Raw genomic sequence first — 72,089 nt, forward strand, 5'->3', positions numbered from 1 at the left:
AGCCTACCAGCAACTGCCGGTAGATGAGGCCTCAGCCACAGCCCAAACCATTGTAACCCACCATGGCGCTTTCAAGTGCCGCCGGCTTCAGTTCGGGGTCAGTGTGGCTTCCGGGATTTTCCAAGGGCTCATGGAGCGGGTGCTCCATGGCATCCCGGGAGTTGTGCCCTATTTTGACGATGTCCTGATTGCCGCTCCGGACCAATCAGGACTCGTCAAGACCCTTAGGGCTGTCCTCTCCCGATTCCGTGCTGCCGGCTCGGCGTGCCATCTGTGGAATTCCTTGGGTTCCTTGTGGATTCCCGCGGAATCCACCCCACCCCTTCTAAAATCGAGGCCATTGCCTCCGCCCCCACTCCCTCTTCGAAGGTGGAGCTCCAGGCATTCCTGGGGCTCCTCAATTTCTACTCCTCTTTTATTCCCAAAAAGCTTCTGTCATGGAGCCCCTGCATTGCCTCCTCGAGGCCTCCACCCCTTGGAACTGGACAGACCGCGAAGCGCATGCGCTCGCGGCTGTCAAAACCCTCTTGACTTCTGCCCCTGTGCTCGTGCAGTATGACGAGCACCTCCCACTCCTCCTTGCCTGCGACGCCTCCCCCTTCGGGGTGGGGGGTGTGCTCAGCCACTCCTACCCCGATGGCTCCAAGACTCCGATTGCATTCTACTCCTGCACCTTGTCCAAAGCTGAGCAAAATTATAGCCAGTTGGACAAGGAGGCCCTTGCGGCCGTTGCGGGAGTAAAACGTTTTCATCCCTACCTCTATGGTCGCCGCTTCACTCTCATGACAGACCACAAACCTCTCTTGGGCATCATCTCCGGCGACCAGCCCACATCACCTATCCTATCGCCCCGCATGGGCCATTGGTCGGAGTTCCTCTCCGCCTATTCCTACTCCCTTGTCTACCAACCGGGCCCCCTAGGTCTTTTCTGGTGGGTGAGGGGGTCTTCGCTCAAAATTTCGCAGGGGACCCGAAATGGCTGCCTGGGGTCATTACGGAGCTAACAGGCCCATGCTCTTATAGGGTCTAGCTGGGTGACGGAAGACTATGGCGATGCCATCTGAACCAGCTGCGCCACTGGGCAACCGAGGGGCCACTGCCACCAGCCACCTTGCCTGTTCAACCATCGCGGCTGGGGTCTGCTTACCCAGCGGCCGCCCAACCTGTCCAGCCACGTCCAGCCGCGGGCTGTTGTGTTCTTCCGACACAGCCGGCAGGCGGGGCCAGAGCCGCAGGCTCCTGATTGGTCCAGGCATGCCTGCCGGCTGGCAGGACAATCACTGGCCGCCAATTGGCCAGCCGCCTGACAGCTGTCATATATAAATAGCTGTCAGGCGGCCCGAGCGCTGTCTGTGTTCTGAAGTTGTTCTTGCTGTTGCCTGTTAATAAAAACGTTAACTTTTACCTCACGCCTCGTACTTTAAAATGACTATGGAAGGGATCCACAGAAATTTTGTAACCAACTGACACACTTTCTATAATTTGTAATGGAAGATGGTTTTATGTTTTTTGTTCTGTCCGTTTGTGTTTGTTTAAAAATAAAAAATATTTTTTAAAAAAAGAAATACTAAAAAGGTTAAGATAAAGGCTTCCCTTGTCCTGTTGTGTCCGACTTTAGGGACGGTGCTCACTTCTGTTTCTTAAAGTTTTGAACTGCTGGGTGGCAGGAGTTGGGACAGGAACAGGAGGTCATCACATCACATGGTGCTCAAGTCTTGAACCCAGGCCGTTAGCTTTCCAGCTGTCAAGCTCAGAATCTTTAACCGCTCAGCCATCACGCCTTCCCCCACCTCCCAAACACTATGGACAGCCAAAAAAACCAACAACTCCAAACTGATGGATCATCAAACAAATCAATCCAGACTTTTCACTCAAGGCACAAATGATCAGGATAAAATGATCCAATTTGGGACACATTGGAGGTGGGGGGGAAGAGTAGCTTCCTAGAGAAGTCTCTAATTCTGGGGAAGGTGGAATCTAAAGGGAAAAAAGCAGCAATATGGATGGGCTCAATTACAGTGGTGATGAGTGGACTGTTGGAAGAATAGATCATCATGGAGAAAATCTATGTGGACCCTAAGAACTGAAAACCACTTGATGGCACATAATAAATTAAAAATAAAATTCAATAAATATATTGGCTTTGATGAACCAGCATATTGTCTCTAATTCTAATTCAGGATAATCCCAAGGTAAAAATTAATGATTTTTTTAAAAAAATTAGTTTTTAATAAAGGTAAAAATTAAAGATAATCTCAAGGTAAACCGTTCCAAACTGGGCTGCAGAGAATACAACTTCAGCAACCAAGTGGTCAATGCCTGGAATGCTCTACCTGACTCCATTGTTAATGCTTCAAACCCTCACACCTTCAACCTTAAACTGTCTACATGGACCTCATCCCATTCCTAAGAGGTCCATAAAGGGGGCATCCATAAGCACACCAGCATGTCTACCCTCCCTGTTTTACTGTCCCTTTATTTCTATTCATATTTTTTGTTCATGTCCATGTTCATACTTATACCTGCTATCCTGTACAAACTAATAAATAAAATAATAAATAAAGCAATTGTGAAATGGGCATTGGGAGTCATTCTACCTACATCCAGAAGATTCTGGGGTGTTGGGAACTTAATAAAAATACCAGCAAGAGGGTTACTATTCGTAACTGATTTTACTCCAATAATGCTGATTCAGTTGTAATGCATTGAGATCTTTAGGTAGCCACTATATTACCCAGAAGCTCGTGCCAGCCGAGTTCGGGTTCAGCTCCTGAACGCCGTTGGCCTTTCTCTGAGAGCTGGTGTCGCAAGAACGTTTATATAAGCAGCGTAACCTGTGCGGATTTTCTTCAGGCGTGTTTAATGAAAGCGCTAGGGACATTTACTGTCGAAGGAAGAGTCAGCTCAGCGGGCGTTTTATTCTCGGAGAAAAGAAACAAAATCTTCAGGCTGGATCAGGAAGATTGAGATGTAAAGGACCAACCCTCGCTCTTTGGAGCATTGTGGTTTCCCCGCCACTTCTGTACTCTTCACCCATGGTCGCTAAGACTCTTTTGAATTGAAACCCTGATTGTGCCTGTTTGTTTGTTTGTTGAGGTGCCGTGGGACCAGAGATGGAAAGCGAAAGAAGCAGCAATAACGAGCAGGCAAGTGGAGTCGGGCGAGCGAATGGCTACGGAGTTGCCTGGGAGCTTCCGTAGGTTTGCGTGGTTAGGACAGGCTTGAAAAAGAAAGGGGCGTAATGGAGGAGGAAAATGGCAGAACTGGTTTAGTGAGCGGCTGTGGGACGGAATCTCTTCCTCTGAGCAGGTCATCCACACGTGTTGAACTGCAGGTCACAGAATTCCCAGCCTGGGAACTGCCCCCCCCCCACAAAACTGGAGACACCACATTGGAGATTCAGAACTGCATCCATATCATCATGTACGAATGTCAGAAAACCCTTGTCTCTCATTTCTTTTGAAATTAAACACGCCGACCCACGTTATAGCAGCATGCAGCATGTTAAAGAAAAAGCAGAAGAAATGTTTTTCACGTTCTCAAGTACACAACTGAAATGTTTGTGCTGGTTAACACTAACGCGTCCCGGCTGCAGAAATCTCTACGGCCAATTGAGGAGAGAATGAAAACTCTTCAATTTGAAAAGTCTATTTAGCGATCTTCTGGATTTTGTAGCCCAGATTGGTATTTTTGTGTGTGGTTATTCTTCCTGGTTATAAATGGGTAGGGACATCAGGGGCGTTTTGCAGATAATAGATCATTATTTGAAATAATACATTAGAAATAGATCATCATGGAAGAAAATCCATGTGGAATTTAGTTCTTCTGTTAATATGGGAGGGGGCATACTGCTTCCCTTTTCTGTCTATCGGCTCACTCTGGCCATTTTTTTATGTTACCTTGTTACATTTGTGTTGCAATTATTTATTTATTTATCAGCACAAATTAATAATTAATATCTGCATATATATTCAAAATATCTGCATAACACACACACACATGATACTGTCAACAATAAGTAAGCTTTGCTTTCCCTATACTCACTGGCAAATTCTGGGAGCTGAAGTCTATCCATCTTAAAGTTGTTAAAGTTGAGAAACACTGGTCTGCAGAAAAGATTGCCAGATCTGAATTGCAGAAATCAAGGATCCTTAGGGAGCAGCTGAAAGATAGAAAGGCTTTGTTGCCCTCTAACGGTCATCCAGTATATATAGAATTTGGAAAAAAATGTATTTTTGCTTCTTGGTGGAGAAACATTTTGTCCTGTTTTAGGACACAGCCAAATAATACATTTTATAGAAATATTATTCTGGCTGACTTCATCTTTCTTCTCCCAGCAAAGTGTTTTCCTTTTTTTTTGCTCCACACCCAACTGCATATATCAGGAATATTCCATTTCCTAGTAATTAATTTTATGCTCCATAAACTTGAACTAGGTCTATTATTTGGATTGGTTGATTTAGATTTGGGTGTGTTTATCAAGATTATCTTGATTGTTGCATAGCTAGCATATTTAGACCTCTGTGATGTTTCTGACTGGGCACTTGAATTATTTCCTGTGGGATGAAGACACAGTAGTGCTGTGGAAAGAATGTGACTAAATACTGCCTGCATTGATAGTCAACAATGATCTTCTCTACATGCCTTCAATATCTTTTGGAAGAATGGCTTCTTAACAATCTTCTTTATATAGTTGTTTATTCAGTGCTGCTGCTTGCTACTATATTATTTGCTGTTCCACTTGCCATCGTATTATTTTTTTATTTTTCTGCTTTATTTCTCCTCCTGTATGAAAGGACTCACAAACTGAATGGAAATTATTCCAGTGATATATGGGATCCTGTGAGGCTAATAATAGCAATCATATTGGATGGATATGGAAGATTATGGCATGGTAAGCAAATGTGTATTAGTGAGAAACTTAGATTCTCTTACCGAATTATCTACATTTGTTGGATCATATCAGCATAACTGTATTTACTGAGATAATCGATGTTTAACTCACAGTATTGTGTATCCATAAATTATTCACCTAATAAATGTAAATGGCTGCGTATATCACTGAACATGATTCTGGGTGGTGAACAGCTAACAGTTAAAACAATAACTGTAACAATTATTAAAACAAACAACTTTGTAGCTAGTTATCATTAGCTAGTCCTCCAATTGTCAATATGGATTATACAAAAGCACTAAAATTGGGAACATTGACCAACATCCAAAAATAATGTTAATATTTAATACATTGTACTTATTTTTTAAATATTTGTATCACTTTATATGTATTGCTTCTTTGGATTTTGTTGTTAGTTGTTTAAAAGATCAGTAATTGCTCAGCCCTACAGGTCTGGGCAATTACTGATCCTTCAAATAATGTCAAATTTCAGTTCCTGATGGTTGCAAATCTAATGGTGAATCACGGTGCATGTTAAGTGTGCTGCCAGGTCAAGATGGAGTTAAGTCTCATAGCGGTCATCTACCACAGCTACCATAATATGCCTACTGTTATAATTAGTTCTGGCTTTTTGCTACTTGAGAAATGCCATTTTGTTGCACTGAGAGGAAAAAGAGAGTAGCTAGAGGAGACTCCTGTTTTGTTTTGCCTTCCAACTTCTATTAAACCAACATGATTGGATATTATGATTCAGTAAAGGAGCCAAAGGCAGTATAGCCTTCATTATATCATAAGATGCTTGGAAGGAGAGACTTGTCACAAACATAAACACAAAAATGCCAGCGGTGTAATTTTATTTCACATTTTTTTAGTAGAAAACATTTGCATTTTGGTACAAAACAGAAAGATTTGGAAGAGGCTTTTGCTACTTAACCAACTAACCAACATCAAACGGTTGATTATTTTCAGTGCTCTGCTTTTGGCTAGGAGGAGCAAAGGGTCATTACCTGTCTCTGTAAGGGCTACAGATTTATAAACACATCTGCTCCACTTGTATCTTGTGGTGTGATTACAAATACAAATTGCAGCATCCTTGTTAGTGTCAACTGACAAGGATGCTCCAATTGTAGAGTCTAAACACTTGAGCAACAGACTTGTTATCTGCAGATGCTCAAGTTTATGCACCACCGCATAGCCTTTTCCCTACTGCCAAGTGTTCCTTAGCACAGGAATCCATCATTGAGAGCATCTCATAAGAATTCTGCTGTGGGTGCTCTGATTAAAGAAATGAAGCAGTAGTATTTTCTGGTTCTTCCCTCTCTGTAAAATCTGTAGCAACCATGTTGTTGGAAAGTGGGAGCAGGGTAGATACAAATTCTGGATAGATCTTGGGATGTAAAAAGACCAGTTAATTGAAGAAAATGCCTTGTCTCTTGCTCAGTCACTGGAATGTTTCAGTGAATGAATTTTTCTTAAATGATTAATACTTCCCCGAGTTATCATACTAGACATGTCCAATACAGTTTTCTTAGCAATGTTACAGAAGTTGTATTACTGATGTTCTAAGAGATGCCTAATTTTTCTGGAGCACACTACAGCTCTGGAATTTCCTATTAGTTTCCACTTAAGTACTAATTAGGTCTAATCAGCCAAGGTCAGTTAGGTGCCACCACTTGCTATGACTCCATAAATGAAAGTTCTTAATTCCACAGAAAACATACTCTTAATTCAAAATATATTTGATTACAGATGGAAGCTTTCAGTACATAGAAATTTCAGGCAGTTGTTTGATTGTGACTATGGTATTTACTAGTTAATCACATCTAAAATTTGATATTCTGCAATATAATCATTCATGTGGTAAATGTGCATGGCATTTTAATTAGTGTATTTCTGATTTATATAGCATAATATGGAATAACCGTTGGTTTATACTTTGCATTTCAAACAGGGTATGAGCTACACGGCATTGAAAACATACCGGATGGGCCAGGGTTAATTATTTATTACCATGGAGCAGTTCCTATGGACTACTTGTGTTTTCTCGCTAAAATTTTTATTCTGAAGCGCAAGTGTTGTTACTCAATAGCAGATGATTGTGTTTTCATATTTCCAGGTGATTTTTATAAGTTATATTAATATATATGATAGTAAAACATTTCATTTAGTTTGTTTTTCCAAATTTTAGGAAGCTTGAAATATGGATTTTTATATGATCAGTTTCCTGTGTTAATAGCCAGCATCTGCCAAAGGTTCTCAAAACTTATTTTAGAGAACACTTTCTGTTTACTAGAAATTGTTAGCTAGTATTAGTGATTTAGAAGTGTGTTAAACAAAAGAGTAGGAAAAAGTATTTACTGCTATCTAATCATATTCTTATCTATGTATGAAACTAACAGTTCTATATACGCTTCTGGCATAATCTAGTCAGTTGTTAGAATCAGTTGCTCATGAAAAGAAAATGAAATAATAGAGAATATGTCCTTAGTAGAAGTGTTACACACAACTAACCCCAAAGAAACACACAGCAGTTCTGGATGTTTTGCAGAATCACTATTGATGAACTGGATTATTAGAACACAGAACACATGAAACAAACCCTTAGAGTGACCTGAACTGATTTTAGGGGTAGTATGCATTGCTCCTTCTTTCCCTGTTTTCTTTTAGGAGGTCCCAGCATAGATGATGATGATGATGATGATGTATTAAACTTGCACTTCATCTGACACTTCCTTCTGCTGCTAATCCCTACCAGTCTGATTGTGATCTATGTTCTATCAGAAAATACCCAAACAGTTTAATTCCTTTAATTCATTTCCACAAACAAGCAACAAAATTGTTTATAAATTATGGTAGGTAGTGTAGGCATAATGGACCTCATCTTGCAATGGCATAGTGCTGAATTGCTCTTTTATACGCTATATTAAATCAATTAGGCTCATTTAAAAACTACACACTTCCATGCAAATTTCAAGTTCTCCATGCAGGTACATAGTTAGGCAACACAGTTAATAAAGTAGTATAAAATTATGCTGTGGCATTGCTCATTTCTTAGTCTGTTTTTCAAATATATAGTATGGACACAATTTTTGTATTACAGATTAATTTTCAATGTCTTAATAAATTATTTCACAGTATAAATTTTGAAAATGCTTTTATTTGGCCAAATATATGAAATATTTCCATAATGACTTACATGTATTAAAAATAATTTATACTTTTAACATAGAAAATTAATTGAAAGTATGTTATTTAATTGAAAGTATGTTATTAATTGAAAGTATATTTTCATATAACTAGTATTTCAGCCTTCAGGTGAAATTAAAAATTAAAATAAATGCAGATTGAAAATTTCTTTCTCCTTACATACAACCCCAATCACACACACACACCTTAAAATTCTGATTTGATCCCTTCTATTACCTTAAGGTAAAGCATTAATTCAACTTCATAGATCTTTACACATAGCATATTATGTTGTAATCTTGCACTTTCTTTCAGGTGTTCAAGCTTTAGCTGGTGTGACAGGTATTATTCAAAATAAAAAGGAAGAGTGTTTAAATGTTCTCAAGAAAGGCAAGCTACTTGGAATTTCTCCAGGCGGAATGAGAGAAGCACTCTTTAGTGATAAATCATACAAGCTCATATGGCATAAGCGTAAAGGTTTCGCTCAGTTAGCTGTAGATATGAAAGTGGTAAGTATGGTGTTCATATCATTATTAAATTTTTGCTGGTTACATTTTATCAGACAGAACATGATGCTAACCAACTGGAAAACTTAGCTTTAATATGATAAGATTTTTTTCTGAAGATAACAGCTGACAAAGTATATTTACTGTAACTGCTGTTTGAGAGTTAAATAAATAAAATAATAATAGCCTAGTTCATATATCCTAATTTTGGAACAAAAGGAAATAGTTTTTGACTTAATTCTTCATAGCCGTGATAGCAAAACTCTTTTCCTTCAATTAACATAGGTCCATACTATACCTCCCCTATTGCTTATATCATATCTTCTGTGATTTTACTGCTATGAAAGAAAATAGTTCTTACCTTATCTTAATGATAAATATTTCAATATCTCAAATATTTTCTCAATATTCAATTATTTAGTAAACAACTACATTTTTTTTAATATTTTAACCCTCTGATTAGATATTCATTCAGTTAAAAAATGGAAGTACGACCTATTCCAAAGATTTATTATTACATAATTGGCATTTTGTGTGTACATAATGATGATTGAACCAGGTATTCAGTATGGAGGGAAAGTTCAAAAATATCAAGAAGGGGCCATATTAGCAATAGCAATAGCAGTAGACTTATATACCGCTTCATAGGCCTATTAGAATGTTTAATAAAACTAATCATGCAAATAGAAAAAAACCAGTGGTACCTTGGTGCCAATTGCTTTGAAACTCATCTAATTTAGTTACCAATACATTTTGATTTGAAAATTTTGTCCGGGTACTCATTGTTTGTTTGTTACTTAACACACAAATTTAAGACACAAGTGTTAGCTGCCTTGTGACTCACTTTATTATTCCTTATGGGAATAATTGTTTGGTAGTCATCATTTCTGATACTCATCATACCTCCCAAGTACCGATGTACTACTGTACAGAACTTGGAGAGAAAATTAAGTCTCACATAATTGGGTCCTTTTCACTCAGATTCCTAGCATTTCAAATCTTTTTCTGTTACCTGGGTTTTTTCTTTCATTCTATCCCTTCAGATCCAGTATTTTGTATTTTTTAATAATCAAGAAGAGGCATTTTAATCTTATTCAATCATTTACAGTTCACTTTATTTTTATACAAAAATAAATATACTAAGTTTATCTGTACACTGCAACAAGACTATCTTTCTTGTTAGAACAGTGTATTTATCTTGCATTAAAGTGGGATTTCGTTTCCATTTGTGATACTCTGGCCAAAATGACCGGCTGACTTTACCATTAATAGCAAATGCTGCATTTGTCATAAACATTACTAAAACTGATAATCTAATTTTTATCATCACCTTATTTAAAAGCATTATGTAAAATTCTCAATTGACCAAGGCAGGATGGGTAGGGAAGTTCAGTATCTATGGGCCTATCTGGGACTGATTATAGCACATAGAAAACAGTAACTTGGATGAAAGAGGAATAAATGAAATCTTCTATGTTCTGTTTGCATAGTCTGAATATCAGGTCCTGTCTAGTGTAGTTGATCCATGCTTTTATGAATCTATTGCCTAGCCCTAGTGACTATTGTGCTGCTATAATTGGCGCTTCAATGCAAGTATAGCATTGCCTTCAGCTGTCAGCTGTTGCCCTCAGCATTTCAGCAACTCAGCTGTCAATGGTACATCCCATGTAGGGTTTTGCCTTGCCATGGCACTGAAGACTGGTAAGGCATACACATTGATGTTGTATCTCTTGTTCTTCCCATTGAATTGGCTCTTCAGGACCTGTGTTTTATCCTTTGGCGGTACTTAAATGCTGCTGTCCTCTTTGTCTGTCCTGTGATTCCTATGTAATTGTGAGGTACACCAGGTACTTGTAACTAGTCTGAATGTTTGCTCTCTGACCTGCTGGTAGTTCCACCCTATCAGTTTTAAACTACCTTCCTTCTCTTTTCTACCATGCTGTAGCTTTCTTGTAAATGCACAACACATGGGGTCAGAAGTGAATTCTTCTACAGCAGTAATGGATGCTAGAGTCAAAGGTTTGATTAAAACAAAAAAACAAACATTTTAAAAAACCTTGTTTATTTAGTAAAAGGTTTACTAAACCTTCTTTGCAGTGTTTACACTGTTTTACACTAATTATTGTTGCACCGTAAAACAGAATCAGCAAAAGACTGGAAGATCAGTTGCAACATTACTGAGCAATCTTTACAGATTGGTGCTTTTTTGTTAGCCTTTTCTTCTTCCTCTTCTTTTTTAAAAAGATGCTCTGGAGTCATTGCCAAATTTGAGGCTTTCTGGGAATGAGGAAATCAAAGGCAATGCTTTCATCAAGGATTTCTTAACAGCAAGGATTACATGACAGCAATTAGCTACCATGAAAAAGAGATCTCATAGAAAATAGCACTGTATTAGGCAGTGGCTAGAGAAGATTTCCTTGAATTGTGTAATACATTTACATTCAGGGATTTAGAAAGTAACATCTTTTAAATTCTATTGAAGAAACTTGAGGCTTGTTAAGGGCCATAAAAAAGTAAGGTAATAAAAGTTTTATCTTTAGATTACATCTACCTAATCCAAAATAATTGAATGATTAGTAAGAGTAAATATTTTGATAGTGCTACATTCAATTGCATTATTGAATAAAGAACAAATTATTTTGGCCATAAGAAATGAGACTGTTTGTCTCTTAAAGAAACCAGATTGTCCCTACAAAATGCTACTGGTATACATTTAGTGGTAGAAATTTACAATTTAAAGGTATTGAAACAGCAAATACTTATGGAAAAAAAGGAGACCAAAACTGTAATCCAACTCTCTGCTCAAGCATTACATGCTCTGATCCTCAAATATATGTTCAGATAGAAAAAAAGACCATCCAGATTGCTGTTTGGTATAAATGACTTTATCTATGAATAGAAAAAAGTTTAAAATGAAAACTAATCTCCAATATAAGAAGAGAGACTAATTAACACTCAGAATCCAACTATTTTTGACACTTCAGTGATAAGGCTTTGATCTCAATTTTAACCTAAACAAAGATTAAGTATATTATAGATCTCTGTCTTGAGTACACTTCAGAGATTGAATGGAGAGTACCAAAGAGAATACTTGTCTTGAAATACATGTGTGAAATGCTGTATTTTTCAGAGTATGAGACAAGTAAGTGGAAAGAGAAAAAGAAAAAGAGAAAAAACAAAGAAAAAGTTGACTTACAAGAGTATCTACCAAAAAATAAATCCAAGTACAAAAAATTAATCATTCAAAAAGTTAATGGGAAAAAAAGAAGAGAAAAAAAATCCAAAAGCAGTCTCAGGGTTTCAAATTGAAAATGGCCAGTATCCTTCAGTACAGCTTTAGCACATTGGTTCGCTGGTTGTGAACAAGCATTCGAGCACCTCGTTGGGGTTGAAAAGCAGCTTCTAAAGCACAGCTGATTGTTGCAGGACGCTGCAATTAGTATGGCAGGCAAAGCGCAGGAGAGGTAAGAGAAGGCAGCAGCTGTTCCGGTTTGCCATTTTGGGTTCCATGCCTTGCATTTTCAGCCTCCAAACACCCCAATTGCTCCCAGAAAATGTGACATGCCCAGGCGTTGATTGGCAGTGATGTGCTCTGGCAATCGCAACAGCCTTGAATGGGTTTGGAGGCTGAAAACGTGAGGCGTGGAGCCCAAACATGCAAACCATTGTCTGTGGCAATCTCTGCAGACAGGAAGAGGACACGCTGAGACCGAAGGTTGGGGGCTGGCGGGTGAGTGGGGCTATATTCGGAGTATAAACCCAAATTTTCAATTTCTTGGGGAGGGGAAAGTGTGTTTTATACTCCGAAAAATACGGTCATGTGAAAGCATAGAATGAAGACAACCAATGAGCTATCATGTGGGCAACAAATCCCAGAGGCTTATTAAAGAGACTTATGAAATAAATGACGCCATGTGCAAATACTAACTTTTTAGTAGAAGAAATGTTTGTGTTAAAACAGTCTAAAGACAGTCAAGCAAGACTTACCACTATTTTTAGAAAATAGCAAATGGGCATGCCATGAGCCCAAAATTCCAGGCTATTGTTGTACATTTCTAGAAACTTGTTTAGACCTCTCATAACTTTTCTTAGAAAAGAAATGAAAAAGAAATGTATGTGGTCACTCATCTTACAAATAACAGGGTGGCTAGTTAAGTGTTAAATGGTTTAACATAGGAATGTGTCTCAACAAAGCAATGGAATGATAGAGATGATGATGATGCAGAAACAAACCTTGGATTCTAGAGAATATATGGTTGTAGGCAGGTGTGGGTTCTGGCCGACACTACTGCTTTGCGCACATGTTGATGCACACAGTGTATACATGCACAGTGCAATTAAAATTGTTCTGCACTGCGCAGAACTGAAAAACAAGATGGTGGCACTGACAACGCTGACTGGGGATCTGGTTCATGGGCGTGGCAGGCCTGGGTCATTGCCAGATCCACTACTGGTTCGGCCGAACCGGTAGGAACCCACCATTGGTTGTGGATTGCAATTTTAAAAAGTCCCATTGTTATAAATAGGCCTTTTTGTGACTTGTCATGTCCACATGGAAGCTATTTTCTGAATATGCTAAATGCCAGGTCTGTGGTTCATAAAGCTCTCCTCGTCCGGGACGTAATATTAGACAAGGGGGCAGACCTGGCATGTATTACTGAAACCTGGCTGGGCCCGGAGGGAGGAGTCCCCCTCACTGAAATGTGCCCAGAGGGATTTCAGGTGCTCCACCAGCCGTGGCCCCAGAAAAGGGGTGGGGGAGTGGCTGTCATTGTCCGAAAGTCATTAGTTCCTCATAGGATCCCTGCTCCGGAGCTTGTCAGGTGTGAGTCCTTGTTGTTGAAGTTGGACCTTGGGGGTCAAGTGGGCTTGCTGTTAACGTACCTACCTCCCAACAGCGTTGCAACAGCCCTCCCCTAGCTCCTCGAGTCAGTTGCCGAGCTGGCAGTAGAGTTCCCCAGGCTTATGGTGCTGGGGGATTTCAACCTGCCTACACTCGGCAAACGCTCTGATGGGGCGCAGGAGTTCATGGTCCATGGCAGCCATGGACTTGACCCAAGTAATCCAGGGTCTGACTCATTCAGCGGGTCACACACTTGACCTCGTATTCCTCTCGGAGCAGTGGAGGCATGATCTAGAGTTGAGGGGTATTAAGATCTTGCCCTTGTCATGGTCTGATCACTTCCTACTGAGGCTTGACTTTCGAAAACCAATCCCCCACTGTAGGGAGGAGGAACCGATTAGGTGGTTCCGCCCCAGACGCCTGATGGACCCTATGGGATTTCAGATGGCGCTTGGGGTGATACCTGACACTCTCGTCCACAGTCCGGTCGAGTCCTTAGTCACTGCTTGGAATATAGCAGCGACGGAGGCTCTAAACCGGATTGCGCCTTTGCGACCTCTCCAAGGTAGCGGATCCAGGAGAGCTCCTTGGTTTACTGAGGAACTCCGGGAGATGAAGCGCCAAAAGAGACGCCTAGAGGGCCGCTGGAGGGCCAGTAAATCTGAGTCAGACCGAGCACTGATGAGAGCCTATATCAGAGCCTATCTCATGGCAATACGGGCGGTGAAATGTTTGCATTTTGCCGCTCTTATTGCATCCGCTGAATCATGCCCAGCCGCCTTGTTTAGGATAACCCGCTCCCTCCTGAAAGGGAGGGACACGGATGAACCTTTACAAGGTAGAACTGAGGAATTTGTTCAGTATTTAACGGATAAAGTCGCTCGGATACGGACAGACCTGGACTCCAATTGCACGGTACCAGCCGAGGTACCGGGGGAAGGTCTTGAGCGGAGTTTATGGAATGAGTTTCAATTTGTCGCGCCTGAGGAAGTGGACAAGGCCATGGGAGCGATGAGCACCTCCACTTGTATACTGCACCCGTTCCCTTCCTGGCTGGTTTCGAATGGCTGGGTCCAGACGATAATTAACGGGAGGGATCCTTCCCGCTCCTCCTAAAGGATGCGGTGGTGAGACCCCTCCTGAAGAAACCATCTCTGGACCCAGCCATTTTGAGCAACTATTGTCCAGTCTCCAACCTTCCCTTTGTAGGGAAGGTTGTTGAGAAAGTGGTGGCCTCTCAACTCCGACGGTCCTTGGATGAAACCGATTTTCTGGATCCCTTTCAGTCCAGTTTCAGGCCTGGTTACAGCACGGAAACTGCTTTGGTCGCGCTGATCGATGATCTCTGGCAAGCCAGGGATAGGGGTCACTCCTCTATCCTTGTGCTCCTTGACCTCTCAGTGGCCTTCGATACCATCGACCATGGTATCCTTCTGCAACGGTTGCGGGTAGTGGGAGTGGGAGGCACTGTTCTTCAGTGGTTCTCCTACCTCTCGGACAGGTCGCAGTCGGTGTTGGTCGGAGGGCAGAGATCAACCCCAAGGCCCCTCAAGTATGGGGTGCCACAGTGTTCGGTCCTGTCCCCCCTCCTATTTAACATCTACATGAAGCCGCTGGGTGAGATCATACATCGGCACGGGATTAAATACCATCAATACGCGAATGATACACAGTTGTATCTGTCCGCCCCGTGCCAACTCAGTGAAGTGGTAGAAGTGATGTGCCAGTGCCTGGAGGCTGTCAGGGTCTGGATGGGAACAAACAAGCTTGCGCTCAATCCCGACAAGACCGAGTAGCTATTGATGCTCCCTCCCAAAGATGGTCCAGCTATTCCATCTCTTAGCCTGGGGGTGAAATTATACGCCCCTCAGAGAGGGCTCACAATTTGGGAGTCCTCCTGGATCCGCAGCTGACTTTAGAACATCATCTGTCGGCTGTGACCAGGGGGACCTTTGCCCAATGTCGGCTGGCGATCCTCCGGGGGAGAGCCTTCTCTGTTGCAGCTCCGGCCCTCTGGAATGAGCTCCCCGTGGAGATCCGGACCCTTACTACCCTCCCGACCTTCCGTAAAGCTACCAAGTCCTGGCTGTTCCGACAGGCTGGGGGCTGTTGAAATATCCAGCCCTGCTTCAATTGTGAATGTTGTGCATTTTTAATTTTTTTGTATCATCTTATTTATTCCCCTTTCCCTGTTTTATTGTGAGCCGCCCGGAGTCCTTCGGGAGTGGGCGGCATACAAAACTAATAAAACAAACAAACAAACAATATGCAACAGGAAACTTTTATGAAAGTATATACTGCAAGTGTTCAAATTTCCTGTGTCATTGGCCCTAAAAAAGTTCCTTATTTTTTCTGCGTTACATTATTGCTTCCATTTTAGAAGGAGTACTGCATGTTCTATATTTATATATAGTTTATCTTCATAATTTGTGCTTGAAAAAAAGCCATTCTGGTTCATGAGATGCATACTACATAGAAGTAACTGTGAATAACCAAATATATTATGGACATTGAGCAAGACAAATGTAAGATATAATCCAGAACTCCCTGCTACATGATTGAATAATTGATTGATATTTAATTTGGGTGGATATTTAATGTGACTGCAATCCAAACATTACTAAATTATATACTCTTAGTTTAAGACCGTAACAAAATGTTCATTTTCTTTCCAAAAGAAAAGGGAAAATAGAAAAAAGAGTTTTCATATCCTTGGAAGCAGCCAGGTGTCATTGTTTGTATATATTCGTGTTTTCCTTTCTTTTTCTTTATACTTCTCTATCCTTATTCTCTTTTTACTCTTTATCTTTTCTTGATCATTAGTTTATGCTGTTGTTTTTATGTGTATGCTTTGCAAAATGTAATAAAATTATTTGACCAGACATCACTACATTATGATTGTTGTTGTTTTAAGCATATAGAAATTGAAGATTATGAGGCTAAAAGGCAAAGTCCTTAAGTATTAAGAAAAACTATGGTCGATCAGTGATAATAATTAGGTATATCTTAAGTGCAGGTTGAGTTAGAAAAGGTAAGAATGTTAGGTGTGTGCATCAGAACTAAGCAAGATCAGTAAGAAATTATGATACCTGCTCTGTGAAAAGACCTCAGTGAATCAAAATAAGGGGCGCCCCAGAGTTTAATGTTTATCCCAACCTTTGTGCAAAGAGTAGCTTAAAATGGCGAGGAACCTGACTCCTCACTTACATATTCAAAACAGCCACATGTGCCTCTTGGACCAATTCTTCACCTTCTAAAAAATTTATAATGATGTTTTTTATCATTTTAAAACTTTTAATTTTAAATTATTCTAATTTTAATGCTTCATTGTATTAAAGATATTGTGTATTGGCCAGAGCCCCTCTACAAGGGAAATGGGAAATTAAGAAATATGAAGTACAGGTAGTCCTTGACTTATGACCAGAACTGAGTCCAAAACCTCTGTTGCTAAGCAAGACAGTTGTTAAATAAGTTTTGCCCCACTTTACAACTTTCTTTGCCACAATTGTTAAGTGAATCATTGCAGTTCTTAAGTTAGTAACACTGTTGTTAAGTGAATCTGGCTTCCTCATTGACTTTGCTTTGTTGTCAAATTTCTTATTTTTGATCATGTGACCATGGGGTTGCTGCAATGGTTGTAAGTGTGAAAACTGTCCCAAGACACTTTTTTCAGTCCCATTGTAACTTCAAACAGTCACTAAATGAACTGTTGTAAGTTGAAAGACTACCTGTATAAATAAATAAATTAAATAGGGGCTGATGGTCTCTTAATACTTCAATATAATTATTTTTTATTAAAAAAATCTATTTTTTTCTTTAGCCTATTATACCCATGTGTACACAAAATATTCGCGAAGGATATTGGATCTTTGGGCGATCAAGTAAGGCATACTTATATTGCATATTTTAATTTGAAAATTATTTATTGTTCAGTGTATAGCTCTATGTTTTGCATAACATTTAGAGTGTATACGACACAGAGAGGTTCCTAGCCCCATTCTCTTTGGGAAGCAGAGTTTAACTCAGATCACGGTTGAGTCTACTAGTGTAATAAAGTAATAAATTATTGTACTTTTAATTGCCTTGATGAAGAACACTTTTCTTGGGAAACTAAAACAACATATGCGTAATACACAGTCATCACTGTGCTTCTTATGTGAAGAAAGAGATTTTCTTGAAGTATAATACCAATGCTGAGTTTGTTCTTTAGCTTCACACCATTCCAAACACTTAGGAGCATTTTAGATTGTCGGAGGATCTGCAAAACAATAGCTGCTTTGTTTACCCTTTTCTCTATTTGGAAAATGAAGAGGGAAGAAGGAAATCTGCACAATAATTATAGCTTTTAAGGCGTGATATGCATCAAGGCTTCTCCAGAGTGCCTTGCAAAGAGATGTTGTAACCCTATTACAATTTGCTACACCCTGTTCTCTGCTTATTGCTGATAACTGAAGAGCAATATTTGAAACAAAAATGTAGCAAAGTGAAGTATGTCAAGCGCATTAAATCAGAAGCCAAGTTGGTTCAAATGAATAAGGTTTATTGTAGGTTAACACTCTCTCTAAAAATCTGAACTACTAATGGTTGAAGTGAATTCAAGTGAGCTGGACTTAGATCCTTTGTGGGCACAAAGGGGCTCGAGACTGATGATGCACTTGACCTCTCCCTCAGGTTCATCTACATCTGTTCATCTGTGATTGATATATTGAATTTCTTCCAGTCCTTTTAATTAATTCTTTACATCCCAGGTATCTTATTCATTAATCCATACCCTGAACTCATCATTTTATGCTATAAATTGTTAATCTGCTTTCTGTCTTGTTAGAATTTAGTTGTAGCATTCCCATACAGAATTTTTGTGGCAGTCTGAAATCAGAATCAAATTTATCAGTTCTCACAGAGTTAACTAAGTTATTACTAGCTACAGCATCCTGCTATGCAATGTCTTCATTTGAATCTTTGCACTGTTGGTAAGTTCTGATTAGCTTGTTACCTCTTGCAGAAATCTTTCCTTACTTGGTTGTTAACTTGATTAGATTATTGAGATGTTCCTTCAGTATTTAGAATGCAATTAATTTGACCCTGGAGACTTAAATTCATTCCAAATAAATTCCCTGACCATGTTTCTTTGAGTTTCAAGTTATAACCTACCTTCTTTTTTCTGTTTTTTAAAAAAATGGTGTTGCAAAACATGTCCTTTTGCGGGAAATGAAGAAAACAAAAGAAATATTCAATAGCACTCTTCTGTGTTAGTATTTTTCTGTTTTACAATGTGTGTGTGTGTTTCATTTTTATTATTTCTATACGTATAATTTTTCCCTTTTTATAAAAACTATTTTATTTCTTGATTTTATTTTAGATATGTTTTCTACTTTTTTAATAAAGACTCTGCTCTACTTCTTGAGTATTTATAAATAGTGCCACAAGAGAAAAACCACTATTTGCCTGCTTCTTATGGAGTTGTAAAAAATACTATAGAATAATTTTTTGCATGAAAAATAACAAAGCCATGGGGAAAGAGTCTAGTAACATTGTTACATGCAATGTCTATGCAATGTCTGTATTCCTATCTATGTAGGATTCAACTGACACTTGCAATAGGTGTAAATTGGTTAGATTAGTGAAGAAAAGGCAAACAATTTGAAGGCAAGTCAAACCACAGAAATTCCTGACACACCCATACTAAACACTTTCAAGTTTGTTTATTTATCAGATTAATTTGCCACCCATCTTATGGTTTAGGCAAGTTTCAATAGTGAATTTGAAGAACATGATGAACTGTTAAAATCAGAAGTGTCTATCCAGACAAGAGGAAGAATAAGAGTACTATGTCAGGTAAAGAACAGAAAGATTGAGAAGGCAACCCAAGCCTTCTCTAAAACTAGGCAGTCAATTTCATATTGTCCCCCAGGAAGGAAACACATAGCTGAAGAAAAGACTTTCTCAAATGTTTCAGTGATAAGAAGTAAGGTTTCAGTAACAAGAAATAAAGTAGCTCAGACTTTCCCAAAGAAAAAAGGCATATGTTGGTAATCGATGACTCAGTTTTCAGAGGAACAGTCATCAATTTGTAGACCATACAATTTCTTTAAGAAAAGTATGTTGTTTACCAGGTGCAAAGATCAGAAATTTGATACAACTAAGAGTCTGAAAACAATTTCAATGAATGATGGGCAATTAGGCAGGAAAGCCAAAGAGACAGGATTACAGGTGGTGCTTTCATCTGTCAACAGAAAAAGGTTAACATCCAATGAGGGAATATAGTAGAAGTACATTTATGGATATGGTACCATGTAGAGCAGCGGACATCATCCGGTGGTCCGCAATAAAATTTTAGGGGTCCGCAGAAAAATTATTTGCATTTTTTATATTGTACTAAATGCTCTTTATCTTTTTTTTAAATTCATATTGGTGGTCCATGGGATTTAAAATTATGAATTAAAACCTCACTTAAGTAGGAAAAACCAAATGCAATAGGTACAGAATAAGCTATACGTGCCTCAATAATAGTAACTGAGAGGAAATCTTAAGGGTACTAGCGGAACATCAGTAAAGTATGAGCAGCAATGTACTGCAGGTACCAAAAAAGGCCAATGCAATCCTAGACTGCATCAACAGAGAGATAACATCAACTTTATGAGAAATGATAATACCCTTACATACTGCTCTAGGAATACTGTATCCAGTTCTGGTTGCCAAATACAAATAAGATTGTGAGACCCTAGAAACTGCAACGAGCAATGAAGATGATAAAAGGTCTGAAGGTTAAATGATATGATGACCAGCTAGATATATCTAGTTTACCAAAGAAAAGGAGTAACGGGGATATGGTAACATTCTTCTAGTACTAGAGAAAAAAGAGAATTGACTTTAAAGCACCAGAGGGCAGGACAAGAAATAAGTGGAAGGTTATTAAATAGAGGTGAAATTTAGGAGGTAATTTGACAGTGAGAACAATTAATCAAATAGGTTGTCTCCTGGAGCTGTGGGTTTTCCATTAGAGAAGGTTTTCAAAAATTGTCTGAACAACCATTTGACCAGGATAGTACAAGGTGTCCTGCTTTGAACAGGGGTTTGGTCTAGAAGACCTCCAAGATCCCTTCCAGCTTATGATTCTATGTTCCAACATTGTACAAGACAAATTGTGTATGTGTGTGTGTGTGTGTGTGCTGTACTTGTTGTATTCGGATCTTTTCCCATGTAAGATTGAGATTGTCTTGGCAACATTTCGGCGAGGTCTCACTCGCCATATTCAGGCTGGTGTTTTTGGCTTAAAGTGTGATCGGAGCTGCCATCTTTCTATAAATCTTGGTGGGGTGTGTGGAGTGCTGCCGTTGTTTCAGTAAATTGATTGATTGGATGTGTGGCTATATCATGATTGATCAATTGGTGCTGATTGGTGCTAGCTATGTGTAAATTGTTGTTTCGTGTTGTAATGGCCTGGGCGGTTGTTGAAGTGTTCAGTTTTGGAGATTAACTTGGTTCCTTCAAAATTAATTTCATGTCCTGTAGCTTTAAGGTGCTGGAAAAGGGAGGAAGTTTTTTCTTTTTTTCTTACTGCGTTCTTGTGTTCTGCGATGCGTGCATTTATTCTCCTGTTCGTTTGTCCTATGGATGTTGCAGGGCAGATTTTGCAGGGTATTTCGTAGACTCCTGGGTTTTCTAGCTGGATTTTGTCTTTGGGGTTTCTTTTTTTTTAAATAATTTTTTTACTTATTTATTTATTTCCAAAACAAACATATATTGTAAAAAGTATATCAGCTGGTTACAAAAAGTTTTTGTGCATCTCTTCCACTGTCATCAAATATAATTCATATTAATTCAAATATCTTAACTCAAATATTTACTATATTAACATCATCATACCTCCACTTTTATTTGACTACAGTTATTTAAACATCCTTCATCCTTAAATATACCAAGATTCAATCCATAACCACATGCTGGCATTTCATTTGCTTATTTATAAAATCCTCCATTAACATTAAATCCTCATATCCTGTTTTAGCTAAACATCCATAATATTTAATACCAAAATTTTCTAATCCTCCATGTATATAATTTATTATCATTATCCTTTCTTTATTTAACTATATCCTATATCATAGCATTGGTTAAAATTTATCTGTATATAGTTTTTTTTTATAATTATTATTGTTATTAATAATCTTTATATATAATCCAAAAATATTTCTAACCTCCCCTTCTCATATCCAATTATTACTTATCATAACAACTCAACATTGTATACATTACTATCATTATCAATTTTTATTTAGCTATACCTATTACCAATGGATTTAACTAAGTTTAGCTAATTTTGAATTATACTCTTCCATCTATCAACCTGTATCTCTCCAATAACAGAACAGTCTTATATCTGCTGCCATTTGTGGATCCAATTCTCCAAACATCTTTTTGAATGAATCCATACGAAGAAATCTTTGCACCTTCTTGTTTGTGGTATCTCTCATATAATTTTGATGCCCTCTTTTTGTTTCCTTTATCAGCTTGTCTTTAATTCTCAGCAGTGGTATCAAATGTTTTGCAAATAGTATTTCATAGTCCATAAATTCTTTGATATTTTCTTCTCCTATGCCCTGTCTTTTGAAGTAAATTTTCTCTCCATTTAACTCCTCTTCAAATATTCCATTCTTTCCTCCCTCAGAGATAAACCAATTGTCACGAATATCAACAAGCTCAAATTCTTTATCTCTGTGTTTCATCTTATTTTGTATTTGGAAAACATCCTCAGTTTTTTCCTCATAATTTGTTGCCAAAAACACCAAATAATCCAATTTTCTCTGAATTCTGTCCTCTGTATCAGACAGCCTCTTCAAAGCTGAAAGTATCGCTTAGAGAGATGCTTGAAAAGATGGCATGTTTATACGCAGTTGTATTTTTTCTTAAAAGCTCTGAAGCATTCGCAAGTGAAAGCAGACTACAAAGGGAACAGCTGTACAATCTTATCATATCTTAAGCCAGAACAGCCAAGCAATAAAAATGTCAAGATATAAACAGTCAAATTGTAGTCGATTAGTTTACAGCCAGCTTACAGAGAATCAGAAGAAATGTTGGAGTAATCTATCCGTTTGAAAAGGTTTACTTAGAATCAATCCATGTGAATAACATTTAAAGAGTAAGATAACCACTGTCCAAAACCATTAAAAAGATCAAAATCACCGCTAGGTTCTTCTATTCTTTAATTTAGTTTTAAAAATTTTTAGGCGGTACGTTTTTCTTTAAACAATAAAAGGTTCTTACCAGCTTAAAAAACATCTTCTTCAAATTGCCCTGACTTTAAACTTTAAATTTTAATAGGATTTGTATGCCACCCACTGCCTAGGGACTCTGGGCGGCTCATAACAAGTAAAAGCATTTAAAATATTTAAAAATACAGAATTAAAATCAATAGAACATCCATTCCATTAAGTGGGGCTGGAAATTAATCAACAGCCCCAGGCCTGCCAGAACAGCCAGGTCTTTGTCGCTTTACAGAAGGCCGGGAGAGTGGTGAGGGTCCGGATCTTTGCAGGTAGCTCGTTCCACAAGGCTGGTGCAGCTACAGAGAAGTCCCTCCCTCGGGGAGCCGCCAGCCGGCATTGTCCAGTCGACGGCACCTGGAGGAGGCCCAACCTGTGTGATCTTATTGGTCATTGGGAGGTAAATGGCAGGAGGCGGTCTCTCAGGTAGCCAGGTCCAATACCATGTAGGGCTTTAAAAGTAATGACTAGCACCTTGAAGTGGGTCCGGAGGCCAATGGGAAGCCAGTGCAGCTCACGGAGGATAGGTATAACATGGGTGTACCTAGGCTGACTTTGTCAGCCTTAAAAGACTGGAATTTTTACTGCCAGACGAAGACTTTAAACCTGCTTTTCTCAGAGATTTGTGATATCCCCGAGATCAGCAAGATGTAATCTTCCTGTTCACCATCTCTTCGGGATGATTTAGGTCCATTAGAACCCCCCAGCAATAAAAGTATCGAGTGCGATCTCAGAGCTTTGAGATCACATGTCGTCTCGTCGCGGCATCCAGGCTCCGCCCCCATCTTTGGGGTTTCTTAAGATGTTGGTTATTTTTTGGTCAGTGTTGAAGGCTGTCTTGATATTGTGTTTGTGGAGAATTTTGCTGATTTTATTTGTGGTGTCTTTGATTTAAGGGAGGAGAGCAATGCCTTTGTCCTGTTCTATGTCTCAGTTTTGGGGGGAGTCTCCCTTTGGATTAGGTTGGTAATTATTTTTCTTTGGAATCCATTGGAGATTAATACGTTTGTGAGAGTGTTTAATTCAGTTTTCAGGTGGTCTTTGTCGGCTAGGCGTTTGGTTCTGGAGATGAGGGTCTTGGCTACAGAGTTGATCTGTGCAAGTTGGTGTGTGTTTAAGAGCAGTTGGTGTGTGTTTTTTTCTGGTAGATGGTGTGTCCTAGGGAGCCATTGGGTTTTTTGTAGATTAGGACATCCAGAAAGGGTAGTTTGTTGTTTGCTTCTATTTCCATAGTGAATTATATTTTGGGGTGTAGACTGTTGAGATGTGTGAGGAAGTTGTCCATTTTTTCTTTCCCATGTGGCCAAATCACGAAAGTGTCATCAACATATCTAAGCTAGAGTTTGTGTTTGTGTTCAGATTTATCTAAGGCGTTAGTTTCAAAATATTCCATGTATAAGTTTGCGATGACGGGTGAGAGGGATGATCCCATGGGTGCTCATTCTATCTGTTTATCTTTGTCCATTATGGATGAAGTATGTGTTAATTAGGCAGTGGTTGGTCAGGTCCAGGATGTGTTTAGGGGGGTTGTGTTTGTTCTGGATAGCTGTCAAGGCTTCTTTTATAGGCACTTGGGTGAAGTGGGATATGACATCGAACCTCACGAGTAGGTCGCTGGGTTGTAGGTTTTGTTCCTTTATTGTTTCTATGAAGTGGAGTGAGTTTTGTATGTGTGAGGTGATGGATTCTGTGTAGGGTTGGAGAAAAAAAGAAAAAGCTTCCTCCCTTTTCCGCACCTTAAAGCTACAGGACATGAAATTAATTTTGAAGGAACCAGGAAGCTATCGAAATAGAGAAACACCCCCACAACATGAATAAATATGATGATACCTCCCGCCTTCCAGACATCTAGAAACCAGCCCTAGTCAACAAACGAGCTCCACCCACCACCCAGGCCGTTACAACTCAAAGCAACAATGGACACAAAGCCAGCACCAATCAGCACCAATTGACCAATCATGATATAGCCACACATCCAATCAATCCACTTACTGAAACAACGGCAGCACTCCCCCCCCCCCACACACAAGTACAACACACACATACACACATATATGTTGCATTTGTGCTGCTAAATAAACTGGCAATACATTGTGTGGGGGGGGGGGTTCCTCTTATACTGGTACATGCTACGCCTAATAACCAAAACTATTGGTATTTCTCAACTATAAATTACTGCTGAGAAAATTGTTGCTTCATTGTTGTTATTGAAAGATCCTAACCTTGTCTAAATTTTTCAGTCTCTGCTTCTTTATTAACAGTAACTCAGTGTAAAGGAGATCACACTTTGATAGCAGATAATCTGATGTGCTGAAAAAAGGACAGCATCCTCAAGTTATCACTCCTGATATTATCTATAGATCTTTAAAATTACATTTTTAATTTTAAAATTACTAAAATCTAGCAGCTGAAAAGATTACCATGCCCTGCCTTAGAAGAATTGCTGTTGACAGTTTCCATCTTAAATTATGCTAATAAAGTAAAATCAAGTACAGAAGGGTTATGTTCTTGAGACAGACTTCTCAATGCTAGGCAAATTTATATAGTTCCTGTGAAGAAAAAAATATGATTTAAGGCACAAACAAGTAACAAAAGTGATCTTAGAATCAGATTCTATTTCTCACAGATCTCTAGGTTGAATCTGTAAGCATATATATAAAATTATTTTAAAAACAGCAGTTTAAGTACTCATATTTTGAGGGGGGGGAGACAAAATAAATCATATTAGAATAAACAAATATATGCATTTCTGTCCATGGGATTTCTTTTTCCTTTGCAGAGTATTTCCATAATTACTATTTAGTTTAACTGCCTGTGTAATAAAATATTTAGCTAAAAAACTCAGCCATGGAATCTATAGATAGAGGCATAAGGCATGGTATATGGGCATCTGCTAATTCAAATTTTGACAAAGAGAAATCCACTACATTCGAGTGAAATTTTGGTTGAATCCAGAGGAAGCATTTGATGAATTGCGCTTTGCCTGAGGAACGGGATAGAAAGGTAGTTTTCCTTATGCCCCTTTTCTCGTTGGTTCCTTTTGTTTGGAAAAAATATATCCCTACTCTATCTGACTGGTGCAGCCTGTGAACTATGGTACAAAACTGAACAATGTAGAAAGAATTTATATATCTGAATCTGGGTTTCTGCTGAAGCCCAATGTAAAGCTTTTCATAAAAACTTTTCCAATTGTGAAATAACAAGCCAACATACAACCCAGGAAATAGAGAATATGGTTTCTTACAACAATTTTTCCTGTGTTAATCTGCTATAGATTCCTTATTCTCCAAACAATGGATTTTGTTAAACCCTTATTTAAGAGAGTGACTTTGGGATACAATAATAAATAGAAACCCCTGCATTTTAATTTTTTGCTTGCCAGAAAGTGTGTGTGTGGCGCGCGCACACGCGCATATGCATGCAGGTGTGTATAATTTTTATTTAAATGAATAGCTTTATGACTATATTGCAGCTAAAGAGCCACGATAGTTCTGTTGAGTGATTCCAATAAAATGTAGTTTAGATATTTAAACTGATTCAAATTGGTATTGGTTTTAACTTTATTTTTCTTTCACAGGAGCTTTAGCTAGGCGGCTATATGAATATAGTCGAATTCCCTTCCTTCCAGTGTATGGTGGATTTCCAGTCAAATTTCGTACTTACATTGGAGAGCCCATTCTGTATAATCCAAATGTAACTTCTGAGGAATTGGCTGAGAAGGTACCATTTGTTTATTAAACATCTTCAATTCCTGCATAATTGTCAACAAACATTTCTATTTTAATTAATGCATTACATTAATTTAATGTCTCAAAGCTTTTTATAAGACTACTATAATTCAAATTATTCCTGGAAAGGTATTTTCTTTTTTGTATTTTCAAAACAGTGCAAGTAAAATCCAGTAGTGGCCAAATTCTATTACTAAATTGTGGAAATTATACTTAGTGGCATTAATCTTAAAACAGTTTGGTACTTACAAACAGATAGCTTCAAATAAAACCAGCCAAAATATTTTAGATGACGTTATATTCTTCGAATAGATTGGCAAGTTCTAGCTATTGTGGGTTCTAAACATTATTTATTTTATCATTTTTATTATTTTTTCAATGTCTATAGCTGCCCATTTCAATCTGACTCTGGGCAACTCAAGAAATAGATTATGGTTAAAACACTAAAACATTTTTAAATAATAAGAAACAATAAAAACATCAAAAACATACATAGCAGCAGGAAACAGGGTCCTTAACACATTCAGGGCCCCAGGTTTATTAATAGATTAAAGTTATGATTTATAGATTAATATATCACAGTATTTTGCCGTGAGAAATTTATAGTCTAGTTGTTTTGGCATATAATGTCCTATAGCACTGTCCCAAGGGAACGAGTTGAAACAGTTTAGGTTCAGGATGTGAGTGGTCAGTAGATATATTTTCAGTTCCCTTCTGATCTGCGCAATATACATGTCTTCTATGGAAGGCAGGCTGGTTGCAGTTGTTTTTTCTGCAGTCTTAACTACGTTGGAGAATGTATCTGTCCTGTTGTTTAGTTGTTGTACCAAACCAGTATAGAAGTACAAACGATAGACTCAATAATTCCTCTGTAAAACTGTTATCAACAGCTCCTGGGGCATCCCGAACTTCCTGAGCTGACGCAGGGAGAATGTTCTTTATTGAGCCTTTTTAATAATGGTTCTAATATTAAATGTTCATTTCAAGCCCTTGGATTATATAACTACAAAACCTGAAAGACTGTTACTTTTCTGTTGAATATAGCAAGAGGTGGTAGAAGGGCTTTATTTAATTTAAAAATATATAAAAATGGCTGTGTGTGTGTATGTTCCAGCATATCTGTCAGGACTTGTTACTCCTGATGAAGTGGACAAGGTCATGGGAGCGGTGAGTGCCTCCACATGTGTACTGTACCTTCGTTGGGAAGGTTGTTGAGAAAGTGGTGGCCTTTCAGCTCCGACGGTCCTTGGATGAAGCCGATTATCTGGATCCCTTTCAGTCCGGATTCAGGCCTGGCTACAGCACGGAAACTGCTTTGGTCGCACTGACCAATGATCTCTGGAGAGCCAGGGACGGAGATCATGCCTCCGTCCTAGTGCTTCTTGACCTCTCAGCGGCCTTCGATACCATCGACCATGGTATCCTTCTGCGGCGGTTACGGGAGGTGGGGGTGGGAGGCACCGTTCTTCGGTGGTTCTCCTACCTCTCGGACAGGTCACAGTCGGTGTTGGTCGGGGGGCAGACGTCGACCCCTAGGCCCCTGAAATACGGGGTGCCGCAAGGTTCGGTCCTGTCCCCCCTCCTGTTTAACATCTACATGAAGCTGTTGGGCGAGATCATTCGGCGGCACGGGATAAAATACCATCAGTATGCAAACGATACCCAGTTGTATCTGTCCGCCCCGTGCCAACTCAGTGAAGCGGTTGACGTGATGTGTCAATGCCTGGAGGCTGTTAGGGTCTGGATGGGGGTAAACAAGCTTGCGCTCAATCCAGACAACACCGAGTGGCTGGTGTGTTTCCCTCCCAAAAATTGACTAAGTATTCCATCACTCAGGCTGGGGGGTGAAATTCTACGCCCCTCAGACAGGGTTCGCAATTTGGGGGTCCTCCTGGATCCACAGCTGACCTTAGAACATCATTTGTTGGCTGTGACCAGGGGGGCATTTTCCCAGGTTCGCCTGGTGCACCAATTGCATTCCTACCTGAACCGGGAGGCACTCGCAACAGTCACTCATGTCCTTGTGACCTCAAGACTGGACTACTGCAATGCGCTCTACATGGGGCAGCCCTTGAAGAGCATTCGGAGACTTCAGCTCGTCCAGAATGCAGCCGCGCGAGCGATTGTGGGTGCACCTCGGTACACCCACGTTACACCTATCCTCCGCGAGCTGCACTGGTTACCGATTGGTCTCCGGATACGCTTCAAGGTGCTAGTCGTCACTTATAAAGCCCTTCATGGTATTGGACCTGGGTACTTGAGAGACCGCCTGCTGCCAATTCATTTCATTCATTTCATTTTATTATATTTATATGCCGCTCTTTTCCCCCGAAGGGGACTCAGGGCGGCTAACAAATCAGGGAAGGGGGGGTACAGACAAAAAATAAAAAACGAAACATAACAATACATAATTTAAAAACACACAACAGTCATACCATTCGAAATGGGGGCAGCAACTCTTTAGCCCCAGGCCTGTCGGAACAGCCAGGTTTTAACGGCTTTGCGGAAGGCCTGGAGGGTGGTGAGGGTTCGAATCTCCATGGGGAGTTCGTTCCAAAGGGTCAGAGCAGCCACAGAGAAGGCTCTCCTCCGGGTAGTCGCCAGCCGATACTGGCCGGCGGATGGAATTCGGAGGAGGCCTAATCTGTGGGATCTAATCGGTCTATTGGAGGTAATTGGCAGCAGGCGGTCTCTCAAGTACCCAGGTCCAATACCATGAAGGGCTTTATAAGTGACGACTAGCGCCTTGAAGTGTATCCGGAGACCAATAGGCAGCCAGTGCAGCTCGCGGAGGATAGGTGTTACGTGGGTGAACCGAGGTGCACCCACAATCGCTCGCGCGGCTGCATTCTGGACGAGCTGAAGTCTCTGAATGCTCTTCAAGGGCTGCCCCATGTAGAGCACATTGCAGTAGTCCAGTCTAGAGGTCACAGGGGCACGAGTGACTGTTGTGAGGGCCTCCCGGTTCAGGTAGGGACGCAACTGGTGCACCAGGCGAACCTGGGCAAATGCCCCCCTGGTCACAGCCGACAAGTGATGTTCAAAAGTCAGCTGTGGGTCCAGGAGGACTCCCAAATTGCATACCCTGTCTGAGGGGCATACTGTTTGACCTCCCAGCCTGAGAGATGGAAAACTTGGCCAATTAGTAGGAGGGAAACACACCAGCCACTCGGTCTTATCCGGATTGAGAACAAGCTTGTTAACCCCCATCCAGTCCCTAACAGCCTCGAGGCACTGGCACATCACGTCAAACACTTCATTGAGTTGGCACGGGGCGGACAGATACAGCTGCGTATCGTCCGCATACTGATGGTATTTTATCCCGTGCCGTCGAATGATCTCACCCAGCGGCGTCATGTAGATGTTAAACAGGAGGGGGGACAGGACTGAACCCTGCGGCACCCCATAATTCAGTGGCCTAGGGGTCGATCTCTGCCCTCCCACCAACACCGACTGTGACCTGTCCGAGAGGTAAGAGGAGAACCACCGTATGACAGTGCCTCCCACCCCCACCTCCCGCAGTCGTCGCAGAAGGATACCATGGTCGATGGTATCGAAGGCCGCTGAGAGGTCAAGGAGCACTAGGACGGAGGCATAACCTCCATCCCTGGCTCTCCAGAGATCAATTACCTCCCAAAGGACCATTAGATCCCACAGATTAGGCCTCCTCTGGGTTCCATGTCATCCGGCTACTACCTGGGGGAGGGCCTTTTCTGTGGCTGTTCTGGCCCTTTGGAACGAGCTCCCTGCAGAGATTCGGACCCTCACTTCTCTCCAGGCCTTCCGTAAAGCCGTTAAAACCTGGCTGTGCCGGCAGGCCTGGGGTTGATGAGTTCCCTTCCCCTCTCGAATTGTGTGACTGTTGATTGTCTTTTAAATTCCCTTGTACCTTTTTGTTGTATTTCCTTTGTGTTTACCTTCCCCCCCCCTTGGGTTTGTGAGCCACCCTGAGTTCCTCAGGGAAAAGGGCGGCATATAAATAAAATAAACCTTCAAACCTTCAACCTATCTCTGGAACGCCTCAAGCAATTTCACCCAAAAATGGTGCGCAGATGACTTTCTCTGGAAAAAAAAATACTGTGAGAGTAAGACACCCCTAACACCCCATAGGATATGTGTTGTGTTCAGATACAGCCTGTTGTGCCTTAAAATGGCTTCTACTGTATTCCCGTAAAATGGCTTCTATTGTACAGCGCAGTGGAGTTGCCATGGTAACGACTTCACAGTACTCCTCAAGAGGGCTCCCTCTGGTAAGGGGGAAAATCCAACATTAGAAATTACATTTGGGCTGGACATTTCCCCCACTATAAATAAATACCTGGCCAATGCCAGGTTATTGGCTAGTTTAAAAATAAATATATATATAAGAGTTGTAATCTGACAGACTTTATTTAGTCTAGATCTGGGAATTGGAAGAAGGGACCCCCACATCCTTTCTCAAGGTATTTCTAGCCTGTATACTTTTCTATGAGAATAAAAAGCTATAATTTTATATAATGCCTCCCTTTATTCCGAGCCTTTTGGGGACACAGAACAGATCGGGCCTAAATACTATTTGGATTTGAGAGTACCAAGGATGTAGCTTTCATAAATTTAACATTTATTTACATACCCTTATTTTTAAATATGCATTTTATACACAATAGTCCAACATAATTGTGATAATGAATCATTTCTTCCTTTTTTAAACTGTCATTTTCAGACCCAAATTGCTCTCCAGTCATTAATTAGAAAGCACCAGCAAATTCCTGGAAGCATCTGTCGGGCTTTATTGGAAAGATTTCACAAAGAAAAGAAAAAGGAGTAAATTGGTCAAATGTTATGATTAGGCCAAGTGAGACAACACGCTGCTAATTATTATGAGTTTGACAATCATACAGGATATCAAAAATTTTAATTTATATTATTTTCTAATTTAGTATTGTACTTTTTTTCTAGCAAAGAAAGGATAAAGTATTATGCGATTTTTCATTTGCATGAAAAAAGCACTTCATAAGGCTTTTAAAACATGGTTTTATTTCAAGGTTGAAATGTTACTTAGAAACTGGTATGCTTACGGGTAGGTAGGTCATGATTAGTGAATGATACAATACTAGACTTATTATGAGTTGTAATTTGAGAAGTTGTATATAAGTAGATCCAAAATTCCGTTAAGGTGAAGTTACACGTGTGCAATTGGGGTGGAGATTTTAGACACTCTTCATCTTCATATGTGCAAAATGGATAAAAGGCAGATTCTGTCAAAGAAAAACAGTGCGAGCGTAATTAAAACAAATATTTTCCGTAATTGAATGATATGAACATAATCATAGCAATACTAAATTAGGATGAATTTAGGGAAGAATTATTTTGTGTTTGCTTTTTATAAATGTGATTTATATACTGGTATATGAATTTCAATGCAGCCATTTTATTGGATTCATTAATCACACTAATAAATATGTTTTAGACTGATTTGGTTCCTTGGCTGCTATTTATATTGTGCATTTTACTACCGTATTGTTTTTAAACATTGTAAGCCATCCAGAATTACTAATGTGAGATAGGCAGTTGTATAAATCTTAAGAAATATATTTTTTAAAATATTAAAATCATATTGAACAAGATGGCATTTGTGTTGTGCTTCACTGCAATATGTATTGGAGTGGTAAAGAATTTCACTATTGGGTTTTTGTGAAACAGGCAATCTTTGTAGACTATCTTGAAGCTGTATTTCACCAGGCATTTTTAACAAAGTAAATTTTTATGGGATATATTTAGAATGGAAGGAAATTTTGTTTGTATCAAATGTGTTCAAACTGATGGTCTGTCTGGATAAGCATGTAGGGCAGGCTGGTAGAAGACATGGTCTGCATGCAGCTCATCAGCCATATTTTTAATAATAAAATGATAGTTCACCCTCACGAAGGATCTGCAACCATTGCCACAAAGACACATTGCTCCAACACCTCCCGGCCTTACCAATGCCGCCAGCTCTGTTGCTGCTCCACCAGCCATCAAACAATTACAGGTAGTCCCTGACTTACAGCAGTTCACTTAGTGACCATTCAAATTTACAACGGCACTGAAAAAATTAAATTATGCTGTTTTTCACACTTACCACTATAGTAGCATCCCTATGGTCACATGATCAAAATCCAGACATTTGGGAACTGACTCACATTTATGACCAGTGTCCCCAGGTCATGTGATTTCCTTTTGTGACCTTCTGACAAGCAAAGTCAATGGAAAAACTAGATTTGCTTAACAATTGTGTTAATAAACTGACAACTGAAATAATTCACTAAACTGGGACAAGGTCATAAAATGGGGGTAAATTCACTTAACAAATGTTTCATTTAGCAACAAAAGTTTTGGGCTCAATTGTGGTCATAAATCAAGAACTACCTATAATTGGCATACCAGCTATTTCTTTGCAGAAAGCTAATATTTTTAATTAATTAAGATGGCCCTTTTCCATCTACAACTTGTGTAACTCTGGTGTAGCAGGTTGTGCAAATAGTCTTAAGATTGGATTTCAACAGATGTTTTGACTAATAAATGAATAAAAACACTGAAATAAATTTAAAAAATATTGGCGTGGAAACCAATCTGATATAAACTACTTTCAGTGAAAACTGACGTTGGGCTTTGTTTTTGTTAGAAATTCAAATTTTATCTGCTGGTAACATTGGGGAACAAATACCATATTGCAAGACTAAGCATTGCTAGAAGCAATGCAACCAAATGAGGATTTGGATTAACAAACAAAAATCTCAAAAAGACGTAATTCATGAGCATACAAAAACTAATATTCAATAGTTTTAGAAGACAAATAATAAAAGGAACTTCTGATGAACTGCCAGAACATTAGAACAACACAAACACACAAACCCATATACACACAACTGTTTTCCACAAACCATACTTTTCTTTTGCATTTATACATGTCCTAATTTAGGCTCCTCAGGACATTTCATAGACTACCTTTCAGGAGCCTTCTATCCTATACTTTTGAAAATTAAAAGGAACTTTCTCTTTAAGCAGTCTGACTTCAGGTATTCATTTTCAGTTCAGTCATCCAGACTTCTTTGATCTTCCATCAAGTAAAACAGAAGGGTAGAGTTTAATATTAAGCTACACATTTCCAAACACTGATGAAGATGTAAATCCTCTTATCCAACTTGAGGTTCAAAGATAAGCAGATTTAAAGACATATTTCAATAGGTTTTTTTTCAAAAAGTATGTATGCATATTTATATTTTAAACCAAAAGTCAGTGCCCAGATAAATTACATTAAATGTTTGAATTGGCAGAGATGACAGCTTCAAAAATGTAAACTTGCTGGTAATTTTAATAGTGACAATGAAGATGAAATTTTTTTTTACAGCATCATGACAGCCAATAAATAAGGACATTATGGCCCATAACAATAAAATGATTCATGGAATATCATCACAAAGCTTCACCTAGAAGGAAAGCTTAAGAAACACGAACCCAAGCTTTGGTGGGAAAATTTGTAATGAGAGATGTTTGGGGATGCAGATGATATTACACAAATTTCCTTGAGTATAGCACTCAATTCAGAGCAGATTTTTAAAAAGTGGTTAAGAAATGTCCGATAGCACAAGAAGGAAATATATTAACACTAACCTTACACCCAGGAGTGAAATCTACTTACCTTTGCTACCAGTTTGCAAATGTGAGCACACGCATTAGAACTGTATTAGAATGTATGACACCCAGGTGCCACTTTTCACACATTGATTTATTTTTTTAAAAAATAATGAAAAAAATAGGTCAAAGCTATGGGCAGGGTTTATGTCTTTCTGCCTAACTATCCTTGCAAGGCCATTCAGGACATGTCAGAAGTCCACTGGTATATATTTGGATATGTACAGAAAAGTGATGTGATAAAACGGGGACCAGCAGGTCTTTCGATACAGATTATACCAATATCTTCCCTTCTGTTCCTGAAAATCCTTGGTTAGTTGGAGAAATGATGAGGGAGACATTCCTGCAGCATCTCAGGTGACCACTAAGGACAGCAGCTACACACCTAAACTTGCTATGTTTTGCTAGAAACTTTTATTAGGCAGCCATTCATGCTCAGCAGTAGCACTTCAAAGTGGAATCAGAAAAGGGGGGACAATGGTCTTCTAGTCAAAGTTATGCGGGCATCTTCTTACGTCTTAGATCAATTTAAAATGTAGACAAGCTGGACGTTTTTAGGCTCATCTGCTTCATTCTGAATTGTACCAGTTTTACTCATTGAAGTAAAGGTCTTTGTCCAGAAACAGCAGTATAAGCAACATAAGACATTTTAATCTGAAATACAAGCATACAGAATATTGTGCATTAGAAAGTAAACACGAGATGAAACAGACCCTCCTCAATTATAACACAAGGGTCATAAACTTTCTGCATTTTGCTATATAATATTACGCCTCGGCGAGCAAAACCGTCAAGCAAATGAAAAAAACAGGAAGTGCCACAAAACAAAACGAGCATGCGCCAAAGTCTTGCCTTCCCTTCGGCAGCGTCAGGGCACCTCGAACTTGATAGAGCCAGAATATAGTAGAGTGACAAGGCGAGGGACTTAGTGAGTGACAAGGCGAGGGACTGTGGAGCTACTCTAATTCTCTGAGTCCGATCTGTATTTTGTGTATTCGCTGAAAGAGGCCGCCTGCTTCCTGATTCCGAGTCGCCTGTATAGGGTGATTACATAGCAGGCAAAGTATTTCCTTAAACCACAATTTGGTGAAACCACGGATTGTCTGATTCCGGCTTTTCACACTTTCATTTCATCTGCAGAGCAACGGGGCGGTGCCAATAACTTTATAGAAGGATACAACTGGAATGGGGAAAACTGGTATGCTGCCTTGGGGCTTGTGGGAAAAGGCGAGGTATCGGGGTTATTCGTTCATTTAATTCGATTTCACTCCGCTCTCCACCATCCTCTTTGCAGAAAGACAGTGGATCTCTCTGCGCACCTACTTATGGCGGAGCTGCAGCCCGCAACTCGAGCAGCCGACCCCTCCGAGACGCGCGCTCGCGGGTCCCCCTCTGGGAAGCACGGTAGCGTCGGAGGCTGGCTGGGCTCCAAAGGAGCCTCGGTGCCTTTCGAAGCGCACACTCCCAATGCCGCCCTCCTGGGAGTGGGGAGCAAAATCAGAAGGGAAGCTGGGGTCTTTCGGACGGCGAAGCACTTTCCTGCCCTTAAAAGAGGGCGAAGGGGAAGGACTTCCTGGCTGGACTGTCCCGGGTTAGCTGAATGCCGGCCGGTGAGGGGGAGAGCGCGGGCATTGGGGTTTTTTTTGGTTGACCAGCGTCGTTGCACCCTCTGTGGCCAAAGCGCCCCCCCCCCCCCTTTTCTATTCCTGCGAAGCTCCGGACCCTTCCCTGCCCGTCTGTCCTGAAGCTTTTCTCCGTGGATCTCCCATCTCCGGTCGGAAGAAAATCCTGAAGGGATTACCTGAAGGGAGGCAGCTCTGCTTCTTGAAAGGCTCCCAAGGGAATTCGTTGTAAAGGCGGGAGTCCCGAGGATGTTTTCCCTCTGCCGCTGGGAGAGGAATCCTGCGGATGCTGGAGTGAAGAAATGATTGTATTCAAAGCTTTGCTGGCCTTAACTTTGGTAGGGTTTTGGTAGGATCAAAGGAAAAGCAACCGAAGGCCCTTCCCCTTCTCAGCTCACCTCAGCTTTAGTATTAAAATGTGAATCTACTCCTTTACAGGACAGGTGAACCTGCAGAAGATTCGGTACCAGCCAGAAATTTTTGAAGAGCAGAGGAGAAGCTGCATCTGATCACCTTTCTTTCTTGAAATTAAGCATATCCAACAGCTTTGCCTGTCTTTTACCCTCCTGATGAGTTGCAACATTAATTCCTCCCAGTAAACCAGTAATCCCAGGTGGATGAAAATCATCAAAAAAAGTGTGTTTCTTAATTCCCAATGGATCTAGATTATTTAATGAATGTGTCAATCAGAACAGATCTTGACTTGCTTGGTGCAAAAGTTCCCAAAATAATTTCTGACAGATGGCAATGTTGCCCATCCAAAACATGCCAATCATGAACAAATTTATTATGTATACTTAGTCAGTTTCTTGACTGATGTTTCCTCTAATAGACTATAGCACAGAAAAAATTAATATGGTAATAATTTGGAAATCTTTAAGGTGCCACAAGATTCTTTGTGGTTTTGCTGTAAAGAAGCAACCTTTTCAAACTTTTATATAAAATTGCAAGAGGAGATAGGAGGTCATTTCAAGAACATATCACCAATTCAGTCTCCTTTTGAATGTTCAATAATTTTGCCTTGCGTGAATTGGACTATTGTGTATAAAATGCATATTTAAAAATAAGGGTATGTTCTTATATTTTGTAGGGACGTGGAGTTGACTTTTTATATCTTCTTGGATTGCTTGAAGTGACTTCCTTTTGATACAGTGTAATAGAAGTGTGATACAAAGTACAACATTAAAATAAGGGATCACACGAAAGCTTTGCATAATATTTATTACAAAACCTGTATTGTTTTTTAGTAGTACATGAAGTTAGAATCAAGACTTTCAAGCTAAGCAAGTATGTCAAGATCTCAAATATGTTATTCTTAGATCAGATGATGCACTTAGACATGACTATAGTTCATGTTTATTTACTATATGCAATATAGTATGTTCTATATGCAGTATATTATGCATTTCTATAATCATTTGTTTGAAATGAAACTTTATTAAGTTTAATTGGACTCATTTCTTAGGAAACATATGTAGATTAGCATTCTTGTATTTTTCTCTCTAATAATTCAAATTAATAATTAAAAGTCAAATTAACAATTCAAGGACAAATATACGATGGTCTAGACTTTTAAAATGCTTTATGTTTTATTTCCTTTTTAAACAGAACATGATACACCAAAATGAATCCTGCGGTACAGAACAGATATCCTATTTAACATGCATGTTTTATATATTAGAAGAATGGACTGGAGTAGAAAACTTGGGAGAATATCTGAGTTACCTCATCTATCTCACATGGCTATTTATGCCACTACTCTTAGTTTTTTTGCTTCCAACAATTATCATCCTCCTCATTTACATTTCGGCTATCATTGTTCATATTTACAAAAGAAAGACAGACATAAAAGAAGGTTATTTGAATGATTTCTGGGATGGTGCAAGACAAACATTGGCAACTATGTGGTATGCTCATGGAAGAATATGGAATGGTACGTATCCTACCATTCTTGTGCATGACAGTTGTGAATTACATTATCCTCAGTCTGAAGGACAGATATTCATAAAAGTCATTGGATAATTTAATGCTTAGTTCCAATTCCTGTAATTTTTCAAAATAATGCTTTTAGTATTATGTCAGAGATTCATTTTATTTTACTTTATAATCTTCACCTTTCCTAAGTTGATAATGCATAAATAAATATTGTTAAAAAGGGCATATAGAAATATAGGATAAATGTTCCCCTAACAAAATGACAGTGGTATATGGTGTGTTTCAGAAGCTCAAGTATGATTTTGTGATATGGTTGCTTCTATTAAAATGGCTCTGGCTGTGTGATAGTGTTGTGGAAAACATGAACTCTCCTGAACTGCTCCAAGAGTGATGGCTGGACCTTTTTGTGTGAAGGATGATAGACTGCTGGCTGGACTTTCTATGTTTTTGGTCCCCAGAACCCCTGGAGTCTTATAGATGCAGAAATGAAGAAAGTGTCTATGTGACTTATTGCCATGGGAATTTGACCCTGTTCCTGAGGAAGTGGACAGGATTTCAAGGAATGTGAGCTCCACCACCTATGAGTTAGATTTATGTCCCACATGGTCAGTAAAGGTTTCCCAGGTGGTAATGTGATGGTGGGTGCTAGCAGTAGTTAATGCATTTGTGGATGAGAGGGTCCATTAAAGAGATTGTGGTTAATTGGGAACAAAACATTAATTAGGAGCAAAAGATCTATTTGTGCCTTCTGCTTTATGGGGTCTTTTAGGGATCAGTGTATCGTGGGCTGTCCCCTGATATGGCTAGACGACATCGCTAGGGCTTGCTGCCTTAGAAGAATGAGGTAAATCCTCAGGTATGACTCACACCCTGGTCAGCCTTCGTTATTCTACCATCTGGATATAGAAGCATAGGCAGCTGCACAAACAGTCTGAACAACAGTTTTTATCCGTGGACTGTCAGAGTCCTGAATGAAAAATAACGCTACAACAATGATGGCTAACCTTTTTCGGATTGCGTGCCTAAAGTGGGGGGAACACAGGGGGGTCGTGTGCAGGCATGCCCACACTCATAATGCTATACGTGCAACCCAGATGTGCATGTGCGCGAAACCCTCCCATGTGCATATGCATGCAACTAGCACAATTTCTCCCAGGTTTGGCATGCTTTTTTTGCCCTCCCCAGGCTCCAGAGACTTTCTAGGAGCCCAGGAAGGCAGAAAACAGCCCCTCCTCCCCACCCTGGAAGCCCTTTGGAGGCTTCAGGAGCTTTTCTGAAGGCTCCAGAAGGCGAAAAATGTCCCTGCAGGGAACCCGAAAATTCAGGAACAGTGACTTCTGGTTTGGCCGTAGAGCCATTTTTTCACGCTCCGGAGGCTTCAAGGAAGCCTTCAGAGGGCAAAAAAATGGCCTTAAAAGAAGGCTGAAGTCAGCTAGCCAGCTAGCATGCACATTGGTGCTGACAGGGCAACGTGCCCTAACAAATGGCTCCGTATGCCACCTGTGGCACGCGTGCCATAGGTTCGCCATCACAGCTCTACAACAACATACTATGATTGACTAGCAGAGCTGGTGTGACGTGCAATAAGTTCACATGGTGCAATAGGACTGGCTGTTAGTAGGATTCACTGGGCTAGGGATTTTCTGTCTTTTCTGTCTTTCACTGAGTTGTTAAATAATGCAATACCTCAAAATAAATGGAAATAGACTTATAAAATTAAAGTTTTATTACAATATTTTCATGAAAATCTTTTTTGAACTGAAATGAGCTCACTACACACACTAAACTCGATTCTTCTTCCTTGTGAGGCTCCTCTTGGTGCATTTACGCTTGTGAGTAGCATCTGGAATATCTTTCTGAAGCATCCAACAGTAGTCTGCCATCATTGTAATGCTTCATTTTCCCTGGTATCTCCTTTCCATCTCTTTAATGTCTTGCTGGAATCGTTCACCTTGTTCCTCACTCACAGCTCCCAAATTTTCAGGAAAGTAGTCAAGGTGGGACTGGAGGAAATGCACTTTCAAACTCATCAGGCAACCTAAAGTTTTAAATGCTTTCAGCATTCTTCCTATGATCTTTTTGTACTGAGGATCTTTGTTATTGCCTAAACATTTCTGTATGACTTCTTTAAATGCAATCCACCCTTCTTTTTGAGGATCCGTCATGGTATTGACAAATTCTTGATCAACTATAAGCCTTCTAATGTCTGCTCTGACGAACACACCTTCCTTCAATTTTGCCTCCGACAGGCATGGAAACTTGGTGACCAAGTATTTGAAGCATTCTCCATCTCTTGGAAGTGATTTTACGATTTGCTTCATCAATCCCAATTTTATGTGGAGAGGTGGGAAGGTATCAAAGTTTCTCAGAGGACATTTTTTTTCACCGACTGTTAGCACCCTCAGCTACCAATTCTTCTTGGTCCAGTGATTTTGTCGGTCTTGACTGTCCCATAAACACAGAAAACAAGGGTATTTGGTATACCCAGCTTTTTGCCCAAGCAGCATGCACGTGTCCTCACACACTTGCCAACCATGGTCTTCATATTTAAGTTTACGAAGAACCAATTTCAAGTTCTCGTAGGTTTCCTTCAAGTGTACGGAATGAACTACAGGTATGGAAGCGTAAAAACAGTTGTGGAGTAAAACTGCTTTGAGACTTCTTTTTGAAGAATCTATAAAAAGACACCATTGCTCTGAATCATATTGGATTTTAAATTGACCCATCAGACCTTCGATATCGATGCAATAAACCAACTTGTCTTCCTGGGTGAAGTAAGGGACGAACTCCTTTTCACGATGTCTGAACCATGAAGATGAGACTCCTGGCAATAATAAATTCCTGCTTTTCAGCCTTGATCCAAGTAATCACTATGGTTCTTTTGCTCTTGCCGTACCATAGGAATCCCATAATGGAAAGATTTTTTCTTACCCTTGAAGCAGTTTCGGAAGTCTTCAACAAACCATTTGCTCACTTTATGAGGCGCCAGAGGTGGGTTCCTACCAGTTCACACCTATTCGGTAGAACCGGTTCATCAAATCTACCAAACCGGTTAGAAGAGGTCCCACCAGTGGACCTGGAAAGCAGGCCACACCTACAGAAGAGGTTCCAAAAATTTTTGAAACCCACCACTGCCACCCAGAGAGAGAGAGAGAGACAAGACAGACAGACAGAAAGACAGACTGACAGAGAGAGAGAGAGAAAGAGAAAGAAAGGAAGAAATAAAGAAAAAAGAAAGAAAGAGTGAGAGAGAGATGAAAGAAAAAAGGGACAGAGAGATAAAAGGAAGGAGAGAAAGAGAGAGAGAACACATGGCCGGCAAGCCACTCCCACCAGGTCACATGGCCAGCAAGCCACTCTCACAAAGGAGGCCACACTCACAGAGTAGGTTCCAAAAATTTTTGAAACCCACCACTGTGAGGCGCCCAAACTTTATCTTGATCTCTAATTTTTAGTCCAAAGTATGCAAAGTATAATTTTTTCACAAAGTCTGTAATGTTCTGCTGTTGCTTCAACACTGTATATTCACCACAGATGAAACAGAAACTGTCTGGTGAATTAATACACTTTCGCGGAGCCATAACATAACAGTTGAAGAATGACGAGCTAACATGAATTGCGATGAAAACGTGTGAACAGCCTAGAACCAAGAACCTGATGATGATTCGTGCACAAGTGTGGCATGCAGGAGAGAGCAGCTCTGTGTCTGTACATGCAACGTCACAGTGCTGGCCACGCCCCCTGCACTGATTGGAGATGCTGCTATCTGCCCTGTGTCTCCCTCCCACTGGATTCTTCAGGAAAGATTAACCCCTTCTACCATTAGAAGCATAGACTTAAAACTTGCTTAGCTTATGTAGATATTGCTGACCATCAGATTTACAGTGCTATATTTTTTTTACAGAACTCGGACAAACCCTTTAAGGTTTTTTTTTGACATTTTATATCTTAAATGTACTTATGTGACTTAATTAATAGTAATTTGGACTTTAAATTTGGTTAAAAACCCATAATATTAAAAAAAATACCAAAAATTAAAAAAAAAGATAAATTTGAAGACAATTTTGTATGTTGTGGCAAATCATGACATCTAGGAGTTTTTTCAATATTTTATTTGTTTTCAGCACACCAAAATACATGGAAATTAGATAAAAATAATCAAACAGCTTTTTAGTCGCAGACCTGTGTTATTTTTCATCAGCTAGCCCAAATTCATTTTGAAGATGATAATTCTCCAAAACAAAAAAGCCATATATGTGATTGGCATGAGTAATAAAAAAATCAGTGAATATTAATACAAAGATATTCAACTGAAATGGAATTATAATGTAATGAATAATTGCCATGCACTGTAATGTATTTATAGTTAGTATCATAATTAGTTTCATAACTAATTATAGTTTTATAATTTTAATATCTTAAGAATATTTTGTTAAATAAACTGGTATCAAATGCTAACTGTGAATGTTTCTGTCCATAACAGGTTATGAGGTGCATGGTCTTGAAAAACTACCAGATGGACCAGCAATTATTATTTTTTATCATGGAGTAACTCCCGTAGACTTTTTCTACTTGGTAGCCACTGTTTTGATCAGGAAAAGAAGAATGCTCCATGTTGTTGCTGATCATTTTGTGTTTTTAGTTCCAGGTAATTGTCCCGAGCAATTATGAAAAATTATACATCTCAAATAATGTACAATATGGATAAGCTTTATTTCACATTTAAGTTGTGATATATATTGAAAGATAGCAGTAAACTAAATTATTTTCTTATTTTAAATAACAATAAATTCAGTTACTAATTAATCCAGTATGGCTTGTTAAAATTTAGTTTCCTATCCAGAAGTCTTATACAGCCGCATTCTATTTAAAAGAAAAGTGAATTGCAGTGTAACTTAGATATACCATTGTATTGGCTTTGGATTTCAAATTTCTTATCATGAAATATAAGAAAGATTTTGAAGATTTCTTATTAGGATAAAACTATCATTATAAAAAAATTGTACATTTATAATTCTTATCACTGTTGATTTGAAAGTATTTGATTAGATATAGATTGATGAAAATCTAATCCTTTTTTATGTCTTTCTCATAATTTACACCTGCTTTGTAATTGATTGTTTATTCTGCATTGTTCTGATAAAATATAGTATCTATGGAGAGATTATAATTTTATATCAATATTAATCTTACAACAGATTCTTATGAATTCCAGGTTTAAAGTTATTAATTGACGTCATCCATGTTCTGCATGGATCGCAGGAAGAATGTAGAAAAGTATTAGAAAATGGAGGACTGGTAGCAATTTCACCAGGGGGAGTACGGGAAGCACTGTTCAGTGATGAAAATTATACTATTATGTGGAAAAATCGTAAAGGGTTTGCTCAAGTGGCCATTGACACAAAAGTGGTGAGTATTCTGTGGGAATAACTGGAATATAAGATTACAGCTGTTTATGTATGCAATGCTTAGAAGCAAGAAAGGGAAATTTAATGTTGAAAATCATGTAGTTTTTTTTTTAAAATGTAATTTTTTACTTTATACATCACTATAAAATAACTGTTGAAGGGAGGGGAAAAAGAAACACACCAGTATCAGACTGTATCTATAGAGCTTATTTACAGTGTCACTTTGCTTTACAAGAATCTGAGGTACCAGGTTCTACTTACTCTGATCCTTTTAAAAATAATTTTCACACATTTCTAGAAACTGTAATGAAACATGTTCCTTGATTTAGTATGCTTCCTTATGCAAATCAATTTAATTTACATTTTAATCACTTAATATTACCCTGTTTTCCCCAAAATAAGACCTCCCCAGATAATAAGCCAAATTGGGCTTCTGAGCGGATGTGCTAAAATAAGCCCTCTACTGAAAATAAGCCCTCCCCAAAAATAAACTGCATATGCAGTCGGTCCCCACCGTTTCCTCTGGTTGCTTGCTGCGCAAACAACACGAAGTGAGGAGGTGAGGCCAGAGGGGGGAAAGGGAGGGGGAACATGTACCATGCACTCCACACATCCTTACCTAATGGCTGTTCCTGCAATCCTCGCCACGGTGCCCCTTTTGTCATGCTAATGGCTGCTGCAAAAAGAGTGACAGGTGCAGTGATGCGCAACACAGAAGCAGCCATGAGCTGACAACGCTTGCCGTCTTCTGTACTTCAAAACTAATAAGACGTCCCTGAAAATAAAGCCAAGTGCTTATTTCAGGGGTAAAAGAAAATAAGAAACATGGTATTTTAAAAAAATCAATTAAGAATAGTTCAGTCTTTTTCAAATTTATCCAAGTTTTCAAAACAACTTTAAAAAAAAGAATTTAGGAAAAAAGTGGTTTTGACATTGGGCAATGGATGGGAAAGGAGCAGTTTTCTAGTCTGTTCTTCTGTTTGGCTTTTCTTGTCATATAAAAACAGCTGATGTAATTCTATAACTATACACATTAAAAAGAGTCATAAATATCATTAAAAAGGGCAAAAGAGAAAGTATCTCTTCAGATTTCTCAATACAAATTTCCCATAATATTTATATAAATGTTATGGGATTATGAAATGTGGTAATTTTTACTTAATACCAAGTTAATTCTAATTATAGCTGACATTGAACAATTCAAATACCGGTAATCCCAAAGTTTATGAATCAAATTCTAATGTAGTCTTTCTGGGGTTTCTCTTATGCTTTCTTTGGTTGTGTGATACTTTTGTAGTGACAAATGCATAACTGTTTCAACTGCAGTCTTCACAGGGACACATTGGAAAGCCAGTTGGCATCAGCAAAACCCCATTTTTTTAAAGCAGTGAAGCAGATACAGCCCTCAGAAGCTTCTATGGGTTTTCAGAAACTTTCCCAAATGTATATGCACAGCTGCTTTGCTTTGGTGATATTGCCACTTAAAATATTGCCTCACATACATTTATAGACAACATAAGAAATGCTTCAAGGAGTTGTCTGAGCTTTCAGAGAAAGCAGCTGAATGAATGTTTTAAGCATGAATGCATTGCATGTGCCAATACACTTTGCAAAATGCTTTTCCCATTCTTAATGCAGACAAAATGATTATTACCAGCACCTCAGATTTCTCCATAAAGTCTTTGATGAAAGAGAAAATTTAAGAAGATCCTAGATAATTTTCTGTTTTGTTAATTGCTTGCAGGACAAGGTTGTTTTTCTGAAATGTGATGAACTTCATGCATAAAATTGCAGGTATATAGAGCAGCGCAAAAAATCAATTCACTTAACATTGTAGTTCAAATCTTCTCAGAGTGCAGCCCTATAATCCCGATAGAAGACTGAAATTGCAATAATTGGAGACTTATCTAATTTTGTAATGAAAAGCTTTGACTCAGAATGGATGACTAAGACTCAAATTCCCTGTAAATTACAAAATTCACCCACTGAGTGCTTGCAAAAAAAGAAAAAGATACTTTAGTTTCTTACATCAACTACTAGATGGAAATGTGACAAAGAAATAGCTTCCTATACTTGTTCCTCTTCATTTTTCAGTTAATCTGTCTTATCTGCTTTTAGATCCAAGTATATAACTTTGTAATTTAGTAAAAAAAAATCAGTTTATTATGGGAAATAAATTAATACATATCTCCATTAATCTATTCTTTCAGCCCATCATTCCTATGTTCACACGAAATATTCGGGAAAATTTTCGAGTAGTTGGAAGAGGAATAAGTATGCAATTTTATTTGGATTGCATTGTATTAAGTCAATTGTTATTATATTTTGTTCGCCCTGATTAGAGCTCATTTTGATTCTCATGCCTATAGTGCTGGAAGTGATTTTAAATAAAATGCTCTGGTTTTTAATAACCTGCTCTAATATATAAATAAGTTGCTTGCCCTGTTATATAAGAGGAATCTGTTGTTATTTCATTTATATATTGTCTTTCTGCGGCAGCTGAAATTTGGAAATATCTGGATTTCCCCCATTTTTAATGCCAGTTCAACAATACTCTGCAATATATTAATCTGTCTAATGTAAAGTTGTCATGAGATCTGCATGAAGGACAGACAAAATTAAGTACCACAGATGAATCCATGTTCATCTCTTTAATCACTACATTACACTACAGTCTGGACATGTAGAATTTGTTGGCTGTTCTGCATGACAACAATTTTTTATCATTTGCTTTTGAGGTTTGATATGTCTTCTTTGAGAGATTAATTTTATAATCTAAAAACCTGAAAACATTGACAAACTCAATTACAAGGCCAGTTTAGTATAGTGGTTAAGTTGCTTGACTAGAAACTGGGTCACTCTGAGTTCTAGTATTCTCTTAGGCATAACACCCAATTGGGTGGTTGTGGCTCAGTCACTCATCACAGAATTGTTGTGGGGAAAATATGAGGCAGCAACATATACCTTTGCTATATAAAGTAAAGCAGATATAAATTAAAATTATTATTGACAAATGTAACTCATAAGAACAGTTCTTGATAAAGCAAGAAGCAGCTATTTAATAGCCAACCTACCTCTACAATATTCACAGATAGGCGGTGGAAGCATATTTCTTTTCGACCATGGGTTAGAATGCAGTATTGCCAATCAACTCTGGCTACAGCCCAGGAGTTTGATTCTGATTAGGTGAAGGTTGACTAGGCCTTCCTTTTTTCCAAGGTCAGTAAATTGAGGACCCAGATTATTAGGGCAACATGCTGACACTTGTAAACTATTCATAGAGTACTATAAGGCACTATAGAGCAGAATATAAGTAAGTGCTATCACTAAGCGGGCTAATGGACATCACCAAATTTTATGGTAATGACTTCCACAGAACTCTGGCACAACATCCTTACTTTGTTCTGATTTGTGTTAGGAAGAAACATTTTTTAGCCGTGGTGGCACACGGAGCCATATTTGCTGGCACACCAGTCAGTTCCAGCGCACATGCGCATACTGACAAGCTGATTTTCAGCCTTCCAAAGTGCCAGGGGAGACTGTTTTCACCCTCCCCAGGCTTCAGGAAAGCCTCTGGAGGCTGGGGAGGGTGAAAAACAGGGCCAATGGGCTAACCGGAAGTTGGTTCTTGAACTTCCAGTTGTCCCATTGGGTCCGTTTTTTGCTCTCCCCAGGCTTCAGGAAAGCCTCAGCAGGGTCAACCAGAAGTTTGGAAACGATCCTTTTCCAGCTTCCGGAGGGCCTCCAGGGCGCTGGGCGAGGCTGTTTTTGCCCTCCCCAGTCTTCATGGAAAGCTTCCGGAGGCTGGGGGCATGCACATACGCAGATGGGCAAGGAGAATTGAATTGTTGTGGGCACGCATATGCACGTGATAGCACAATTTTGGCACACCATAAGAAAAAGGTTCGCCATCACTGTTCTATAGATTTCTGAGTGTCTCAGTCCTTTTAGGTGAAATTAGAGATGACGTCTTCCATGAAGATGACTTCGAGACTCCAAACTTTTCCAGACCATTACAAACCAGTATAGAGCACTGCTTCTCCTTGTAGTTACCTCTCTTCTGTATCCTCTCCTTTCACTAGATCCTAGGTTTTTTAGCCTTGTATGTTTATCTATCATTTAATATTTTTTAGCAAACTGCCATGTAGCTTTAATTTCCTAATGCAGAGGTCAAGATGATGGCATTAACTTGCTGTTCAGATTTGTGTCAGGAAGCAATTTTATACAGATTATTTATTGAATCACTACTTCTTGGACTTTTTAAATGACCAAATGGGTAAAAATACATAATTGTATCTGCTACCCTATTAATCTCTCTTTTTTCAATTAATCAGAATTATTAAGATCGATATATGAGCATTTTCGTTTCCCAATATTCCCTATGTATGGAAACTTTCCAGTTAAATTGCAGACTTATTTTGGAGATCCTATTCCATATGATCCAAACACCACAGCAGAAGAACTAACCCAAAAAGTAAGATCTTCCTTTTCGAATATTAATATTTTGATGCCAGCTCACAAATTTAATATAAAGACTCCTGGCTGTATTACCAAAATACTTTCAGCTTATACTATATGGATATTCAGATAACATTTGTGTGATTCAAACTGTGGATCAAAACATATACATTTTGATTCAAATAAATAATACAATAGCACAAGCTTGTTTGAAAATTAGGCTGAATGAAAGGGAAATTCTGTCAATACTATTGATTTGTTTTCTAGGCAAAGTTCCCAAAGTACAAGGAATTGTTGACTTTTATTCATTATTTATGTAGCAGTGGTATTTTCCGGTTCTCTCAAATTTCTAGTTCTTAAATGCATAATGGTCAATTGCTTATAGTTTAAATATTTAGGAACTGCTTTTAAATGTTTTTTATGAATTGATTCTGAACTATTTGGAATTCTTTTTTGTTTTAAAAGGTAGCATTTTAATTTATGTTCATTAAAATTATAGAAATAAAAATACATTTTACAGTTCAATCATATAGAAGCAAAAGTACATTATGATGTAATTAGCATAGCTTAAGGAACTTTTATAGAGCCAAAGAAGAGATCAACTATCAATAATATGATAGTAAAACTCAGCAGTCAACAGCTATTAAATATGGTTTTTCAAACTTTTTTAAAAAAAATAAAAATGAGAGAGAGAGAGATGCATATCCTTCAGGAGACAGTACACTGTGGTTGGAACTATTTACCAAAATGATTCAGTCAGACTAAATTTAGGGCTTCAACAAAATTTCAAATGGACCAAAATTGACAAGTCCCACCCTACTGCTGTCAGCACTCCTTCATTGGATAATCAGGAAAGAAAACCACGAGACTCCATTGATAGAAATCAAGTGTACTTTTACTAATTATAAATTATCAGAAGCGTAGCAAAGCGAAGACTGATTATTTAGGCGCGAAAGCAAATGATATATAGAATAACCCATTCCCCACCCCTTGGCATCCCAGTCACAGTCCAATCATAATTCTCCCAAGTGTCAGGTGTGAGATAACTTCGAAAGGCATCACCAAGATGGAATGTCGGTGCCATTGGCCTTGGCGGGAAACCTCCTCCGCATGCGCAGTAAGACAGGCAGCAGAAACTCCAGAATCTTCCTCCAGCACAATTAGTAGTCCCCTCCCAAATACCATGCCCCCCTCCCCGTTTCAATGGCAGCCGAAGCAGCAGCAAAGCAAGAGGCTGACAACTGCACTAATTCACTTTTATAAAAATAATTATTTTATTCTTCTTGCCAAATTAGGGTTTGTCTTTCATCATGAATACATTTTTCAGTGAAGAATTGGGAGAGAGTATGAAACTACCATATTTTTCGGAGTATAAGACACACCGGAGTATAAAACGCAGCAAGGTTTTGAAGAGACAAATTTAAAAAAAAAAGTTTTTGCACTCTGCAGACCTCCCAAAAATGGGCCTGTTTTTTGCAAAAACGGGGCTGTTTTTTTTTTCAAACAAAGGGCATGAATAGCTTTTAGGAGGTTTGTAGAGTGCCCCCCCAAACGAGCAAAAAACAGCCCATTTTTTACAAAAAACGGTCAATTTTTGTAAAAAAAAGGGCATGCATAGCCTTTAGGAGGCTTATAGAGTGTTTTTGAGGGCTGGAGGGGGGTGGTGGCAAAATTGACCAAAAACAGCCCATTCTTTGCTCATTTCTGCCCTCCCCAGCCCCCAGGAGCACTCTGAAAGCATCCTAAAAGCTATGCACGGCCATTTTGGTGAAGGGGCGGGGTTTCAGGAGACAAAAAATGCTGTATTCAGTGTATAAGATTTTCAGTCTCTTTTTTGAGGAAAAAAGGTGCGTCTGATACTCCAAAAAATACAGTATATGAAGTATCCTAAAATTAACTAGTTACTTTTCATACATGAATAACTTGGATTTTAACTTGGTTTAATAACAGAGTTAATGCTCTAAGAACAATTTGATCCTAAAGATTTCACATTGCTCAGTGGAGGTTGGCGTTTCAGAATGCCTTGACATTCAGCAGAGGGCAGAATTTCCTTTTAACTAACATAAAATCAGAGCAGCTGAGGAGAGCACGGCTGAAATCTACTCCTTTGTTTATTATTTGATTTTTGTAGTATCTAAAGTATAGATTGTCTGATGAAAACTTATTTCCACAACAAGAAATCTGTAATTTCAGGGTTAAATTGCTAAATGTCTGGTTAATGTTATACTGTAGTTTGAAAATGATTGCTTTTTATTTTTAAGTGTAATTTATCTTTGAACAATGCAATAATAATGAATAATTTATATTTGTCATCCTTCTTCCCCCCCATAGGCAAAGGATGCACTACAGTGTTTAATAGACAAACATCAGAAAATACCAGGAAATGTGTGGAGGGCTTTGATGGAAAGATTTACAACAGAGAAACAAGACAATGAATAACTTTGGCAAATTATTGTGGAAAAAAATTGAATGATATTTTAATGTGATATATGATGTTGCAATAGTTTTTTATTTGCTGTGCAAATGTATAATTTTACAGAAAACCAAGCTTTGAAAATCATTGTTACATGTATTACTCAAGAAAGTAAATCTTTCAGTGTAAATACAACTCTTTGTGTTCACAGAAAATCAAAGTTTAAAAAGCACAATCCTAATTAGGAATTAGATGTAAAAATGATTTTTAGGCTTTTTGAAATACATCAAATACATAGCCTATTTCTAGTACTTCTTAAATATAAACCTTAAATGGATCAGGATTATATTTAGTATTTTTGTAAAACTTTGATTTTTCTATTCCCTGTATTCTCCAGTTACCAAAGGTTTAAAGTAATCAAATTTATGTATGCAGAAGCTACTCATATGAGCAAGAAAGATCCAGTATCTGTATTCATTAATACTTAGAACTACACTTAGAATTTAGTTCTAGTTTACTGAACAGTACTACTTATAATGGTACTCAAAAAGAGGAAAATAATTTAAGGCTTTGTAAATAATATGAATTGGCACTGCATAAAGAAGAATTTCTGCAGTAGAAATTGTTTTGCTATTTTCCAGCAAGTACTACATGTTAATTTATTGTGAATTTGTATGCCCTGGAAATTAAAATTCATAAATTATAGGTATACTTCTGCACCAAGGCAATGCGAAGCCATAAGGATGTGCCCTATTTAGTATAGTGATTCTGGGATCAATAATCATTCAAACAGAAGCTTACATTGCATGGTACTCTGCCATCAAAGTGAGAATATTTGCATAGGAAATTGATAATCCTTTTATTGGGAAGTATCTGTCTCCTAAGAACATGTTTCAGTATTCTCCAATTTGGTTACAGTTAATATATAGAGTATTAATGAATAGGTCAATTTATGTATCTTAAATCAAGGTTGTTTCTCGTCAAATGGTTGAATTAGTTAAACAGAATGACACAAGTTCTTTACTGTATCATTTGCACTATAGTACCTGTTACCATTTTCATGTCATTGTTGCTTGCTGTATGTATATATGCTCAGACCTATGATTGAATGATTATTGACAACTTTTCTTACAGTGCCCTTCATAGTCAGCAATGACTAGCAGAGTAAAATCTGCAGGGATACTTTTTCATGGATACTGTTGCAATTCTGAGAATTTTTTAGATTCCTCATAGTGTTGAATCCAGTTTTAATGTTAGATTCTATTATAAACATTCCATATGTTTATTGTGCAGATTTATAATTGTCCAGACCTACTTATGAGTAGCTTATTTATGATATATGCATAGGACATTTATTTTGTTGTTTTCATTAATGCAAAATAACTTTAAACTTTGGGGGAGATAAGTATATCTGTTCTGAGCAATATTTTTACTTTTGGAGGGGAAGGCTAATTCTCCAGACCTCTTATATAAAAACTATTCTGTACTAACTATTATAATCCACAAAACAGGACTTTCTTTCTTTAAAAATTTAAGTAGAAAATTAGCTTTATGTTGTTTTTTTTCAGATTTTAGCATGCATAAGGAACTCCATCCAATTTTTTTTAAAAAGATGCCACTTGAAGCTAGTGTGCTTTACCATGAGCCTATTTCTCTGTCAGGATTTTTTTGGAGTGGGGTGGGGATCTCTGAGCATTGGAATGTATCCAATAGTAATGAAAATAGAACTCCTGGAAATATATTATAAGATATAGACATGTAGCTATCAAAGAAAATACTTTTTTTAGAAGTAGAATTGCATCATATGTATTGGATGTACCATATTTTTCAGAGTATAAGAGTTACCTTTTTCCCTCAAAAAAGAGGGTGAAAATCTGGGTGTGTCTTATACACTGAATACAGTATTTTTGGCCTACCGAAACCCTGCCCCTTTGCAAAAATGGACATGGAGAGCATTTGGAAAGCTTGCAAAGTGTTCCTGGGGGGCCGGGAGGGCAAAAATGAGCAACAAACAGGCCATTTTTGCTCATTCCCCCCCCCCAACCCAGAGGAGCACTCTACAAGTCTCCCAAAGCTCTTCATGCCCCCCCTTTTTTTGGCAAAAAACGAGGTGTGCAGAGGGTTTGAGAGGTATGCAGAGTGCAAAAACTTTTTAAAAAAATTTACGTTTTCAAAATCATGGTGTGTCTTATATACTGGTGCGTCTTATAGTCCAAAAATATGCTAATTCTACTTCCAGAAAAAAAAGTACTTTCTTTGATTGCTACGTGTACTACTTAAAGTGTTTATTCATAGTAAATGATAGCAATTATTTTCTTTCTTATTATCCACTGAATCTACTGTACTTGGTAAATGTAAATCTGATATTATGTGATCACATCTAGTCTTACTTTTCAATTCCCTTAAGACCTTAAAAGGAAACAAGTTGTTATGATGACCATTTGATAATTATCATTAAAAGATTGAACTTAGAAATAGTCACTACTATAATGATTTGTGAAGAGCGTTCAAGAGATAAGGAAGTATTCCAAGTAAAGAAGGGACCAATGCCCATATTTAGGAAAACCTTTTCTATCCATTTAAGGGTTGTTTTTTTTTTTTTAGTTCTCTTGCTGTTATAAAATGTATTGCTTTTACTTTAAATTAACATTTTCAATTTCATTTGCTGTTTAATTATTTTCTTTCAGACTGATTACTCAATTAAAAAGTGTTCATAAAGTATTTCCAGGAGTGATATAGGAAACAAAAATATTTTGAGATCAGCGTTATGGATACTGCTGGATATTTTTTTCTGAATAATCCTTTGAAATCATTTAAATGATAGTATCAGATTGAAATATAGTTCATTTTTAAGAATATTTAAACATTTTATTTGCAGTTATTCCTATTGTTTCATTTTTATGTCATGTGATGAAAAATACCTACTGAATAAAGATGAAGTAACAATTAGAAAATATCCTTGCATATTATATTATGTGTGCATTCTATTGATCTTAGTTTTTTTTTTAATACCATAGTTACTAAAGAAAAAGATCACATAGATAAAACAATCAAATGAAAGCAAGGAGTAGCAACAGCAATAGCACTTAGACTTATATACCACTTCATAGTGCTTTTACAGCCTTTTCTAAGTGGTTTACAGAGTCAGCATATTGCCCCCAATAATCTGGGTCCTCATACTGAATTCATATGTTTTCAATAGTATTAAATACTAGAGCCTGAAAAGCCTTCATAAGTGATTTTTTTTTTAGCATTAGTAAGTTAATTCTCAAATGACTGCTTTAAAGGTTTTTCCCAGTTGTCTCTCTGCCTGTGTCCAGGGGAAAACTCTTTGTGTGTGGATAAAACCTTGAAAGAGTTATATATCATTTCTGGAAGATTAAGAGCAGGAGTAAGTTATGAGTGATTTGTAGCAAATCCTGCCTCTCTTCTTCAGCACCACAAAGGGGAGCTATTTCTCTCCTTAAAGCCTTTAGGATACAACATCATCTCCTCTAACCTTTACTCGCGTCATCACATGACGTATCGGGACTTTCCCCCCTATATTATAGGGGGGGGAGGCAGCAGGTGGCACAATCAGCCAGCGGGCCGCAGGTTTGACATCCCTGCCTTAATCCATTGATTTTCTACCATTAGTTCATTCATTTATGTTTCATTATAGCCTGTCCTTATTATTTTATATTACAAATATAAATTATGACAAATATAAATAATTCAAGGCAATTAACATATCCAACACATGTGTCTATAAAAATTCTCAATTATCTAGGTCATGGCTATCCTTTTTTGTCTTCAAAAGGCAAATGGACTTTCTTGCTTTCTTCCTTTGAAAACATTTTACTTCTTATCCAAGAAGCTTCTTTAGTTCTAACTAACTGGTGGGAATAGAAAGAATGTATATTCTTTGCAGTCAGCTGGTCATTGCCACTCAGAGTTCTTCAGACCACTTGGGGATTTAACAGTGTCCTCAGAGTCACCTGAATCAGAATGCAAATAGGTATGGAACCTTCTTGGAATTGCTAAAAGAACTGTGTTGAAAGCGGGAGTTAGATGATGTCATATCTTTCACCCTCTATTAATATAGCCTCTTTGATTCTTCTTTCAAACCAGTTGCCACTCTGTCCAGAATGTGAACCTTGCTGCCTTCAAAAGAGTGAACCTTGTATTTCAGATGAAGATGGACTGCTGAATCTTTTCCTGATGACTTTGCCCTCCAGTGCCATGTGTTTGTGAAGTGCTTGTTAGCTTGCCCAGGTCCACACATACCTCACTGCATTGCAATGCATATCAACATTACTCTGTTTATATCTGGGTGTTTTGTCCCTGGGATAGACAAGCTTCTGTCTTAATGTATTCTGGATTTAAAGTGTGCATGTGTATTGTGTTTGTTGAAAGGCTGTATTAAAATTGAATAGTTCTTCCTCAACAGAGGGAAATATAAATTCTTCCACTCCCCTTTCAGTTAGAACTGAAGCAAAACATTTTCAAAGGAAAAAAAAACTCCAAAAAGTCCAGTTGCCTTTTGAGAAAAAGTAGAACCCTACAGTTATTTAATGCAGTTTCCCCCTATTTTCCCCACAAGAAGTTCAGCTGAAAGAGACTGGCTGCCTGGTAAGGTCACCCAACTAGCTTTCCCGACTAAGGTGGGACTTGAACTCAGTCACTTGCTTCCTAGCTTGGTGCCTTAAACATTAGACCAAACTGTCTACCATCAATTTTTCTTACTTTCCACATCAAGAGTTTTCAAACGTTCTTCCCTTGCTCTCTTTTTCAACTTTTTCATTCCATACATATGTGACAGTAATTGATTGTTTCTATCTTTTACCACAGTTGGTAGTTAGTTTCCTGATTTGTATATTATCTCAGTTTTGTACATGTATAATATTGTCTGGAATTAGCTATCAGATTTTTAGAAAAATATTTCACCTGCAAAATTAAAGTTTCATGTGGTAGGGTGTGCAATAACTTTGATTGGAGCAGAAATGGCACTCTGAAAATTTAAAAAAAAAAGAATGACAGGGAAGCCACAATTACATTTTCTTAAATAAATTACACAATCTCTCTTAATTTCTTCAGGGGAAAGTCAAATTCTGCAGCAGTTCCTCAAGAGCAGAACTCCTCTTTGATGTAGATAAGAGAATCAGTCTTAAAAGTCTTCCTTTGTGATTTAACTGAAGCATGGGAAGCAGAGAGACTGGACCAATGGATATTTTATTTACCATATATGGAAATTGTCCATCTCCTTCACAGAGGGACTGTAGGTAGTGTACAAATAAAATATTAAAACATAAAAATTGCAAATAAAATTTTAAATAGGCAAGGATAATTCAAATTCAAGATTAAAAGTTATTTGGACAGTTGATGACAGTTTTGTAAAAACCTGGCCTAAGGCCACCTAGGGCTTACTGATGTAACCTAGTTTGCTAATGAAACATCTGCAAGAAACCATCAAACCCAAAGAGAACGAAAGACTCCACAGTTCAACCCTGAGCAACTAATATTCTCTTCTATTAAGTAAAAAGTCTTTGTATCCTTGTCCAGAAACTCATATAAGCAATAGAGGACATTTTAATTTGAAATGGATGCATAAAGAAAATGTAAACATAAAACACCGATAAAGTACCACCTACCCACTCAAATTATAACATAAAGGTCATAAAACTTTTAGTGGTTTTGCTGCCGAAGGCTAACATGGCTCCCCTTGGAACTGTTACATTGTGAGTAATTCAGCAGTTATCTCTAAACTCTCAAATGCAAATAAAGCACGTGTCTAAAAAATATGTGTTATATATTCACGCCCGGGCGCAAAAATGAGTCAAACAAATGAAAAACAGCAAATGTAAAAGAGAAGAGCATATGCCAGGGGTCTCCAAACTTGGCAACTTTAAGAGTTAAAGTCCACAAGTCTTAAAGTTGCCAAGTTTGGAGATCCCTGGCATACGCCAAAGTCTTGCCTGACTTTCGGCAGTGTCCAGGGATCTTGGCCTTGAAAGAGACGGAAATTAAGGCTGACAAAACGATTTACTATGGAATTATAGTAACTCACCAGCTTCGATCGCCCAACTCTATTCTCTGAAAGAGATTGTCTTCCTGCACTTTCAATGTCTACTCCAAGCTAACTTGTGGATCTGCCAAAATAGTTCATTCCTTAAACCAAAGTTGAAGGACATGGATTGGCAGGTTCTGAAGACAAGGTGGGTTGTCGCGTTTCTTGCCTGGACCAATGAAGCGACGCTGGTGCCCCGAACGCCTCCCGAAGCGCCTACTTCCAATACCGCCCTTCTGCGAGTGGGAGGGAAAAGCAGAAGGAAAACTCGGGTCTTGTAGAGCGCGAAGCGTTTTCGGCCTTTTAAAGTGGGCAAGGGAGACGAACAGACCCGTCTTCCTGGCAGGACTAACCCGGTTTAGTAAATGCCGGCGGGTGAGGAGGGGCACTAGATTAGGTTATTTTTGGCTGACCCACATCATTGCACCCTCTGTGGTCAAAGCCTCCTCCCCACTTGATTCCCGCGGAGCTCCGGATCCTTCCCTGCCCGTCTGTCCTGAAGCTCTTCTCCATGGCTCTGCCATCCCCGGTCAGAAGAAAATCCTGCCGGTATTACCTGAAGGGGAGCGGCTCTGCTGCTTGGAAGGCTCCCAAGGGAATTCGTTGTAAAGGCAGGAGTCCCGAGGGTGTTTTCCCTCTGCCGCTGGGAGAGGAATCCTGCGGATGGCGGAGTAGTCGTACTCCAAGCTTTGCAGGTCTTATTTTGGTAGGGTTTGGGTAGAATCAAAGTAAAAACAACAGAATCCCCTTCCCCTTTATTGTCACTTTTTCCTCTTCCTCCGCCTTCTCTTCTGTTCACCTAGGCTCTAGTATTAAAATGTTTGCTGTTTTTTTTCTTTATTGAAAAGACAGTGCCATGTCAGGGTAACAATTACAAATAAAGCCAAGTCAAAGAAAAATCAATAGCAAATCTTAACATACTTAACAAGCTAATAACTATAACAGTAATATATTTACAGTAATTATAATAACACCAATTACAACAATGGGGGAGGGGAGAGAAAAGAAAATGAGCTTTAACTAAACTTCCATTTATATTAGCCTGTTTACAATTTTTTCCAATACAATCTAGTATTAAAATGTTAATCTTCTCCTTTTCAGCGCAGGTAAACATGGAGAAAAACCAGTACCAGATGGAGGTTTTTGAAGAGAAAAGGAGACATTATATTCAATTATCTTTCTTCTATCTTGAGATTAAGCATATGCAACAGCCAGCTTCCCTCTATCTGTTACCCTCCATTAACATCTTCCCAGTAATATCAGATGGAAGAAAGCCATCAAAGTATGTTTTGGACCCTTTGAATCAGTCTAGATTGCTGGTAACTTTTCTGACAGGTGGCAATCCAGTCCCTATCCAAAACTTGCCAGCATGAACAAATATGCTATTTAAAGCCTTCTACCGATCACAAGCAACTTCTTGAATGATGTTTATTCTGATAGATTATAGCCCTCAAAAAAGTATGTAGTAATAACTTGGAAATCTTTAAGGTGCCACAGAATCCTTTGTGGCTTTACTGTAAAGTAAGCAACCTTTTCGAACTTTACAGATTGAAAAAAAAATGCAAGATGTGATAGGAGAACTTTTTAGAAATTTATCATCAGTTCAGTCTCCTCTTAACAGTTTTACACTTTGTTTTGCAGGAATTGCACTATTGCACTAAACATGCATATTTTTAAAAAAGTATGTTCTTGTTATGTGCAGTAGGGATGTGGTGTTCACCTTTTATATAATGTTCTTGAATGTTAACATTTTATTGCCCAAACTGACTTTTTGATGCAGTATAATAGAAAGTAATACTAGACCACAGCATTAAAGCAAAGGATTAAAGAATGCTTTGCTTAAAATACAGGTGAAACTCAAAAAATTAGAATATTGTGCAAAAGTTCATGTATTTCAGTAATGCAACTTAAAAGGTGAAACTAATATATGAGATAGACTCATTACATGCAAAGCAAGATAGTTCAAGCCGTGATTTGAATTGAATTGAATTGAATTGAATTTATTGCATTTATATGCCGCCCTTTTCCCTGAAGGGGACTCAGGGCGGCTCACAATCCAAGTCAGGGAAGGGGGTACAGATAAGGGATAAAAAAAGACGAACAGAACAATACACAATTTAAAAGCACACAACAACCATAACATTCGAGGGGGGACAAAAGCTCTTTAGCCCCAGGCCTGTCGGAACAGCCAGGTTTTAAGGGCTTTGCGGAAGGCCTGGAGGGTGGTGAGGGTTCAAATCTCCATGGGGAGCTCGTTCCAGAGGGTCGGAGCAGCCACAGAGAAGGCTCTCCTCCGGGTAGTCGCCAGTCGGCATTGGCCGGCGGATGGAATTTGGAGGAGGCCTAATCTGTGGGATCTAATCGGTCTATTGGAGGTAATTGGCAGCAGGCGGTCTCTCAAGTACCCAGGTCCAATACTATGAAGGGCTTTATAAGTGACGACTAGCGCCTTGAAGCGTATCCGAAGAGCAATAGGCAGCCAGTGCAGCTCGCGGAGGATAGGTGTTATGTGAGTGAACCGATTTGTCATAATTGTGATGATTATGGCTTACAGCTCATGAAAACCCCAAATCCACAATCTCAGAAAATTAGAATATTACATGCATTCAATAAAACAAAGATTGTACATAGAACAATATCAGACGTCTGAAAAGTATAAGCATGCATATCTACTCAGTACTTGGTTTGGGCCCCTTTTGCAGCAATTACTGCCTGTGGCGTGGCATGGAAGCTATCAGCCTGTGGCACTGCTGAGGTGTTATGGAAGACCAGGATGCTTCATTAGCATCCTTCAGCTCTTCTGCATTGTTCGGTTTCATGTCTCTCATCTTTCTTTTTGCAATGCCCCATAGATTCTCTATGGGGTTAAGGTCAGGCAAGTTTGCTGGCCAATCAAGCACAGTAATCCCACGGTCATTGAACCAGGTTTTGATGCTTTTGGCAGAGGTGGCAGGTGCCAAATCCTGCTGGAAAATGAAGTCAGCATCCCCATAAAGCTCGTCTGCTGAAGGAAGCATGAAGTGCTCCAAAATCTCCTGGTAGATGGCTACGTTGACCCTGGACTTATGAAGCACAGTGGACCAACACCAGCAGATGACATGGTTCCCCAAATCAACACAGACTGTGGAAACTTCATGCTGGATGCAAAATTTGAGATGCAAAAGTTGCTCTCATCAGAAAAGAGGACTTTGGACCACTGAGCAACAGACCAGGTCTGTTTTTCTTTAGCCCAGTTAAGACGCTTCTGACGTTGTTTGTTGTTCAGGAGCGTCTTGACAAGAAGAATACGACATTTGAAGCCCATGTCCAGGATCTGTCTGTGTGTGGTGGTTCTTGATGCACTGACTCCAGCCTTAGTCCACTCCTTGTGAAAGTTCCCAACACTTTTGAATGGTCTTTTCCTGACAATCCACTCCAGGTTCCAGTCACCTCTGCTGCTTGCGCAACTTTTTCTTCCACACTTTTCCCTTCCACATAACTTTCTATTAATGTGCTTTGATACAGCATTTTGGGAGCATCCAACTTCTTTTGCAATTATCTTTTGAGGCTTTTCCTTCTTATGGAGGGTATCAACGATGGTTTTCTGCACAACTGTCAGGTCAGCAGTCTTTCCCATGATTGTGATTCCTACTGAACCAGACCAAGAGACCGTTTAAAGGCTCAGGAACCCTTTGCAGGTGTTATGACTTAATTAGCTGATTAGAGTGGGACACTTTGAGTCTAGACTATTGCACATTTTCACAATGTTCTAATTTTCTGCAATTGTTGATTGAACTATCTTGCTTTGCATGTAATGAGTCTATCTCATATTAGTTTCACTTTTTAAGTTGCATTACTGAAATAAATGAACTTTTGCACAATATTCTAATTTTTTGAGTTTCAGCTGTATATCATCAAATCCTGCATTACTGTTTAATAGGACCTGGGGTCCATGACGCTCTCTGAGCTTTATAGTTTCTTTGTAGGTGTTTCATTACCAAACTAAGTAATGTCGTCAGTGTAGAACATAAAGAACATGAAGTGAGAATCAGGAATTTCAAGCTAAGCCAATGTATCAAAATCTCAAATTTGTTTTTCCTACATCTGATGTACATTGGCAATAACTACAGTACATGTTTTAGTTATTTACTACCCTGGAAGCAATTTAACTAGACTGGGTCGCCACCACATTAACCAATTGCAAGTGTGGCCATCCATCTCAACCAGATCGCAACCAGACTGGACCCAAGCAGACCCAGTGGCAACAGCAACCTCCATGGACAACTCTAATCCATACAATCAGGCCTGCGTTCCAACAAGTGAAATGGTCTCATCGGCTGACTCACCTGTGGAAATGAGCCTTCCTCCAAGAGTCTCCAGTTGAAATTGCCGTGCAGTCGCTGGGTATTCCAGAAGCCGTCCCCAAACTGAGATGATCAGTTTGGGCGCAGGTGCCCCACGTACTTACAAGACTATGCATGTGCCATCCAGGCAGGAAGAAGTGTTATGTTCTTGTTCTTGTTTCATGAACATGCCAATGCAGAGGCACCTCCCATTGACTGAGCTGTTGACAGCACTCAGCAGGAGAATGAAGCCTCGCAATTGGCCACCCCGTCTGACAGCTACTATATAAAGACCTGTCAGACAGAAAGTTCTCTGTTGCCAGTTCTGGAGTTGCCTCTGTTATTCTGTTAGCGCTTAAGCAAATAAAGACTGTTCTTGTTAGCAACCTGTCTTTCCTCAGTCCTTACGCAACTTGTTCTTTGTATAAAGCAAAAAGCTTTGCAGAAGTCTATTTAAATTGTGTCTATTGCTTTACCCTGGTCCAAATGTTTCTGCAGTGTAGGAGTTGCAGATTACAGGATAATTTTTCCTGAAACCAAACTGCTTGTTAGAAAGCAGGGTTTGTTTCTAAGTGGAGAGTGATGGATTGGTTTATAATTGATTCTATGATTTTACGGGTGATGCAACCTGGTGAGATTGGTTTGTAATTTTCTACTAGACTAGGGTCTCTCTTTTTAAAAAGAGGCATGACTGTGGCTAATGACTGTAAGTCGGGGCATGGAGCTGGTTCTGAAAGATACCTTATAGATTGTGCAGAAATATTCCCAAAGTTTCAAGTTGCAGGGACTCAGGCATCTCTTGGACATGGTAGGTACCAATCTCTTAAGGGTGCTCTACGATACTATGGATTTTGAGGAGCTGGTGTCCACTTCCATTCTGCACGGGGCTCCCTCTATATTGACAGTGAGGTAGATCTTGTTGCTTGAGCCAGTGGTTGCATTACTGAGCTACCTCAGTAGCTACCTCAATGGTTGTGGAAGATAGCAAAGCAATCTCCTTCGGATTTCAAAGGTGTTCTGCTTGACCGCCTGGTGTACGGAGGCCCTGATGCTGTGTAGTGGTTGGCAGGGAGGAACAACAAACCTTAGCTAGATGGCCCCTTTTCCTGCACTGATGGCAAATGGTGGTTTTGAACATGCAGGTAGACCTGGAATGATTCCCACCACAGCCTATACAAGTTGCCTGAGGAAACCTTTTTTCTGGAGTTCATCTTTTCTTCGGGGATGATGTGAGGCAGCTTACTTCATCTTCATCATCTGTTGTGTCATCCCCAGCGACCTCTTCATTGTGGACAGCTGTGGCTTGGCTAGCAGTGGTCAGGATTTGGGACCTTTGTATCTCCACAATTGACCTGTTGAGCAATTTGGACAATTGAGCCTCATCCAATGCAGATTGGAGGTTGATCTCTGTCTTGGCTAACAGGCGGCATTGCAGCCACATGTCCCTCACACCACAAATTAGTTGATCCAGGGGGACATCCTCCAGGTCTCTGAAGTCACAATAGAGTGTGGCTGTCTTGAGGGAGGTCATATATTGGTTTATAGACTCACCCTCCTCCTGGTTCCTTTGACGGAATTCATGTTGCCTGCCTATGCAAGATGGAGCTGGTGCATAGTGGCTCTTCAGCTTGGCAAGTAGAGTCTCCAGGGCATGGCATGGACTGGCTGAGGGGCGAGTAGGACTATAGCCATCTCAAACATTTCATGTCCACATGTCCAAGCTTAGTTCGGTATAGTCATTTGCCTCAAGGAAACACTAATCATTCTAACTAAGAGTCCCAAGTCTCCATTGCTGGATTAAATGCTGTGAATGGGATCAGTGTAGCCATCCTTAAAAGGGCAGGTGGCTGAGGAGATTGCATTTCAAAACAACATATTGTCGCCAGTGACTAGGAATCAGCATTCAGCTGAACACACCTCAGCTCTGGTCAGTGACTTAACTTTATCCTGTCACCTCAGGCCTAAATCCCACCCTTCGTCACCAGTGCTCTATACAGAGAACAAGGCGGGTAAGGACTGAGACAAGACAGGTTGCTAACAAGAACAGCCTTTATTCGCTAACAGAATAACAGAGGCAATTCCGGAACCGGCAACTGGCAGTTGTCAGATGGCAGTTGTCATATGGGGCGGCGAATCGCAAGGCTTCATTCTCATGCTGATTGCTATCAACAGCTTAGCCAATGGGACACGCCTCTGAGTCAGCACACTCGTGAAACAAGGACATAACACTTTTGATTCAGTGATGCATGACAAACTACTGTTGAAACTAATTTCTTACACAATAGAATTCCCTATGCCACAAGGCTTGAAATTTGGGGCTTGGACAATCTGGAAATGTGCCCCTTACGGTCTGACCTAAGCATACTACACAAAATTATATATATGTCACATTTTGTGTGTGTATATATATATATATCTGCTACCTGTAAGAGAACAGACCTGTTTTTCTGAATCTCGATTTGGCATTGGTTCATGTCAAGAACCTTGCAAAGGAACAAAACCTGCTCAAGTATTTACAAAGATCAGAATTATACAGAGCCCAAATTGGATTAGATGCTTAGGGTATTTAGTTACATCAATATATACTTAGCTATAATACATTTCAACAATGTTATTATTAAACATCTTCAGAACTAAATGAAATACTTTTTGGAAAGTAGGGCTAGGAAAGCAGTGGGAAAAGACAGATTCCTATGCCTTTATAATTTAATGGAATGAACCATCATGAAAATCAAAGAAATCTCCAGAAACCATTCAGTAAAATGGGATTAGATGCTTCATGGTTTCTGAGTTATCTTATTTGGGGGGGAAAGTCTGAAAATAACCAAACAATTTATGTATTCACTTGAAATAGCTGGACATAGATATGTATGCTTTTCCATTGTGGTTTCAAATAAACACACACATACACACGCACGCACGCAGGCACGCACGCAGACATACATACATACAAATACAAATTATTGAAAGGCATGTATCCAAAACTAATGAGTGCTCCAGTTGTACTATTCACTCAGATGCAGAGAAACAGAAACAGTTTGGCTTGAATCTTCAAGAGTTTCAAACAGTCTGCCAAAATACATTGGGAAAATTCTATCTGAGAACATTGGTTATAAGATTTTATAAATAATGATTGAAATATTAAAATAGAAGCTAAAAATTAGCCTAAAATCAAATAAAAATATTCACAATTGTAATTCCAGGAGGAAATAAATTTGCTCATGTTTATTTCATTTTCCTCTTTCGGAATTAAAAAAAAACCCTTATAGTTTCCTTTAGATAAAACATAATGTTCCAGGTAGTGGTTATTTATTCACACAGTTATGATCTAAATGTAACTAAATATGCTACAATTTATTTTATTCCATAAGGCCTAGCAGGTTGTGAAGCAGAGGTGGTATTCAGCAGGTTCTGACCAGTTCTGGAGATCTGGTAGCAGAAAGTTTGAGTACTTTGGAGAACTGATAAATACCATCTCCGACTGGCCCCGCCCCATCTATTCTCTGCCTCCCGGATCCTGATTGGGAGGAAATGGGGGATTTTGCAGAAACCTTCTCCTGGAGAGGGAATGGAGATTTTGCAGTATCCTTCCCCTGCCATGTCCACAGAACTGGTAGTAAACATTTTTGAATCCCACCACTGTTGTGAAGCCTTTAAAATCTTATCTCTAGAAGCTAAGGCCTGAACTGCTGAGGCCCGCTACTAACTGTGCATGTGTGTGTTTAGGTTACAATTTAGTGCCAATGCAATTGACTCTCTGAGACTCAATGAGAGAGAGAGACACGCTGCAGACTTGAAGGTTGTATGTGAGGTGCTCTGGTGCTCTGGAAGGAATATTCAGGAATCTTGTACTCTGTAATGGGATTTCTTGAGAGAAAGAGAATTGAGAGCATAACCTACGGAAGCAATTTGTAACAAATCCTTAAAACGTTAAGGATACAACATCACCTCCCTTCAAACCTCAACTTATGCTTCCCATCTTTTTATCACACGTCTACACATCAAGAGCCTCCTAGTTTCCACCCTTGCTCTCTTTTCCATTTTTTTCCACTTCTATACATATGTCACAATAATTGCTGGTCTCTGCTGACATCTTGGTTCTGTATTTTGGTCCATTGATAATTGTTAATTAATGCAGTTTCCTACTTTTGAATATGATCACAGTCTTTTATGTTTATAATATTTTCTGGATTTAGCTATCAGTTTTTTTGGGAACACCTGCAAAATTTAAGTTTTCAGTGGTAGAGTGTGCAATGACTAATAGAAGAGCCGAGCAGGAATGTCTCTGAAATTCCTGAAAAATGAGTGGCAAAGAAACCACAATTACACATTCCTTAAATAAATAGCACAATTGCTCTTAATTTTTTCACATAAAAGTGAAATTCTGCAGCAGTGTCTCAACAGCAGAACTCCCTTTTAATATGGATAACAGAATAATCTTAAAGTCTTCTCTTGTGATTTAATTGAAGGATGGGAAGCAGAGAAACCGTGGACCAATTGAGATTTATTTATTTATCAAATATATAAATTGTCTATCTTCCTCAAATAGGGAGTCTGGGCAGTGTACAAATAAAATATTAAGACACAAAACATAAAATTATAAAAATACATACATACATACATACATACATACATACATACATACATACCATATTTTCCTGAAAATAAGACAGGGTCTTATCTTTTGACCCCCGAAATAAGTGCCTGGCCTTATTTTCATGGAAGTCTTATTATTTTTGAGATGTAGAAGGTGGTGAGCGTGATTACCTCATGTCTGCTGCTGTGTTGCAATATTTTTGGGGAGGGCTTATTTCCGGGGGAGGGCTTACTTTAGTGCATGCTCTCAAAAGCTCAATTGGGTTTATTATCTGGGGAGATCTTATTTTCAGGGAAACAGGATACATACATACATACATACATACATACAATTACAAGGCAAGGTAGTTTTAAAATTCTACATTAAATGTTAATTAGAAGGTGGAAGGAGGGCTTCACAGTGCTAAGCAGCCCCATGAATGTGTGCTCCCCTATCAGCCCAGAGCAAGATAGTAGTGCCAGTGCTTTTTCAAAAAGCTAAGAAAGAGATGGGGGCCACACCCCACCCACCTCTCATCTCACCCACAGTAGAGGTACAACAACAGAACAGGTTTTCTTATTGGACCCCACAAATGGGTATTCTTTAACTGACAACGTACATTTCTGGCAGTGACCAGATTGGACGTGCTTATATAATGAGGTGAAGACACTTCTGTAGGTAATCTGGCCCTATGCTTTAAAGGTCATAATCAACACCTTGAATCAAATGCAGAAACAAACCACACCCAGTGCAACTTGAGCAGCCAAGGTGTTACATGTGTTGTTCTTTGGTGCACAAGATTGCTTCTATGGCCCCATTCTATACTAGCTGAAGCTTCCAGATACTTTTCAAGGATAGCCCAGATATAGCATATTGCAATAATAGAATCCTAATCCTTTTCTCAATAGCCAGCCAATCTAGCAAAGTTGCGCAAAAGCTTTTTTGAATTAATACTATTGGCTAGTATGACCTCTGGAAAGTTTTTGTTTTGTGATTGAGCAATAACTTTCAAAATATCACTATATCCCATAATTAGTCAGGTGTGACAATTTAAGGCTAAATCCTCTACTGGGTAGATAATTATATTATAAACACTCATGGCTTGTTACACGTTGCTACATATATACTGCAATATGGCTTCTTTCTTCTAAAGGAACAAAGTTTATTTTTTATTTTTTACATTTGGAACAAAATTATGTAATGATTTTTTTGTTTTTGAATATTGTCTTTATCACAGGTAAAAATAAACATAGAAACTGTGTGTATGCATGTGTATGTGTGTATGTCTGTCTGTATGTATGTATATGTATGTATATATGTATATGTATATGCATATGTATATGTAGGTGTGTGTGTGTGTGTGTGTGTGTGTGTGTGTGTATATATATATATATATATATATATATATATATATATATATATATATATATATATATGTGTGTGTGTGTGTGTGTGTGTGTGTGTGTGTGTGTGTGTGTGTGTGTGTATGTGTATGTGTGTGTATGTGTGTGTTTTTGTGTGTGTTGTATTTGTGCTGATAAATAAATAAAGGGAGACTAGTATAAATCTATTTCAAGCTATTTAGCTCTCATCAGCTAGCCATACCCTTACTGGGATTAGAACCTGTGCTGTATTACATCTTAGGCAGATGTGTTAACCACTAAGCCACAAGGTTCTCCTCCTTTATCAGCTGAGCCAGGGAAATAGGTGTGTATTTAGTGTCACAACCCCTGGTATGCCCAAATATGGGAGGAAGCCTACTACTTCCTATCTCTGTCTATCAGCTCGTCACAAGAGACCATCCAGAAAGAAACTCAATATTTTTACATCTACTTTCTTATTTATTGTTTGCTCCATGTTTTTCTGGAAAAGTATAATGACTGTGGAGGGATCATAATTTTACACAAATATTAATCTTATAATAGTTTCTGATGAATTCCAGGTGTGAAGTTAATATCTGATGTATTACAATTTATCCCTGGATCCCAAGAAGAATGTAAAAAAGTATTAGAGAATGGAGAATTGTTGATAATTACACCAGGGGGAGTTCGGGAAGCACTATTCAGTGATGAAAATTACACTATTATATGAAAAAATCATAAAGGATTTGCTCAAGTGGCCATTGACGCAAAAGTGGTAAATATTATATTGGTATAATTGAATAATATTATAACTGTTTTTGTGTGTCATACTTGGAAATATAGATAGTTTCTGACCCATGACTAATGGAGTCTGCCCATCATGGTGAAAAACTCCTAATGGCTGTAAAATAAATCAGTCGTGTGACTCACCTGATTTTATTACCTTTGGACACCCACCAGGTCACCTGCCCAGTGGCAGAGAAATCGGGCTTTGGCAAAAGGAAAAAAGCCATTTTAAATTAGCCCTCTCTGCTGCTCTGCTAAAAAGGTGGGAATCGTGGCCAGGAGATAACAGGATGACTAACCATATTTGGTTAACCCCTAGAGCAGGAAGAGATTGAATTGGGGGCTCTGTGAGTTGGTTTGTAGGATACGGATGGCCATAATCATATGATTTGTTGGGTGTCAGTTTTAGTTCATAGAATATATCTACGAATATAACCGGAAGGGATGTGTGTGTGTGAGAGAGAGACAGAAGGGGGGAGAGAGAAAGAGTAAGAGAGAAAGAAAGAGAAAGAAGGAAGGAAGGGGAAGAGAGAGAAAAAAGAGAGAGACAAAGATAGAATGAGAGAGAAAGAAACAGAAAGAAAGAAGGAAAGAAAGAGACACACACACAAGAAAGAAAGATCTAAAGAGAGACACAAGAAAGGAAGGAAGGAAGGAAGGAAGGAAAAGAAAAAAGAGAAACAAATATAAAAAGAGAAAGAGAAAAAGAAAGAGAAAGAAAGAAAGTGGGAGAGACACACAAGAAAGAAAGAAAAATAAGAAAGAAAGTGGGAGAGACACACAAGAAAGAAAGAAAAATAAGAAAGAAAGTGGGAGAGACACAAGGAAGGAAAGAAGGAAAGAAAGAAAGAAAGACAGAGAAAAAAAAAGAAAAAAAGAGAACTTATGACCACAATTGACCCAAAATTCTGGTTTCTGAGGAAGAGCATTGTTAAGTGAGTTTTATGACATTTTACAAGTTGGCCATGCCCACCCAGTCACATGCCCACCAAGCCACACCACAAAATAGGCGACACCCACAGAATAGGTAGTAAAAAGTTTTGAAACTCACCTAGCTCAGAACAACTTCGCAGTGCTTCACAGCCCTCTCTAAGTGATTTACAGACTCAGCCCCCCACAATCTGAGTTCTCATTTTACTGACCTCAGAAAGATGGAAGCCGAGTCAATCTTGAGCCGGTGATAATGAAAGTGGCATATTGCAGTCAACAGGTAGTCAGCAGAAATAGCCTGCAGTACTGCATTCCAACCACTGCTGCACCACAGTTACTTTAAGGTAGTTGTACACTAAAAATGCCTTCCTGAACTCCTGTATGAAATGAGGTATATACTATAAATTCATATAATTCAATACATAATTAAAATACTGTAACTTATATAATTCAACCGCATTCCAACCACTGCTGCACCACAGCTACTTTAAGGTAGTTGTACACTAAAAATGCCTTCCTGAACTCCTGTATGAAATAGGTATATACTATAAATTCATATAATTCAATACATAATTAAAATACTGTAATACTTATATAATTCAATACATAATTAAAATACTGTAATACTTATTTTTAAAACTTTTATGGATTTAAAATGATTTTAACTTTATAAAAAGGAATATTTGTAACTTTGTTTGCTCCTAAAATATCTGTGACAGTTGAAATATACATTTTTTAGATTGCATATTTGTTGATTTAATTTATTTTAAATTTTCTTCAAACTGCAGATCTTTAGTAGGATGTAGTTTCTCTCAATGTTTTTTAGTTTAAGAAGCAGGCAACCAAAATCTTAATGTTGAAAAACATGTAATATTAAAAAAGTAATGTGTTTTTTAGTTTATATGTTACAATGTCAGAACTGTTAAAGGCAGGCAGGAGAGAGACATGCAAGTGTCAGACTGTATCTATATCCCATGGTGATAAACCTATGGCCCGCATGCCACAGGTGGCCCACAGAACCATTTCTGTGGGCAACTGTTTTTTTGGCTGTTTTTCGCCCTCCAGAAGGTTCCCTGAAGCCCAACACGCAAACCAGAAGTTCAGGATCAGACAGGCCAACCTCTGGAGGGTCTCCGGGGAGGCAGGGAAGGCCGTTTTCACCCTCACCAGGCTCCTAGAAAGCCTCTGGAGTCTTTTTCACTGGGCAGAGTGAAAAATGGGCCTTCCGATCTGACCAGAAGTTGGCCAATGGGCCATTTTTGCCTTTGGAGGGCCTCCAGGGTGAGAGGCCTTTTTTGCCCTCCCCAGGCTCCTAGAAAGAGTGTGAAGACTGGAGAGGGTGAAAAGCAGGTCTACTGTGCCATCATGTAGCAAAAGCAGGGGGGAGTGCGGGGTTTGCACTTGCATGTAACTGGGGGTCATGTGCGCATGGGCAGGGGGAGGGTGCATTGAATTTTCAGAAACTGCAATGAAACATGTTTCTTGAACAGATTACTATCTTTCTTGATTTTATACGCTTTCTTACTTAAACCATTTTAATTTACATTTTATTCATTTAATTCATGATTTAAAAAAGTAACAAAAATAGTTTGTATCATTTTTCAAAAATTCTTCTGAAAAGTTATCCAACTTTTCAGATAAAAAAGAATTTTGCCCCTAAAAATGGTTTTGGCATTAGGAATGAGTGGGAGGGACAATTTTCTAGTCTGCTTCTCTGTTTGGCTTTTTTTGACAAATAAAAGCAGCTGAAGAAATCTTTTTATAATTGTTTATGCATTTAAAAGAGTCATAACTGTTTACACATTAAAAAGGGCAAGTGGACAATGTATCTGTTCAGATTTCTCAATAAAAATTTCCCATAATATTTATATAAATACTATGGCATTATGTACTGTGGTAATTTTTACTTAATACCATGTTAATTCTAATTAATAGCTGACACTGAACAATTCAAATACATGTACTCCCACATTTACATTATTCTAATAAACTCTATGTAATCTCTTGGTGGGATTCAATTTTTTTACCCAATTCTCTGTGTGTGATTTATTGGGCATATCATGGCTTAGTGGGCATGGCAGGGAAGTTTATTGTAAAATCTCCATTCCCTCCCAATCAGCTGGGACTCGGGAGTCAGAGAATAGATGGGGGTGGGACCATTTAGAGGTGGTATTTGCCGCTTCTCTGAACTACTCAAAATTTCCGCTACCGGTTCTCCAGAACTGGTCAGAACCTGCTGAATATCACCTCTGTCTATGTAGGACTTCTGTTATATATCTTCTAATTAGTATGCAACTTAGAACTACGGAGAAATTTCCTGAGCGTTAGAACAATTAATCAGTGGAACAACTTGCCTCCAGAAGTTGTGAATACTGGAAGTTTTTAAGAAGATGTTGGATAGCCATTTGTCTGAAGTGGAGTAGGGTTTCCTGCCTAAGCAGGTGGTTGGACTAGAAGACCTCCAAGGTCCCTTCCAACTCTATTATTCTATTCTATTATGTACTTCTTTAGGCCACAAAAAGCAGGTAGTACTGATAGAAGTAAATTAAGAAAATACTGTAAATTCTTAATGCTTATTTTCATTACTCTATTTTTTTCAGCCCATCATTCCTATATTCACACAGAATTTTTTTTACGTTTAGTTTTATTAGAATTTGTAGGCCGCCCTTTTCCCTGAGGGGACTCAGGGCGGCTCACATAAAACTAGGAAGGGGGGGATACAGACAACAAAATAGAGACATATACTAAAATGGTAAGCAACATACATTCATCATTCGGGAGGGGTAACTATCCTTATCCCCAGGCCTGACGGGCGAGCCAGTTCTTCAGGGCTGTGCGGAAGGCTTGGACGGTGGAGAGGGTACGAATCTCCACAGGGAGCTCGTTCCAAAGGGCCGGGGCTACTGCTGAGAAGGCCCTCCTCCTTGTGGTTGCCAGCCGACACTGGCTGGCCGATGGGATACGGAGGAGGCCTAATCTATGAGATCTTATTGGTCGCAGGGATGTAATTGGCAGAAGGCGGTCTCTCAAGTATCCAGATCCACTGCCATGTAGGGCTTTATGGGTGATTAGTAGCACCTTGAAGCGCATCCGGAGATCGACAGGTAGCCAGCGCAGCTCGCGGAGGATAGGTGTTATGCGGGTGAACCGAGGTGCACCCGCGATCACTCGCGCGGCTGCGTTCTGCACTAACTGAAGTCGCCGGATGCTCTTCAAGGGCAGCCCCATGTAGAGCACATTGCAGTATTCCAGCCTGGAGATCACAAGGGCCCGAGTGACTGTTGTGAGAGCCTCCCGATTCAGGTAGGGTCGCAACTGGCGCACCAGGCGAACCTGGGCGAATGCCCCCCTGGTCACAGCCGTTAGGTGGTGGTCAAATGACAGCTGCGGATCCAGGAGGACTCCCAAGTTGCGAACCCTCTCTGAGGGGTGTAAAATTTGACCCCCCAGCCTGAGTGATGGAATATTAGCCAAATCTTTGGGAGGAAAACACAACAGCCACTCGGTCTTTTCTGGGTTGAGCACAAGCTTGTTAACCCTCATCCAGTCCATAACGGCCTCAAGACCCCGGCTCATCACATCCGCCGCTTCATTGAGTTGGCACGGGGCGGACAGATACAATTGAGTATCGTCCGCATATTGATGGTATCTAATCCCGTGCCTGCGGATGATCTCTCCCAGCGGTTTCATGTAGATGTTGAATAGTAGGGGGGATAAGACCGAACCCTGAGGCACCCCATAATTTAGGGGCCTAGGGGACGATCTCTGCCCCCCCACTAACACCGACTGCGACCTGTCCGAGAGGTAGGAGGAGAACCACCGTAGCACGGTGCCTCCCACTCCCACCTCCCGCAGTCGTCGCAGAAGGATACCATGGTCGACGGTATCGAAAGCCGCTGAGAGGTCAAGGAGGACCAGGATGGAGGGATGTCCTTCATCTCTGGCTCTCCAGAGATCATCCATCAATGCGACCAAAGCGGTTTCTGTGCTGTAGCCGGGTCTGAAGCCTGACTGGAAGGGGTCTAGGTAGTTTGCTTCCTCCAAGGACCGTTGGAGCTGGAAGGCCACCACCTTCTCAACAACCTTCCCCAGGAAGGGAAGGTTGGAGACAGGGCGATAGCTATTAAGGACAGCTGGATCCAAGGATGGTTTCTTCAGG

At 39.1% G+C, this 72,089-nt stretch overlaps 2 protein-coding genes and 1 long non-coding RNA gene across 5 annotated transcripts; 2 read left to right on the top strand and 1 right to left on the bottom strand.

Moving 5' to 3' along the window:
* Positions 1 to 4,588: 4,588 nt before the first annotated feature.
* On the top strand, positions 4,589 to 32,024 carry LOC106537593 (DGAT1/2-independent enzyme synthesizing storage lipids). The gene is made up of 6 exons (XM_087707059.1): positions 4,589 to 4,894; positions 6,846 to 7,010; positions 8,396 to 8,589; positions 17,250 to 17,310; positions 26,270 to 26,412; positions 31,123 to 32,024. Exons 1-6 carry the CDS (start codon positions 4,627 to 4,629, stop codon positions 31,225 to 31,227), a joined length of 936 nt encoding a protein of 311 aa, XP_087563185.1. The 5' UTR covers positions 4,589 to 4,626; the 3' UTR covers positions 31,228 to 32,024.
* Positions 31,276 to 36,022, bottom strand: LOC148049208 (uncharacterized). Its single transcript, XR_015695645.1, has 3 exons — positions 35,875 to 36,022; positions 34,081 to 34,727; positions 31,276 to 31,657 (listed from the first exon to the last, which is right to left on the bottom strand). It is a non-coding gene; the product is annotated as an uncharacterized LOC148049208 (long non-coding RNA).
* Positions 34,973 to 52,865, top strand: LOC106537738 (DGAT1/2-independent enzyme synthesizing storage lipids). Of its 3 annotated transcripts, XM_087707055.1 has the most exons (9): positions 34,973 to 35,116; positions 35,214 to 35,271; positions 36,134 to 36,330; positions 37,304 to 37,628; positions 42,114 to 42,278; positions 42,846 to 43,039; positions 45,249 to 45,312; positions 47,373 to 47,512; positions 49,828 to 52,865. In XM_087707055.1, the coding sequence occupies exons 3-9, from the start codon at positions 36,313 to 36,315 to the stop codon at positions 49,933 to 49,935; spliced, it is 1,014 nt and encodes a 337-aa protein (XP_087563181.1). In that variant the 5' UTR covers positions 34,973 to 35,116; positions 35,214 to 35,271; positions 36,134 to 36,312; the 3' UTR covers positions 49,936 to 52,865. The 3 variants fall into 3 exon arrangements, with proteins under 3 accessions (XP_087563181.1, XP_087563184.1, XP_087563183.1); XM_087707058.1 differs by lacking the exons at positions 34,973 to 35,116; positions 35,214 to 35,271 and adding an exon at positions 35,342 to 35,477; XM_087707057.1 differs by lacking the exons at positions 34,973 to 35,116; positions 35,214 to 35,271 and adding an exon at positions 35,894 to 36,033.
* The last annotated feature ends 19,224 nt before the right edge of the window (positions 52,866 to 72,089 follow it).

The sequence above is a fragment of the Thamnophis sirtalis genome, unplaced genomic scaffold (genome assembly GCF_051295495.1).
Source record: "Thamnophis sirtalis isolate CommonGarterSnake01/CBP01778 unplaced genomic scaffold, rThaSir2_p1.2 scaffold_2, whole genome shotgun sequence".
In the NCBI taxonomy this organism is placed as follows: domain Eukaryota; kingdom Metazoa; phylum Chordata; class Lepidosauria; order Squamata; family Natricidae; genus Thamnophis; species Thamnophis sirtalis.

Coding starts and splice junctions, on each gene's coding strand:
- LOC106537593 (XM_087707059.1), top strand. CDS start 4,627: ATGATCTTCTCTACATGCCTTCAATATCTTTTGGAAGAATGGCTTCTT. Junction 4,895..6,845: donor ATATGGAAGATTATGGCATG/GTAAGCAAATGT, acceptor CATTTCAAACAG/GGTATGAGCTACACGGCATT. Junction 26,413..31,122: donor CTGAGGAATTGGCTGAGAAG/GTACCATTTGTT, acceptor TGTCATTTTCAG/ACCCAAATTGCTCTCCAGTC.
- LOC106537738 (XM_087707055.1), top strand. Junction 42,279..42,845: donor TTTTGTGTTTTTAGTTCCAG/GTAATTGTCCCG, acceptor TATGAATTCCAG/GTTTAAAGTTATTAATTGAC. Junction 45,313..47,372: donor AGTAGTTGGAAGAGGAATAA/GTATGCAATTTT, acceptor TCAATTAATCAG/AATTATTAAGATCGATATAT.